The sequence below is a fragment of the Dermochelys coriacea genome, chromosome 3 (assembly GCF_009764565.3).
Source record: "Dermochelys coriacea isolate rDerCor1 chromosome 3, rDerCor1.pri.v4, whole genome shotgun sequence".
In the NCBI taxonomy this organism is placed as follows: domain Eukaryota; kingdom Metazoa; phylum Chordata; order Testudines; family Dermochelyidae; genus Dermochelys; species Dermochelys coriacea.
Window position 1 is genome coordinate 80,082,714 of NC_050070.1, and position 72,089 is coordinate 80,154,802.

At 41.3% G+C, this 72,089-nt stretch overlaps 1 long non-coding RNA gene across 1 annotated transcript; it reads left to right on the forward strand.

Moving 5' to 3' along the window:
* The first annotated feature begins 24,160 nt into the window (after positions 1 to 24,160).
* Positions 24,161 to 50,649, forward strand: LOC122459682. Its single transcript, XR_006280506.1, has 4 exons — positions 24,161 to 24,174; positions 39,898 to 39,902; positions 40,254 to 40,260; positions 50,513 to 50,649. It is a non-coding gene; the product is annotated as an uncharacterized LOC122459682 (long non-coding RNA).
* The last annotated feature ends 21,440 nt before the right edge of the window (positions 50,650 to 72,089 follow it).

Consider the following 72,089-nt stretch of genomic DNA (forward strand, 5'->3'; position numbering starts at 1 on the left):
AAGACCCTCCAGATCTTGTATGATATTCCAGTCCTCCTCTTTATTGGAAATACCTCTCAGCTTTGTCTTATCCACACATTTTATGTCCCACTCCCACTTTTTGCGCCAAGGTCATGAATGAAAATATTAAATAAGATTGGTCCCAAGACCAATCTCTGGGAAAATCCATTAGTAACCTCCTTCCAGCCTGACACTTCACTTCAGTACACCCTGTTGTACGCTCCCCTTTAATTTATCCACCTTTCAATTCTCATATTAATCCCACATCCTCTCCAATTTCACTAATAGTTTCCTATGCAGAACTGTATCAAATGGCTTACTGAAATCCAGGTAGATTAGAGCTACTGCTTTACCTCTCCCCTCTGTGAAAACTGATAATTTATTCCTACCCTTTGTTTTCTATCTTTTAATTAGTTATCAATCCATGAGAGGACTTTCCCTCTTATCCCATGACTCCTTATTTTGCTTAAGAGCCTTTGGTGAAAGATCTTATCAAAATCTTTCTGAAAGTATTGTTGCCCCAGAACATACAAACACATTACAGCCGAGTATAAGAACAGACAATTCTGCTTATTTGAATTCATGATTCTCCAGGCACCTCATCCTTTGCCTGTGGCCTAATGGACAGTGTTAGGACGCAGCTCTGTGGTGGACTCAGGAAACCTGGGTTCTATTCCCAGCTCTGCCATTGACCTTGGGCAAGTCATTTACCTCTCCTTACCTTGGTTTCCCCATCTGTAAAGAGGAGATAATGATATTGACCTCCTTTGTAAAACACTTTTTGACATCTGCTTCTGAAGTGCTAAATAAGAATTATACATACAGATTGTATAGTTTCATCTTCTTATCCTTTGAAGATGCATGTCTATATCATCATAATTTGGTTTAGTGAAGCTAAGCCTCCTTTCTTTTTCTTTCCATACCTTGCTTAGGATGGCCTCAACCCAAGCTCTAGTCAGAAGCCAAAAGAAGATAGAGCCCCTTCATATGGAGCCTCTTCTGAACGAACCCAGATCCTCTGCTGGTGAGAACATGCACAATTCCTCTTAAATCAATGGAACTATGCTAGGTCTGGGACAATCTGGCTTCAGATTTCTCCCCTTTAGAATTTGTTTTGATGAACAATTAGTATTTGGGACTTTCATGTATACATCTAAATTACCTTATTTCCCAAGTTCATGTTGAAATAGATGATTTTCATTAGTTAGAACTTTTATTCTTTGGAACACAGTCATCTTTTTCATTCACCATTTCTTGATCAGAAAATCTATTAATTGCCTTTTACTAGGTTTCTGAAGAAAAATAATCCTCACCCCCCCGTAGCCAAAAAATCCCAGCCCAGACATGCACTTCTCAGATGTTAAATTCTCATGATCAGATCCTCTGAACACTTTTATACAAGTGAATGAAATGTCTGACCTCTTATTATGTTTTTACAGGTGCCTTCATCTTTCCATTCAATTCAAAATTGATTAGCACAGAGACAATCCCTATTCAGAAGGGAAGCAAACAGGTGATTTTCAGGAATCGTAAAGCTTTTAGATGATGACATTAATTAAAGGAGCAGATGAATACTCGTGTGAAAAGTAACTCACTTCACCTCTAAGTAAACAGGATTACTTAATTTTAAAAATGAACTGTTTTACCTAATCCTAATTTTTTATGTGTGAATTCAAAAGAGAAGTAAGAAACATAGAAAAATGCCTCAGAGTATTCTTAATATGTGAAACACTGCATTGTCTATATTACTTTTGCTCATTGAAGGTTTCTGGCCTCCATTTCAACTGTTACCATTCAATGCTTTCTTGAGAGGTGCTGTTGACCTTTAAGTTTCAGGCAGCATTTAAGTCTAACTACTGTAGCATATCCATATGAATGATTTTTGGGAAAAAAACAGGTCATTTTTGCCCTTTAATTCCCTATAATACAACAGAAAAGAGTAGGGGCCAAAGGAAATCAATTGTAACTTATCCCTTGTCGAATATCAGCAAACACTATGTCACAAAACCAATGTGAAGAAATGGAATATGGATTTTCTGCTGACATTTGTAAAGTGTTTGCTCCAAAGTATTTTTCTAATATAGCAAAGGTTACAGTTTAACAAATTAAAGCACATGTTTCTTTTGAACTGACATGATGGTCATTTGGGTTAATTTAAATGCCATGTGTTTTTCTAATAAACGCTTAACCTAACCTGCTGTGCCCACTCTGCATTATTCTGCAGTAAGTAATTGCTTTTTCATCAAAAGTGAGTTGAATGAGAGAGGCTCAAAAGTGGGCTATTACACTATGGTTTTAACTAGTAAAATGAGTGGAAAGAATACACACTGTTTTAAATGTAGTACAAATTTACCCCATGTATATACCAGTAATAGCTCCTTTTTCTGTTTGGGACATAGGTACCTAGACAGTGGTGCAATCCTAATTTTTACAATTGCCAATTCCCTTTTAAGTGTGGGGATGCTTAAAGTGGATACTTTCTTTATTAAAAGGTCCATCGTTAAACATCTTTTCAAGGAGAGAATCCTGCTTTTTTTTTCAAGTATATGTCACTAGTTCTATCTGACCTAATTTTAAATCTGCTTTATCTGTGTATTTTGTACTTCTGGATTATAGTAGAACGAATTTTCATTTAATTTGAAAATATATAAATGGCATTAATTATTAAATATATATAATTAAGCATAGCCTCAATAGAATCCTGTATCTTATCAGAGCACAAAATGTTCTCTGGAACTAATTTCACTGCAATCACTAACGGAACACTGTGTGATTTTATAATTGAAACTTTATTCTCTGCTGCCTTCCATGTAGTCATCTTTACAATAGATTTTCTTGTAATTTTACATCAATATAAGTACCTCCATAAAGGTACTATGTTACAAATACAGTATATGCATGGCTTCATAATAGATTATTCTGTGGTTAACCCAATATAAGTTACTATGGAACCTAAAATGTACTGTATTTGGGACCAAGAAGCATACAAATGTTTCCACTTAATCACCAGTCACTTACGTAATACCTCTATAGTACCATAGCCATATGTTGGCTCCATTTAACTGGACATAGATTGCCCAGCCAGTCTAGAAAAAAAAATAGTTCCCACATCTTTGTGAATTTCTGGATAGCTTGCATTATCATTCTGGGCTCATCCAAAGCCTGCTGAAGTCAATGGGCATCTCTCCACTGACTTCAGTGGGTTTTGGAGCAGGCTGTTAAAGCGTACAAAAATGGTTTGTTCCACACAGGATATTATTATCTATCACCTCCTCATTTTCTCCTTGTGTACAGTGGTCTTTGTGTCCTCTGTTCCTTCCTTGAGAGTTCTTCTGGATCCTCTTTGTACTTTCTGATTCTTCACTTGCTTGTTGACTGTGTTCACTTAAGTAAGCTTGGGGGTCTGATACTGTGCTGCACCTCTTAGAGGTTCAGCTCGGAATATGCCATCCTAGGAGAGTGGAATGAAAGATAGCTTTAAACAACCTTTGCACCTATCAGGTTCTGGGCCAGCTGTCCTCTGAGACTGCTTTCACTTAGGGCAGCCTCCTAAGGGCTGCCTATGGGCTGTTCCAGCCCTAAGTCTCTTTAGCATCATGTAGCGAAAATGACCCCTTTTACCTCTGGCATGCCCTTACGCAGCTAGAGACTGCAAAGGGACTAATGCAGGGCCAATGATATGGTCTGTAAACTGCTCCTGTGCCAGAGGAATTCTTCCCCAACAACTTGTGGTACCCTCATAGTTCCTGTAGGCCACTGAATTGGCGAATAGGGGTGAGGGCACTTATGTGGGAAAAACTCCCCAAATCTTCCCTATACCTTTTTCTTTCTACCTTTCCCAAAAGATTTTCTAATGCATGTTGCTTTAGAGCAGACATTGTATAACAGGAAGAAAAAAATCAGGATTTGACTCCTTATTTTATATTAGGCATGTTACACTTGGCACACAGGTGTATTTTTACATTTTTAGCCAGGTCTTTACTACACTTTTTTTTAAAAGATCATATTAGTGACACGCAAGGTAACGCATCAAGTATCAGAAGGGTAGCTGTGTTAGTCTGGATCTGTAAAAGCGGCAAAGAGTCCTGTGGCTCCTTATAGATTAACAGACGTATTGGAGCATAAGCTTTTGTGGGTGAATACCCACTTTGTCGGATGCATGTAGTGGAAATTTCCAGAGGCAGGTATAAATATGCAAGCAAGAATCAGGCTAGGGATAACAAGGTTAGTTCAATCAGGGAGGATGAGGCCCTCTTCTAGCAGCTGAGGTGTGAACACCAAGGGAGGAGAAACTGCTTTTGTAGTTGGCTAGCCATTCACAGTCTTTGTTAAATCCTGAGCTGATGGTGTCAAATTTGCAAATGAACTGAAGCTTAGCAGTTTCTCTTTGGAGTCTGGTCCTGAGGTTTTTTTGCTACAGGATGGCTACCTTTAAATCTGCTATTGTGTGTCCAGGGAGGTTGAAGTGTTCTCCTACAGGTTTTTGTATATTGCCATTCCTAATATCTGATTTGTGTCGATTTATCCTTTTATGTAGGGACTGTCCAGTTTGGCCGATGTACATAGCAAAGGGGCATTGCTGGCACGTGATGGCGTAGATTACATTGGTGGATGTGCAGATGAATGAACTGGTGATGGTGTGGCTGATCTGGTTAGGTCCTGTGATGGTGTCACGGTTAGATATATGGGCAGAGTTGGAATTGAGGTTTGTTGCATGGATTGGTTCCTGAGTTAGAGTTACTATGTGCGGTGTGTAGTTGCTGGTGAGAATATGCTTCAGGTTGGTGGGTTGTCTGTGGGCAAGGACTGGCCTGCCTCCCAAGGCCTATGAAAGTGAGAGATTGTTGTCCAGGATGGGTTGTAGATCAGTGATGATGCATTGGAGAGGTTTTAGCAGAGGATTGTATATATTGGCCAGTGGAGTTCTGTTGGTTTGTTTCTTGGGCTTGTCTTGCAGCAGGAGGCTTCTGGGTACACATCTGGCTCTATTGATCTGTTTCCTTATTTCCTTGTGCAGGTATCATAGTTTTGAGAATGCTTGGTAAAGATCTTGTAGGTGTTGGTCTCTGTCTGAGGGGTTGGAGCAAATGTAGTTTTACCTCAGTGCTTGGCTGTAGACAATGGATCGTGTGGCATGTCCAGGATGGAAGCTGGAGGCATGAAGGTAGGCATAGCGGTCGGTGGGTTTTCGGTATAGGGTGGTGTTAACGTGACCATTACTTATTTGCACAGTGGTGTCTTGGAAGTGGACCTCCCGTGTAGATTGGTCCAGGCTGAGGTTAATGGCAGGGTGGAAGCTTTTGAAATCATGGTGGAATTCTTCCAGGGTTTCTTTCCCATGGGTCCAGATGATGAAGATGTCATCAATGTAGCGTAGGTAGAGAATGGGCATGAGTGGACAAGACCTGAGGAAGTTGTTCCAGGCCAGCCATAAAAATGTTGGCATATTGTGGGGCCATGAGGGTGCCCATAGCAGTGCCATTGTTCTGGAGGTATATATTGTCACCAAATTTGAAATAATTGTGCTTGAGGATAAAGTCACAGAGCTCAGCAACTAGTTGTGCTATGGCATCATCAGGGATACTTTTCAGAGTAGCAGCCGTGTTAGTCTGTATTCGCAAAAAGAAAAGGAGTACTTGTGGCACCTTAGAGACTAACAAATTTATTAGAGCATAAGCTTTCGTGAGCTACAGCTCACTTCATCAGATGCATTTGGTGGAAAATACAGAGGGGAGATTGATATACACACACAGAGAACATTAAACAATGGGTTTATCATACACACTATAAGGAGAGTGATCACTTAAGATGAGCCATCACCAGCAGCGGGGGGGGTCGGGGAAAGGAGGAAAACCTTTCATGGTGACAAGCAAGGTAGGCTATTTCCAGCAGTTAACAAGAATATCTGAGGAACAGTGGGGGGTGGGGGGGGGGGAGAAATAACATGTGGAAATAGATTTACTTTGTGTAATGACACATCCATTCCCAGTCTCTATTCAAGCCTAAGTTAATTGTACCAGTTTGCAAATTAATTCCAATTCAGCAGTCTTTCGTTGGAGTCTGTTTTTGAAGCTTTTTTGTTGAAGGATAGCCACTCTTAGGTCTGTAATCAAGTGACCAGAGAGATTGAAGTATTCTCCAACTGGTTTTTGAATGTTATAATTCTTGATGTCTGATTTGTGTCCATTCATTCTTTTATGTAGAGACTGTTTGACCAATGTACATGGCAGAGGGGCATTGCTGGCACATGATGGCATATATCACATTGGTAGATGCGCAGGTGAACGAGCCTCTGATAGTGTGGCTGATGTGATTAGGCCCTATGATGGTATCCCCTGAATAGATATGTGGACAGAGTTGGCAACAGGCTTTGTTGCAAGGATAGGTTCCTGGGTTAGTGGTTCTGTTGTGTGGTGTGTGGTTGCTGGTGAGTATTTGCTTCAGGTTGGGGGGCTGTCTGTAAGCAAGGACTGGCCTGTCTCCCAAGATCTGTGAGAGTGATGGGTCATCTTTCAGGATAGGTTGTAGATTCTTGATTATGCATTGGAGAGGTTTTAGTTGGGGGCTGAAGGTGATGGCTAGTGGCGTTCTGTTATTTTCTTTGTTGGGCCTGTCCTGTAGCCGGTAACTTCTGGGTACTCTTCTGGCTCTGTCAATCTGTTTCTTCACTTCAGCAGATGGGTATTGTAGTTGTAAAAATGCTTGATAGAGACCTTGTAGGTGTTTGTCTCTGTCTGAGGGGTTGGAGCAAATGTGGTTGTATTGTAGACCTTGGCTGTAGACAATGGATCGTGTGGTGTGGTCTGGATGAAAGCTGAAGGCATGTAGGTAGGCATAGCGGTCAGTAGGTTTCCGGTATAGGGTGGTGTTAATGTGACCATCGCTTATTAGCACAGTAGTGTCCAAGAAGTGGATCTCTTGTGTGGACTGGTCCAGACTGAGGTTGATGGTGGGATGAAAATTGTTGAAATCATGGTGAAATTCCTCAAGGGCTTCTTCTCCAGATGATGAAGATGTCATCAATGTAGCGCAAGTAGAGTAGGGGCATTAGGAGACGAGAGCTGAGGAAGCGTTGTTCTAAGTCAGCCATAAAAATGTTGGCATACTGTGAGGCCATGCGGGTACCCATCGCAGTGCCGCTGATTTGAAGGTATACATTGTCCCCAAATGTGAAATAGTTATGGGTGAGGACAAAGTCACAAAGTTCAGCCACCAGGTTAGCCGTGACATTATCGGGGATACTATTCCTGACGGCTTGTAGTCCATCTGTGTGTGGAATGTTGGTGTAGAGGGCTTCTACATCCATAGTGGCTAGGATGGTGTTTTTAGGAAGATCACCAATGGATTGTAGTTTCCTCAGGAAGTCAGTGGTGTCCCGTAACCCACCCAGCAATATTGTTAATCTATCCAACTATACTCTTAGCCCAGCAGAAGAATCTGTCCTATCTCAGGGCCTCTCCTTTTGCCCCTCCACCCCCATGGACATGTTACAGTTCTGTGGTGACCTAGAATCCTATTTTCGACATCTCCGACTCAAGGAATATTTCCAGCACACCTCTGACCAACATATTAACCCACAGAGGCCTTCCTACCAACACTACAAAAAGAAGGATTCTGGGTGGACTCCTCCTGAAGGTTGAAACAGCAGCCTGGACTTCTACATAGAGTGCTTCCACCGATGTGCACGAGCTGAAATTGTGGAAAAGCAGCATCGCTTGCCCCATAACTTCAGCCATGCAGAACACAATGCCATCCACAGCCTCAGAAACAACTCTGACATCATAATCAAAAAGGCTGACAAATGAGGTGCTGTTGTCATCATGAATAGGTCGGAGTATGAACAAGAGGCTACTAGGCAGCTCTCCAACACCACTTTCTACAAGCCATTACCCTCTGATCCCACTGAGAGTTACCAAAAGAAACTACAGCATTTGCTCAAGAAACTCCCTGAAAAAGCACAAGAACAAATCCGCACAGACACACCCCTGGAACCCCGACCTGGGGTATTCTATCTGCTACCCAAGATCCATAAACCTGGAAATCCTGGACACCCCATCATCTCGGGCATTGGCACCCTGACAGCAGTATTGTCTGGCTATGTAGACTCCCTCCTCAGGCCCTACGTTACCAGCACTCCCAGCTATCTTCGAGACACCACTGATTTCCTAAGGAAACTACAATCCAATTCCTTCCAGATCACCACAGAACTGTATCATGTTTGTGGGGTGGCAGGGCAGAAAGAGAGTCCCCGAGATAGGACAGACTCTTCTGCCGGGCTGTGTGTGTAGCTGGAAAGATTGACGATATTGCTGGGTGAGTTAGGGGTACCACTGTTGTGGTCCCATGTGGCAGGTAGGATTTTAGACCGCTTACAGTCCTTTTTTCTTTGTAGAGAGGTGAAGTGTGTAATGTAGATCTTCTGTCTTATTTTAGTAAAGTCTGTTTGTATGGAAGGTTGGTTATTTATGAGAGTCTCCAGATTGGAGAGCTCTTTTTTGATGTTTTTCTGTTTGCTGGATAGGATGCTGATCAGGTGGTTCCTCAGTTTCTTTGATAGTGTGTGGCATAATCTCTCACTGTGGTCTGTGCAGTATGTAGATAGCAATGGATTTTTCACCTTCAGTCCATGTGGTATGATGTCCATCCCTTTGCATTGGAAAGGAAGATGATATCTGTCTGTACTTGTGCAAGTTCCTTCATGAGGTTGATGGATTTCCACTCCATATGGCTAAATGCAGTGCCTTGCATGGTGTCAAGTATCAGACGGGTCGCCGTGTTAGTCTGGATCTGTAAAAGTGGCAAAGAGTCCTGTGGCACCTTATACACTAACAGACGTATTGGAGCATAAGCTTTCGTGGCTGAATACATACTTCATCAGATGCATATAGTGGAAATTTCTAGAGGCAAGTATACACATGTAACACATGAAACTGATAAAATCTTGTTGTTGATATCAAGGTCTCACCTGGTCTGATTCCTATTATACAAGTGCACTCATCCAGTACAAATGGCCCAGCATACACACTTCATTCAAAGTGAGCATCTTTGAACCCCACACTCAGGAACGGGTTAAGGACCAACTCTGGTTGCAAGAGGCTTCGCCCAGCTGTGCCTGATAGCCATGCTCTCAGTGGAAGTGGAGCTTAAAAAGGTTCAGCACAGCTCAGAACGGCAGTGCAAGTGAGCAGACCTGCACTGATAGCAGTGTGGGGGCTCCTACTGTATTCCTGCAGGAGCCCTCACACTGCTCCAAACCAGACCTCCATTCAGAACCACAAGGAGAACACTGCAGGCTGAAAGCTAGGCCTTTGCTGTACCTCTGGAGAGGCAGGGACATGGTGGGAAGTATCCCAGTGATTAGGTTGGGTGGTATCCTTGTCCAGATTGCACAAGTGAGCTGCCTGTCCCAGGCAGGGCCAGCTTCAGGCACCAGCAAAGGAAGCAGGTGCCTGGGGCGGCCAATAGAAAAGGGCGGCACGTCCAGGTCTTCGGCGGCAATTCGGCCGTGGGTCCTCACTCTCTCTCTTCCTCTTCGGTGGCACTTCAGCGGCAGCTCAATCAGGTTTTTCTTTTCTTTTTTTTTCTTTTCTTCGCAGCTTGGGGCGGCAAAAAATCTGGAGCCGGCCCTGGTCCCAGGGCCCTGAATTGGAACCTGGTGGAGTGGGAAGACCCAGGTTCCCCTACCACCAGCCCTGGACTTGAACCACTGGGTGCTACTACCAGTCCACAGACTTTGGCCATTAGGTAGTATGGCTAGCCAGTGCTCTGACTGCTAGGGGATGTGATCTAGGGAGACAGTCCTCCATCATACTTGTGTCTATTTTATTTACACTGCAACATGTGAGCATAATAATTGTGAGATATGCATTACCAGTGGTATCCAGAACACAATATTTAGGTACAGTATTCAACTTAAAGCATATTATTCCTATCAGTTGCTAATGGCAACTATGAACAATTCCAAGATCCCAAACTTTTAACATTTAACTAGAACTTTTCTATTATGTCTATTAATTTTATTACTATACCTTTGTGGTAGGCACTGTACAAATGCAGAACAAGATTGTCCCTGTCCCAGTGACCCTACAATTTAAGAGGAGTGTCCATGAAAGGCCTTGAAAGAGAGTAGAAGCAGTTTATATTTGATGAAATAGTGAAAGGTAACCCGATGAAGGGATGCAAAGGGAGGGATGATACGGTCAAAGCATGGACTAGGAAAATGTACATAAGCACAAAACAGTGGTGAAGGAGGATTAAAAAAAGCCTTCCCAACATATTGCACTCTTCTTCAGAGTCCAAGCAAAATCCCAGTTGATGAAATCTCAGTACACCAGGACTTTGTGCAATCTAACATTGATTGTGAGGCTAGCATTACAAAGGAAAGGGGAAGGGCAGAAAGTGGGATGTTGGCTCCACCTCCCTCTGAACCAGTCAACAGTGATGCTGAGGGAGAAGTCTCACTGCAATCTGTGAAAGAATATATCAGCAGGCGCTGCTTCATGCACCCTGCTGACTGCACCATACTGCCAAAGGGACTGACTATCACAAAAATGCCTGTTCAAGATGCTTTCGGTGCACACCTTCACCTCTCCCAATCTCATTCCTCCAAACAGGACAGTGGTTTAGAGCTAAATTTGACTTTGCTATTTTTGGTTTAGACAATAGAGTAAAAGTTGTGTTATCAAGCACTTTACCAACCAGAAAGCTCTATAAACCGGCATTTCTAATCTTCATTGAAAGTCCAGTTTATAGTCTGGTTGTCACAGGACAACCAGGCTCCCTGCCTGGTTCTACGTGGCTCCCCGGAAGCGGCATCATGTCCCTGCTGCTCCTAGATGGAGGAATGGCCATGGGAGCTCTGTGCGCTGCACCTGCCCCAAGCACTGGCTCTGCAGCTCCCATTGGCTGGGAACCATGGCCAATGGAAGCTGCGGGGGTGGTGCCTGCGAGTGGAAGCAGCTTGCAGAGTCACCTAGTTGTGCCTCTGTCTAGGAACAGCTGTGCCTCCGTCTAGGAGCAGCAGGGAGTTGCCCGAGGTGAGCACCCCCTCGATCCGCCACCCCACACCCTTTCCCGTGCTCCAGCCCCCTGCCCTGAGCCCCCTCCCACACCCAAACTCCCTCCCAGAGCCTGCACCCCACACCCACTCTTGCACCCAAATTCCCTCCCTCTTAATTAATAGGAATATTTGACTTACCAGCATCCCCCATTCTCATCATCAATTAAACCAATGTAAGGCATATAAAAATGAGACATAATAGCCTCTAAGATGAAAGGGAAGGATTTTGCTCACTTAGACATATCAAAGTACTTAGACAAATCAGGAACAGGCACTACTGAAAAACCTAAGAAAGATTAATAGATAGTGGAGATATGCAAATCACTGTCTTCCGTACCTATCTCTGCTATTTCAGCATAAACTCCTGCTATTTCAGCCCTGGTCTTCTATTGCCAATGCCTCATAAGTAGTCACAGCAAATCTCACCCAATATGTAGAGGATTCATCATGTGGAATTTCAAGGAACTGGATAACTACATTTCACTTTTGACTTTTGGCCTAACAATCAAGTGCCTATGTATTATTTATCATAGTAGTGCCTAAAAATCCCAATTTAGATTGGGACCCCAATTGTGATAGGTGCCGTGCAAACAAGCAGTATGAACTTTTCATGGCTCTTAATCTAAATAAACAAGACAGACAAAGATTGGGAGGAAGAAAGTTTTATCCCTCCATTACCAATGGGGAACTGAACTACAGGATTAAGTGACTCCTCTAACAGCAGATAGGAATTAAACTTCTATCTCTTAAAACCTTTTTCTAATGTTGTAATCTCCAGACAAATTTCCTCTCACAAAAGCATCCTGATTTGAAGTCAGGCCTTTATACAGCATCAATCCACTACTCAGATACTTCCACATTCTCCCCTCATTTTGAATGTTTAATTTAATGTCAGACCATCGATGCATGAACTCAAACAACATATGTACCAGAAACCTCTGCTTCTTTTCTGTACCATTGTCTGCACCTACCTGCTTTAACTCACCCAGCTTTCTCTGAACACTCATGAACTATGCTTTCAAACATCAGTCTCAGAACACTTATTCTTTGCCCAGTTTCTCTAGTCTGACTGAAGTGGGCTTGGTGCAGGGCCAGAGAAGAAGGGGACAAGATGATGTTACATCAGCTCAGCAGTCTAGACTCACCCTTGGACCAAACTAGTCCCTGCCTTAAATTAAATTAGAACAGTCTGCGGCTGCTCTAGTTTATACCCAGGTGCCCATAGCCTCACGTAGCCATTCTGGCAACAGAGGCTTCATATCTCCTCATCCCAGGGCAGCACCCCACACTATGGGCCAAGTAGTTGATGGTATGGAACCACTAAAACGAATCAACATTTGGTGATTCTCCCTTAAGCCAGGGGAATTTGCAGGAAGACTGTTAAACCAGTTTTCTGTCTGTTTTGCATTTCCAGATCAGGGGTTAGTGTATGGCCTTGTGTTTACTGAGGATATTAGTCCAGAACAGCTATTCCTAATGAACTCAATGTGTGCAAACTCTTATTCTAAATTAATTTAATCCGCTTCCAAAGTGGATTATGCTAATTTGGAACAAGTCATTTTTATTGCAGAATAATAGCATCCACACATGAGTTCATTAGGAATAGTGAATCTGTTTTAAATTGACACCTGACCTTTATTCTGGATTAACTTTCATGTATAGACAAACTGTAACTAAAGATGCCTAAACAATTCATTCTTATGTCCCAACTCTTGAGAAAAGACACTATTTACTATGCTGATGCCTCTTGACTGAAATATGCAAAGTTTGCCAAGGTTGGCCAATGTCTCTCATATCTAACAGGTATTAGAATTTATTTATCCATGGTGACTCTGATCATCCAGGAAAGATAAGTAGCCATAAAGCTGTTTTAACTAGCCCCTTTTTCCTATATAGGGGAATCTCAGGTGGTTCCTATGTTGCCACTCCCTTCTTGACACTGGCCCAGGAGGCATATAAGCCATTGGCCCTACTAATATAAATAAATATCCTAAGTCTTTGCAGTCTTGTTTGCTTGTAAACACCATGGTTGAATTCACTGAATGTCTAAACTCTTTGACCAGTGTTTTTAACCTAATATTCAAATACTCAGACATCCAGTACTCTCAAAATATCAGTTTACTTTTGTTAATATACTCCTATATGAAGATTCTGCCATTTACACCAGACAGGGGTCAAACATAACTCCTAGTAAGTCCACAGTCTATGTTGTAATGATCTACTGGGGAGGAGCTGGAGGGCATATTGTTTCCAGGCAGATTAAAGTAAAGGGTTCAGAATGCATAATTAATTAAGAGGAGACTGTGAGTAGGACCTAGTTCATGGAGCCATGAACTGTCACTGTATGTTTCTAACTGAAATAGAAAACTGTTCTCCTTTTACCTTCAACAATGTGAATGGTTCATTTATTTGGAAGAGCCCCGCCTCAGGCTTTCAGAATGTGAATGCAAGATTTCATGCATATTAAACATGGTTTACTTGATTGTTTCAAAACAAAATGATGAAAATAAGATCCAGAACTTAGACAAAATTTAGCTATGAAATTCTCCAATGCTAGGATGTGTACTAGACTGATTTTTCATAGGTAATGTTGAAATGATTTAAGTATGAGATCTCCCAAAATATTAAATTCCTATACTTGAAATTGATAGGGCAGTTTACCTACCACAACAGCTAACATCTGGACATGCTGATGCTGTCACACAACACCACACTGCTGCACTTTCCCAGGTCTCCTGCTTCCGCTTCTGGACTCCGTCCAGCAAGATAGTCACACTGAAGTTTATAGGATTATTCATATGCTTAAAATGAAGCACCTGGCAGAATTGAACTCTTTGTGCATTGAACAGCAGCTGCAGCTCTAATCTACCTAATCCAAAATTACCTACTCCTGGTTTTGCCACTGGAGCCCAGCATGCTGCTGGACTTAAGCCACAGTACCACCTGCCCAAACCTACTGGCAGCCCTGGATGAACACATACTCCAAGCACCGTACACACTAGTGAGTCGGTGTGATGCAGCAATGCTAATTGACAATGTCAACTCAGAACACAAAAATGCAGTGCTCACCCGGGGAATGAATTAGCATCTCTTTTTGACCTGGCTAGCTGCCATCAAATACACATTCATAAATGCAGGCGTTATTTGCATGTACATCACTTGTACAAGTGCTGATTGTAAGATTGCCACAATTCAGGACTGACATCACTGTCCCCTCCAGTCAGTAAAGTCTAGTGTCTTTCACTCTGTGCCCCTCCGCCCCCAGCTGAAATAGTCCTAGTATCTCAGGGCACACTCCAAGGAACATGTCTTTTCATGAGCTAAAGACTCAGGTGAGAGATCATAAACATTAAAAATATGCTTGAGATTTGATTTAAGTTAATTATTGTACAATGGGTGATCTACTGTAATTTTCAACTGTGTTAAGGAGTTTTTAGAGCAAAGAATAGACTTTTTATGCAGCAAGTATTTAAATCAAAAGTAAATAAAAAGTTAAAATAATATTGTGATATCATACCCTCAATTACGACCCTTATTTGCAGAAACTACATCATTTAAGATAACAGGTGAGAGTTCAGGAGAAATTACCAAGCCAAAATCTGGTTTACACACAGGTCTTTGAATATTGTTTAGTATTTCTATTAAAGTTGCACTTAGGGGGCCCCAGTCAGGATAGGCCCACAGAGTAAGAGAGAGTTCCCTGCCCTGAAGAGCTTACCATCTAAATAGACGGACAGAAACTAAGGCCTTAGGCCTTATCTACACTATGAAATTAGGTCGAATTTATAGAAGTTGGTTTTGTAGAAAGCATTTATGTACATCGATTGTGTGTGTCCGCACACAAATGCTCTAAGTGCATGTAGTCTGTGGAGTGTGTCCACAGTACCGAGGCAAACGTCAACTTCCGGATCGTTGCACTGTGGGTAGTTATTCCACAGTTCCCGTAATCTCCGCTGCCCATTTGAATTCTGGGTAGAAATCCCAATGCCTGATGGGGCTAAAACATTGTCGCGGGTGATTCTGGGTACATAGCGTCAGGCCCCCCTTCCCTCCCTCCGTGAAAACAGCGGCAGACAATAGTTTCATGCCTTTTTTCCTGGGTTAGCCATGCAGACGCCATACCACGGCAAGCATGGAGCCCACTCAGCTAACCGTCACCGTATGTCTCTTGGGTGCTCGCAGATGCGGTACTGCATTGCTACACAGCAGCAGCTTATTGCCTTTCAGCAGCAGACAGTGCAGTATGACTGGTAGCTGTCATTGATGTATTACAGGGTGCTCTTTTAACCAACCTCGATGTCTTTTAATCAGCAGCCAGGAAAAGACGATGGCCAGCAGTCATACTGCACTGTCTTTGGCCGAGCACCCAGGAGATGACGATGGCTAGAAGTTGTACTGCATAGTCTGCTGCCAGCAAGATGTATAAAGATAGATGAAGTGGATCAAAACAAGAAATAGACCAGATTTGATTTGTATTCATTTTCTCCTCCCTTCCTCCATGAAATCAACGGCCTGCTAAACCCAGTTTTGAATTCTATCCTTCAGGTTTTGAGTTCTATCCTTGAGGGGGCCATTCTGTTTCTTGCAAAGCCGCCCCCTTTGATGATTTTAATTCCCTGTAATCCAACCCTGTAAACCATGTCGTCAGTCACCCCTCCCTCTGTCAGAGCAATGGCAAACAATCGTTTTGTGCCCTTTTTCCTGGATTGCCCGAGCAGGAGCAGACGCCATAGCATAGTAAGCATGGAGCCCATTTAGCTCACCGCAGCAGTTATGACCATTATAAACACCTCATGCATTATTGTGCAGTTTATGCAGAACCAGCACCTGAAAAACCAGGCGAGGAGGCGACGGCAGTGCAGTGATGAGGACATGAACACACTTTTTTCTAAAACCACATTCCCCCACAATTTGGAGATCATGGTGTTAATGGGGCAGGCTCATGCCGTGGATCGCTGATTCTGGGCCTGGGAAACAAGCATAAAGTGGTGGGACTGCATAGTGTTGCAGGTCTGGGATGATTCCCAGTGGCTCTGAAACTTTTGCATGCGTAAGGGCACTTTCATGGAACTTTGTGACTTGCTTTCCCCTGCCCTGAAGCGCAAAAATACCAAGATGAGAGCAGCCCTCACAGTTCACAAGCGAGTGACAATAGCCCTGTGGAAGCTTGCAATGCCAGACAGCTACTGGTCAGTTGATAAACAATTTGGAGTGGGCAAATCTACTGTGGGAGTTGCTGTGATGCAAGTAACCAATGCAATCATTGAGCTGCTGCTATCAAAGGTAGTGACTCTGGGAAATGTGCAGGTCATACTAGATGGCGTTGCTGCAATGGGATTCCCTAACTGTGGTGGGGCTATAGATGGAACGCATATCCCTATCTTGGGACTGGATCACCAGGGCAGCCAGTACATAAACTGCAAGGGGTACTTTTCAATGGTGCTGCAAGCACTGGTGGATTACAAGAGACGTTTCACCAACATCAACATAGTATGGCCGGGAAAGGTTCATGATGCTTGCGTCTTCAGGAACTCTGGTCTGTTTGAACAGCTGCAGGAAGGGATTTACTTCCCAGACCAGAAAATAACTGTTGGGGATGTTGAAAGGCCTATAGTTATCCTTGGGGACCCAGCCTACCCCTTAAATCCCTGGCTCATGAAGCCGTACACAGGCACCCTGGACAGTAGTAAAGAGCTGTTCAACTATAGGCTGAGCAAGTGCAGAATGGTGGTAGAGTGTGCATTTGGACATTTAAAAGGTTGCTGGCGCAGATTACTGACTTGCTCAGACCTCAGCGAAACCAATATTCCCACTGTTATTACTGCTTGCTGTGTGCTCCACAATCTCTGTGAAAGTAAGGGGGAGACGTTTATGGTGGGGTGGGAGATTGATGCAAATCTTCTGGCCACTGAATACGCACAGCCAGACCCTAGGGCGGTTAGAAGAGCACAGCAGGAAGTGCTGCACATCAGAGAAGCTTTGAAAACCAGTTTCATGACTGGCCAGGGTACTGTGTGACACTTCTGTTTGTTTCTCCTTGATGAAAACCTGCCCCCTTGGTTAACTCTAAATTCCCTGTAAGCCACTCGCCCTCCCTCCTTTGATCACAGCTTGCTTGCAAAAGAAATAAAGTCACTATCATTTAAAAAAACATGTATTCTTTATTAATTGATTATAAAAATAGGGAGATAGCTCACAAGGTAGCCTGTGTGGCATGTGGGAGGAGGGTAGGAGAGAAGGAAAAGGCCACTTTAAAACTTGTTGAATGACAGCCTTCTGTTCCTTGGGCTGTCCACTGTGGTGGAGTGGTTGGATGCCCGGAGCCTCCCACCCCACGTTCTTGGGCGTCTGGGTGAGGAGGCTATGGAACTTGGGGAGGAGAGAGGGCGGTTAAGCAGGGGCTGCAGCGGCAGGCTGTGATCCGGCTGCCATTCATGAACCTCCACCAGACACCGGAGCATGTCCGTTTGATCCCACAGTAGCTCTGGCGTTGTCTCATGCCTCCTCTGATCTTCCTGCCACCACCCCTCCTCATGTTCATCGGTCACTGTCCTGTACTCTGTTCTTGTGTCCCTCCACACAGCTCTGTCAGTGCCGGACGACTGCATGAGCTCAGAGAACATGTCATCACGTGTACATTTTTTTCCACCGCCTTATCTGAGATAACCTTTGGGATGGAGGAGAGAGGCTTGAAACATTTGCAGCTGCTGGAGGAAAAAAAGGGAGTGAAGTACTTAAAAAGATACATTTTACAGAACAATGGCTATACTCTTTCACGGTGAACAACACTATTCACATTACATAGCACATGTGATTTTGGTACAAGGGCAACAGAATTCGGCTTGCAGGCGGCCATGGTAAGCCATAGTCTTTCCGCTTCTGCAACCTTCATAACAGCAGCCCCCTCCTTTCCCATACCAAGCAACGCCCGTTGAGTTGGTCATTTAGTGCTGTGGTTTTCCTGTTAACATGCAGCAACAGAAACCAAACTAACCCCCTCCCCTCATCCAATTCTCTGGGATGACCGCTTTTCCCCTTCCCCCACTGCCTGGCTGGTATCAGGGAAGATCCCTGCTAGCCAAACGTGAACTGCTCAGCGCCAATGCCCCCCCTCAGCCCCCTGCATGGCTAATTGTGGGGAGGTACACTCTCACCAGAGGTCCCTTCTCCAGCTTTGTTGGGTTGGGAGGGTATTTCAGTCAGGGTGATAAAAAGATCCTGGCTGTCGGGGAAAACGGTGTGCTGTGTGCTCTCCCCAAGCTCGTCCTCCTCATCTTCCCCATCTGCAAAATCCTCAACCATGGCAGAGAGTACCCCATCATCAGGGTCCACGGACAGGGGTGGGGTAGTAGTGGCGGCCCCCCCTAGAATTGCATGCAGCTCAGCGTAGAAGCAGCATGTCTGGGGATCTGTCCCAGAGCGTCCATTTGATTCTTTGGTTTTCTGGTACCCTTGTCTGAGCTCCTTAAGATTCACGTGGCACTGTGTTGCGTCCCTGATGTATCCTCTGTCCCTCATGGTCTCAGATTTTTTGAAATGTTTTGGCATTTCATCTTTTGGAACATAATTCTGATAGCATGGATTCCTCTCCCCATATAGCGATCAGATTCAGTACCTCCCATTCGGTCCATGCTAGAGCTCTTTTTCGATTCTGGGACTGCATGGTCACCTGTGCTGATGAGCTCGCCTGGCCAAACAGGAAATGAGATTCAAAAGTTCCCAGGGCTTTTCCTGTACACCTGGCCATTGCATCAGAGTTCAGAGTGCTGTCCAGAGTGGTCTCAATAGTGCACTGTGGGATAGCTCCTGGAGGCCAATACCTTTGAATTGCGTCCACACTAACCCTAATTTGAAACAGCGATGTCGATTTCAGCGCTAATGCCCTCATTGGGAAGAAGAACAGAAATCAGTTTTAAAAGCTCTTTATGTTGAAAAAATGGCTTAGTTTTGTGGACGGATGCAGGGTTAATTCGGATTTAACACTGCTAAATCTGGCAAACTCATAGTATAGACCAGGCCTAATAGCCAAAGAACAGAACTTACCTTTCCCTCTGCACCCTGATTCACTGTTTTTCATTTTCCCAAACCAGCCCTTCCCACTCACCCTCCCTCTTGCCACAAGGCACAATTATCCCCAGATTATCTCCTCTTCACCCCAACTTCTGTCCGATGAAAAATCAGAAGCCCTGACTTTACTACATCATTCTAAGAGAGGGTAGTAACTTTTAACTCATGAAAATCAAATGGGTACAACAGGTACATTGACTACTGATATATTCTCTTTCTGTCTAATACCTTTAAAATTGAATGCATTACCTGGGATCTCATTTATTTCTTGCACTGATGGCTGACTATATCATATTATAAAAGCCTAAAAATGTGACATGCTTGATAGCTTTTTAATGAGCAACCTCCAAAATAAATGTTCTTATTTTAACATCTAATCCTTGCAGTTTGAGAATATAAAAATATTTTTGTTTTTGGTTCACCCATCTCATATTATGTTGATTTTATTGCTTAGAAAGTGTGGTTTTCCTCTACTTATCTAGGCTATGACAATCTTAGACTGCTGTATGTCTCACTTCCAGAATTTTTAATCGGCTATAAACTACCGCACACGCACTAATGCCTGTGAAAAGTCATGAAGTTGTAAAATTGCATTAGTGCCATAGCGTACAATATATTTTTTAAATGACTGAAAATGAGGACTGCAGAATAAGATTCAGGAGGTTACGCTTTTCCATGCTGATTGAGATTAGATTTGAGAGTGAGAGAAAATTATTTCCAGGGGATAAAAGAAGAGTGACAATCAATGTCACTTTTACATATAATCCCCATGTGGCATTTTACCAGCTCCTGGAGCTGCAAACATCCTCGAGGGGGCTTTGCCAAAAGGACTTTAGCAATAATGGTTACCAGAGCTTTCTGACTCTATTTCCTAGCATGCTTAGAGTCAGAAGTGGGGATAGAAGGAACAGGACACATCTGTTAAGGCCAATAGGGAGGCTGCTGCATGGGGTAATCTGTGAGGGGACAGCTTGACTCTATCCAAAGGAGAGAGAGTTCACTTTCAGTTTTTGTGTAGAATCTGGGAGAGAGAGAATAGCTGAAGGAGTCTGATAAACTCACACTGCCTCCAAAGGGAGTTTTGCTCTGCAGTGAGACTCTAAGATGCCTGGACCAGCTTTAGCCCTATAGTAACCAGCATCCGACAGAGGTACAGAGATCCAACCCAGCCCCAGATACTGAAAGCCAGCCCAGACTCCAGGAGAATTCCAGACCAGGGAACCAGTGAGACCATTTGGAGTCAAGACACAGCTCTGCCCTGCCAAAGGGTGAAGATAAAATAAGATGACTTTTGCTTAAATCAGCTAATGCCACAGAGCTGCAGCCCTGCATCTTAGGAAACTCAGCCTCAGCCTATCCTCTGCCTTGGGAAGGTGCCAGGGAGAGCTGGAGTTTGAGTGTTGGGAGGCAGGGAATGGCTTATTTATTATTGTTTATAAATTATTAGTTAACTTTAAAACTTTTCTTCCCCAGACGGTATTTTCCTATTCCCATTAAAGTCTCCCTTTGTTATTCTGTTTTTTGTGGGTGTGTCATTCCTTTCCTGGGAGTGGTTTTATTTTCTTTATTGTCCCTTGTGTACTGGGCTTTACAATCTTTGCCAGCTAGTAGGACACAGGACTGTCCCTTGCTTTTTCCTCAAGGGACAGTCCTGTGTACCTGGCACAGTGAAAAGTCACATTGGGTGGGGGACCCAGGAATCAGAAAAGAACCCAGGACTGTACCCATATGAGGAGGGGAGAAGCTATTCCAAATATTGGTTATAGCAAGCATGAAGGAGAGGGAAAGAGAGCATTAAGCCACACCTGAGAAGAGGGCACCTGGAAAGGTCCTAGAGAAATGTGCTCAGTGCAACTGAATGCAGAGAGAAGAAAAGGGGTCAGGGCTCTTTCAAGTGTTGCATTAGGCTTATAAGAGGGAAGAGGGGAGACTTACCTGAATGGAGCCAAGGGAGAACAGGAACCAGGTGAAGTTACTGACTCACCATGGGCACTAGGGGCAGAGGGAAGGAATTTATACACTCTGAATTTTGGAAGGAACCCTGTCTCTCATCATCATCATGATCACCCTGCCACCCATGGGATCAGAATAGGACTATGTTTTTATAATCTGATGTAGGCATTGTGTTGGTTGTCTTTTCGAGAAAAGGAAGGAATAGGTTCATAAACACGCAAAGCTCTAGAAAAGGAGATGTGTCACAATTGGGCAAAGTACGTGAAAGGATTCTTAGTTTTAAGGCTATGCTTACTATTAAGCATGTGTTTAAGTGCTTCCTGGAATTGGGGCCTTGTTGCTCAATGAGAAATCAAGAAAACAGAATAAGAGTGAAAAAATAAAATAGTAATGATCGGAGAAGCTATTAGGGGGAAATAGTTTATAACATAAATAGCTAAAGAAGAAAAATAGGGATGCACTCATGGAAATCTGGAGAAAACGATACAAGTAAAACCCAAAGAACAATGAAAAGTAAAAAAGGATAGGAAAATGGTAGAAAAAAGATTTTTGAACAGTTTATTCAGTGGGGCTGTGTGTGTGTGCATGCACACACGCACAGGGATGTATCTGTACAGATCCAGGAACAGGATCAGGATCTAAACTTGTATTAGGTACCTCCAGGCATAGGGGTGTGATGTGGCCTTCTTAGTCTGCATATAAACCCTCCCCAGAACTGTCAAGATTCATGTGGCTAAATCGTGTCACAGAAGGGCTGTCATGTGGTGCCTTCTACTTAAGCTAAACTTCCCCAAGCTGTGTTAATTTAGGCAAGATTTTCAACAGTGACTAGTTAGTTTGGGTGCCCAGCTTGAGATGTCTTAAAAGGAACCTCATTTTCAGAGGGTGGATGCTTAGCATTTTCTGAAAATCAACCCCATTTAGTGTCTTTCAAGTTGGGCACCCAAACTCATTAGTCGCTGTTGAAATCTTGGTCAAAGTACAGCAATGGGCATGTAGCTCATGAGTTGTAAAATGCATCTCCTCTCCCCATAGATAGGCCTCTAGCCTAATGATCCAAATCACCTGCACTTTTCTAAACCACAGGGATCCATCTGTCACATTCTAGCTTTCTCACTATGTACCTAAGAGCATTTTATAAGGAAGAAAAAAAGAGTTCTAGTGTGCTCCATCTGACCTCAGAGAGAGCAGTCACTCAAGTGCTGTATAAATTTAGCATTTTATTTATAAACCTAAGAATTCCAACACAGAAAAATTCAAACCCTCATATATGAATCAAAAAGAATGGGGCCAATCTTTCAAACTTGATTTATGTGAGCAGTCCTCATTGAAGTAAATGACTTTACATGGGCACTGAGATTATTTATATATGTAAGGACTGCTCACAAGAGTAAGAATTTGCAGAATGAAACCTGTTATCTTATAAAAGATAATATATAGCTTATGTTTCCTCAGTTTTCATATGCTGTGAAGTCCTATGTGTATAAAATACAACACAGCACGCACACACACACAGAGAAAATCTGTAGACACTTCTAAAATATTGTCATGGGTATAGTAAATCCCATTTAAAGCAATATTTAAAATTTTGGGATGAGTAAATTAGTTAATTAATCTAAATCTTCTGTCTCAGTATCAGATACCAAATCAGAGTTCTTAGCAATGCATTTTATTTATATGCAATCTCTAGCTCCATCTTTGGATCTTGGCCAGGAAAAATTTGCTGCCTCTAGATCACGGAGTTTAAATTTACTATTTAAACAGTCAAGCTGTTTCTGCCTTTGTCAGATTATTCTTAAGGAATCTGGGAATACTTGATCCTTGCTCCCCGAGCAAGATATGTTCCCCTTTCTCTGCGAACCCTCATGACATGAAAAATGTTTAAGAACGACCATTAAAGTAGGGACATGATTCTGTCAAATTCAGTTTGCTAATATGTTCATCATTTACTGATATACTATGGAGATATTTCAAAAAGAAGCCTCCCTGAGGGTTGTATGGATAATTGACCTGAGAGTACCTAAACTAATGAAGAAAGCACTCATTTGTATACCTCACTAATAGCAGATATGCACAAAGTAATCCCAAACACAACATAAAACCTTGGGTTTTAATCCATTATAGATTGTGACTGGCCCTTGCACTGATACAGAGTTGGGGAGGGTTCAAGTAGCTCTGCATTGGGGACAGCCACAGTTGCAGACCCTGAGCCAGATTCTTAGCTGATGTAAATTGGCCTAACATCATTGACTTCAAGGCACCTATGCCAGTGTGCACCTGCTGAGAATCCAGCCCCGTGTTCTCATAAATTAGGGGCAGCTTCTCTTTAGTGGGATGCAAGACACCCTGGAAGATGTGGGGAAATGGACTACTATGGGACAGTGCATTAGGTATACTCCCTGCTGTATGCTGAGGAACTCTAGCAAGCATTCAGTATTTTTACAAGAAAAGCACAGAGGATATGGTTTGTCACTGCAGCAGCTCAAGTAAGTGCAGTTAGCACCGTAATCCCATGCACCCATGGGGGCAGCTGCATCAAGGGATCTGCCTTACAGGAAGTACTTTCACCTTTCTCCAGAAGTTCTTCAGCTGGGGATGTAATTTTGAAAGTTCCACAGAACCCCAGTCAACCCATCTCCTGGACACCCAAGCCCCACTGCCACTGGCCTTACCTACTTTCTAAGTTGAACTGGCCTGTTGTGGGTCTTCAGCAGATCAGGGTAATTGCAGGCATCCTTTGCTACTGTTTCTGGCCTTCAATTTTCCTCTCCACAGGTGCTAGCAGCCTGGGTTCTGCCAGCAAAACCTGTGTGAATGAAGCCCACAAATAATGCTAAGAATTCAACTTTCCCTATGCAGAGACACATCTGCACTGGAGAAAGGGAGGAAGGACACCATCCCCTGAGCAGAAGTACCCAGAGGCATTATTCCTGTATAATAATAATGCTACCTGAGGTGCTGGGGGACAGTGTTGAAAAGCAGGTTATGCAATGTGATCAAAAGCACTCCTCCCATTGCAGTTTGATGAATGCATGGGGTGGGGCTCCAATCCACTATTTTCTTTCTGGGTTCAGTGCTGCAGCCTTTGTTCCCCAGTTCTCTTCAGCACCTACAACCAAATTGCAGTTCCAAGAAAGAAATACAGAGTTCCCCATGCCCTATAATACCCCTGTGCAAGGCCAAACAGACTATCTTGAACTTTACTGTTTAATCAGACATTGTTTGGTTACTTTGAGTAACAATAAAGTTTGCAAACATATTCAGACAATTTAGATCTGGAATGTATTTCAAGCTATTGTCACCCACAAAACTCAGCCCATTCAGTCCACCTATTATGACCACAATGAGCTTTCATAAAACAGATCAGTCCTCAACTCAACCTAAACCTTTTATATTTTTACATTTTCAGTTCTTACTGAAGAGCTTCAGTACAAAGATTGCCAACAATAATGGCTAAATCTGAGCATTTAGAAATAAATTACTAAGTATAATGGGAAGATATGGATTTAATTTACATTAACCATAAAAAAGGACTGGACTTTAGCCAGCATTCAGATTTATTAACATTCAGAAATGCTGTCACCGCTCATGTGTACATGGGACATTAGTCATGCATTTTGTTAATCTAACATAATATGGAACATAATTTATCAGGACATCAAAATAATAGCTTTTACTCCATTTCCCCATCTCTATGAGGACATGCACAATAGATTCTGAAGCTATACATGCACTCTAGTAGAGCTAATTGAAAATAGATGATACAATTAACCTGCTTCTTAGTGAAAAACATTAACACTTAATGTAAAATTCTAATCACAATAAAAGAGGATAATATTGGAAGGAAATGTGATGTATAATTTAAAATCATCCTGTTTTCTTTCTTACAAAACAACCATAAAAAGCTACAGTTAAAAAAATCAAAAGCATCATAAGAATCAGATGGGCCAGTTTTGCTTACTGTACTTTGATTTTCCATGGGTCTGTGACATTTCAGTCATTTCCAGAAATGATTAAGTACATTCATGATATTTGGGCACAATATAACAGAACTGAACAGGTGGCCATGGTACAAATGAGTTGTAAAGACCATCCATTTACAAGCTACACTGTGCTGTTATGAAAATTAAAATTGCTGCTTAAACCTTCTGCATAGGAATGCATACCAATGATGCAGTCAAACTATCTACTTAATTTTACTCTCTAATCATTCTGTTGACTATGATGAATTTTTAATTCAGTCAATTATCAAAGTCTCTGTGACGGGGTGTGACTCACCACAGCAGTGCCTCCTGCTGACTGTCTTGGTAATTAGCTTTGCGCCCTCTTCTGGTGGTGTCTCACCTGCAGCCACCTCTGCCCTGGACCCAGGTCACTCCAAGGACCATGGCTTCCTTTTCAGGAAAAAGGCCTCTGGCTGTGTCACACTTGGCTTTCCCTCTTCCGGGGGAATGGTAGTCCACCATCCAACCACTTCCTTAGTAGCGAGTGGGAGCAGGGAGGGACGCGGGCCTGTGCAGGTACCCCGTAGATGGCAGCCACATTCTGTGCCCCCTCCATCACCTCAGTTTACTTCCCTTGGCCACTTACCTGCAGCCCCAGCACCTTTTCCACCCTTGTCTTAGGGCTTCAGCAGTTAGCTGGGAGCTCACTCGCTCCCCTTATCCTGCCCAGCAATGCTCTGTCCAAGGTGCTAGCTTTCATCCTCCAGCAAGACTGCCAGTTTTCCCTACTTGAGATCCAGGGAGCAACTGAACTGCTCTGCTCTATAGCCCTAATTATATGGGCAAGCCCAGACCACATTGACTGCTCCTTGCAGCCCTTCTCTAATTGGCTGCCTCCTTCTCAGCCTCCTTAGGGCTCTCTTAATCCCTTATGGGCCAGTGTGGGGAAGACACCACATCAGAGTGTCCAAAACAGTAATTATCCCCCTTTTTTTTTTTTAGAATCAAGTAATTTTTGAACAAGTTCTTCATTAGTAAAAAGCCTCCAGTTGTATTTGCTATTTCTTCAGTTTGAATAAAAAATATGCATGAGGAATGTTGGAAAGACTAAGCCCAAGATGTTGAATGAATAACCGTTTCTTATATGAATTGGGGAGATCACTGTTCTAAAAGACTGCATATGGAATACCACGGAAACCAAATATCACGATAATTCATATAATATAATCCACTTTATATTTAGTTTTTTATGCTGCTTATTTGTATTTTGCTTTTCTCCCAGCTTTACCAATGGAAGTCAATGAAGCCACTTTCTCAATTTAAATAGATTTGGGGCCAAATGTGATTTTACAGTGTTCTTTAAATACTGCCTCAGCTGTGAAAGTTCTCATAATGTACTATGACTTATTTATTACCTTTGAGCCAGGAGCGAGAGGAATGGAGGCTTTGCAGGGTCCTCACTGAAAAAGGTGCAGCTACATTCCTTTGTCCTTCTTGTCTAACTCTTCACAGGTTCCCTCCCACAGAACTGGGGAGGGAGGTTCCAACAGAGAAACTTATAGGATTAACTTCATCTCCTAGCAGCTCAGAAGAGGAAGAGATAGAAAGCCAGAAGGATCTTCTGTCCCTAATTTCTCTCCCTCAAGTATAAAGAGGAAAGGTATGAAGGCACAAAAAACAAGATCCTCAAAGATATCTACGCAAAACGCCCATTGAAATCAATGGGAGTGGAGTGCTGAAACACCATAGAGGATCTGCTTCAAAGAGCCATGGGGAATCTGTACTCCTTTTCCCAAGGTCCATTGAGAAGGGATTTTGGAAGACAGACAGGTCACTTGTGCTGCAGAAGAGTGCAGGATGCTTTTTATGTCCCTGTTCCCCGTCCTTCCCCTCCCACCCCCCTTCCCCGGTCCTAAATTGTACTCCCACACTCCTGCAGAAGAAACAAATATGAAAATAGATGTGAAAAAAGAAGAAATCCCACTTGCAGTGGCAGTTATTGGAGGAGAATATCTAAGAACTTAGTTCAAAACAGATGACAAGCCTGGAACACTGAACCTATTTTTAAAAAGAAAAGACATGAGAAACTGTGTGTGAAATCAATTTGCATTTTCAGAAGACAACCCAATCATTTATAATCTGAGCATCGTTCATAATTAAGTCAAATTATTAGTCTAAAAACAGAATGAAAGTCCCATATGAGTACTTATGCAAGAGCAACACTGGCATACTTAACGTTGTTGAAATTGACTGAAAAGAAGGTAGGGGAAAGATTACTTAAAAGAAAGACAAGCAATTCAGTGCTGCATGTGAGAAAGGAGCAGAATTTAGTGCTAACATAACATTAGTATTGTATTATAAAATTGCACTAAATGACATTAAGCGGGTTTTAAAATGGAAATAATGTTGTGAAATGACTAGCTGTGCATTTTAAATTCAGTGAAAGTAACAACGTGCTTATCACATGAAAAATACAGGTTTATTTCCTTGGCATTCATAAGCAAATATACCAATCCATTTAAGCTTTGTTGAATGTTATCCCACGAGAATGTATAGCTCTGCTACCAACCTAGAATAAAGTAAGAATGACTGGGAAAAAAATTGCTAAAAAAATCCTGCTCTACATTTCAATATAATAAAAATATAATGAATAGAGAGGGTGAATGAATGGGATACATGGTCAATTCAGCAAATATCTTTCTTTATGTATTATAAAAGGTGTCTGGGGCTGCCACCTTAGATTTTGATCCTGCAACCCTTTCTCACATGAGTAGTCTCTGATTTTAGTGGAACTATTCATGTAAGTAAGGATTACAAGATCAGGTCTTTTTGTAGTTTCACTACAGGAAGCACCAGCACCTAAAGTGATACCTCCAAAAATGATGTTACCCTATGAGCCAAATGAAACTGAACTACTGTCATATTTCTCCCAAAAGTATTGTTTTCAGGCATGGGGCTTTACATGGTGACAATCCAAATAATGCTTTGAGCCTTATAGTGGGGCAGTTATGTTAATGAAGTGTGATACAATGACCTATTGTATCTGCAAGAAATTCAAACATGAATGCAATCAAATCCTGCACATCTCATTCAAGACAAAATTCCTATTGACTTTAATGGGAGTTTTGTTTTGAGGAAGGAGTGCATGGCCCCATATTATCCAAGCTCACTGAGTCCTTTCTCAAGGCAGCACTGTTGACTCAGAACCCAATTCAGCAAAGCATGGATAGTATTTAGGAGCCTCAGTCACAGACCAGAACTCCGTTCTGCTAGGTTCTGTACAAACACATAAAAAGGCAGCCTCTTCCCCAGAGGGCATAGAATGAACGTATAAGACAAGAGAAAACACAAGAGACAGACAGATGGGGGAGTACAAGAAACAATGATGCATCCGACGAAGTGGGTATTCACCCACGAAAGCTGATGCTCCAATACATCTGTTAGTCTGCAAGGTGCCACAGGACTCTTTGCCGCTTTTATAGATCCAGACAAACACGGCTATCCGTCTGATAAGAAACAATGAGACTCTATTGATTAGTCTGATTGGCAGTGGCCTCAGCACATTAGAGACGTAACTATTTTCTCAGGGCAAAGGAGAGTTAAGGGAGGTTTTGAAGGACGATTAAGAGTTAGTTTTGCAGATGTTCATGGAGAGATTCTCCCAAGCATGAGGGGCAGCATGAAAGAAAATGTAAAAAGTGGGAAATGGAGGCTGATATCCTGGGTCAATCAGAAGAGGATATATTTTGATACTGAATAAGAGATGGTAAGTCATGAAGGGCCTTGAAAGTGAAGACAAGCATTTATGTGTGATATGATAGAAGAGAGAGAACCAGTGAAAGGATGCAAAGAGAGGGATGACACGGTCAAAGCAACTGTCTAGGAAAACAAACTTTGCAGCAACAGTCCAAATGGATATCACTATGTGCTTATGCCTATTCCCATTTAGCAAAGCACTTTTACATGTGTCAAAGTATAATTAATAGCTGTTCTGTCTTTTGATCTTTGTAAAAGAATATGAAGAGGCCACATGGGTGCAGCTGAGTATTGAATAACCACATTAACAAATGTAAACCCTGTGGCCTGAAGATCTCTAGAGCAGTGTTTCTCAATCTTTTTGATACCAGGCCCTGGTTTGCTACTTTCCTAAACTGTCTCAGAGAAATCTCAGAGACAAGCGCTGGGGTCCACCAACTGGCCGTTGAGATATATTTCTCTAGATGATAAGAAGCTCTGACTGTCATCTACTGTGGATAAGGGGCTTTATTTGCATAACCTTTCTTCCCAGAATTATTTTAGGAGTCACAGTAACTGTACACCAACTCAGAATTGGTTTGATAGAGGAACTGAACTGAAAAAAGGCAGAGTGGAAAATAGAAGCAAAGCTTTTGCCATAAGGTAGAAGTTGGGTCCTTCCTGCTACTGATTCTGTCTCTGCTGAAGATCCTGTGCCAGTGGGAGGACTCTGCTGGAGATTATGTAGAATCAGCTCTTTGTTGAAGCCATGAAGCACAGTAGAGAGCTGAGTGAACTCTTGGAAGTCTTCCCACCCTGTCACTAGATAAAGTTGAAGTCATTGTTCCTGGGTTAGGTGGTGAAGCCTCAGGATGAGGGGACACAGGCCTTCCTGAGTGCACCTCAGGATTCTGGGGGTACACTGCATTGTAAATCCAGGTGTGTGGGACCCATGCTCAGTGTTTCCAGGCCTGTGTTTGAGCATCCACACTGCATTGTAAATTTGAGTTTACAGATGCTGGACCTGGGTCTCATAATAATGCTAATGTGACCATACTGCACAATGCACACTGTAGGAATTACTGTTATAGGTATTAGTAAAACAGCATACCACCAGACACTAATTTAACCATAAATTCCTGTAGTAAGTCTGAAGGCCAACTGGTATTTATATAATTGCTCTAAACACATCTAAAACACTAAATAACAAGCAGTTACTATATCTAAGTAATAATAGACATTCACAAGTATTTGATCAAGATATTCATGAAAGGGCTAAATCCAGGTGTTCTTAGACCCATGTTGGTTGATTCCAACTTGGTCAGGCAGGTGTTAGCAATGAACCTTTCAACCTTTACTCTTTAATGTGCTTCCCAATTGCTAACTTTAGCTAAAAACAAGGTTTTAGCCAGTACAAGGTCACTATTTGAACATGCATAATCCTTCCTTATTATTAACCATCCCTGATAATTAGGGCCTCTTATCAGTTACCTTTCAGGTCTAATTCCTAATTAAAATCACATTCTTTGAAACCCTTCCCACAACTGCTAACAAACCTGTACTTTATGTGACCTACAGACACATGTTTTTTTAAAGTAATTTAACTTTTTATTTTAACTACAAAACACATTTTTCTTCATCCCTACACAGACTTTCTGATTCTGCTCTGCAGCTTGAGCTACATTCACACCACAAAATGACAGGCTTGGACTCAGCGGGACTAGGGCTCATACCCACCCCCACTGGTGGGTCCTAGAACCCATGTCCTGCTTGCGGATGACAACACCTGGCAGAAGGATTACAGCTAATATCTGCGGACTAACTATGCAAGTTCTGTTGCTGTGACTGGTTTCTAGCTGTGTATAAAACAGAAAGTACAGTGATTGCCCTTAGATCAGTGGTTCTCAACTGTGGTCCACTGCTTTTTCAGGGAAAGCCCCTGGCATGCTGGGCCGGTTTGTCTACGTGCTGCGTCCACAGGTTCAGCCAATCGCGGCCCCACTGGCTGCAGTTCACCGCTCCAGGGCAATGGGGGTTGCGGGAAGGGCAACCAGTAAGTCCCTCAGCCTGCACCACTTCCCGCAGCCCCCATTGGCCGGACACAGCGAACCGCGGCCACTGGGAGCCGTGATTGGCCAAACCTGTGGATGTGGCAGGTAAACAAACCAGCCTGGCATGCCAGGGGCTTTCCCTGAATAAGCGATGGACCACAGTTGAGAACCACTGCCCTACAGGGCTCATGACTATTTAAACACATGATATTCTATCCCTGTGCACTACTACAGTGTGTGATATTTTTGAGGCCCTGATTCAAACTGTTCCTATTCAACAAAGTGCTAAGGTCTGATTGACTTTAATGGGACTTAACCATTACCTTAGCGCTTTGCTGAATAGGGAAAGTTTGCTGAGTGCAAATTTAACAGAAGATGTATCATATGTTACTCCAGCCGAGGTAGACCACTAGCTGGAATAATGACACACGATAAACAGCAGCAAAATAGATGGAGGATGGGTATGGTAGAAACTTGAAGAAGCCCATGTGTCTAATTCTTACTAAGGGTCTTCTTTAAACCTAGCAATAAAGGCCACACTGTGGCCCCTAAATCTGGGTGCCCAACTTCAAAGACATGCAGGGAAATTTTCCAAGATCCTATGCTGGCCAACCAATGACTCGATACCAAGATCACAGCCCTTGTTTTAGAGGCTCCATGGAGTGCCTCTACAGTACATGTGAAGAACGTTCAGAAAATAGAAAAAAGTCTCAACCAAGTTCATTTCTGATTTTTGTCAAAATTTTCCTATCAGCTGTCTAGCAATATTTCTCAAGCACTCTCACTTTGAATTTTTGACTCATTTAAGTTGTTATAGCTAAAGAGTTCTTGAACCAGTTTAGAAATAAAAATAAAAAGAATTTGGCTGACAGAAGTTTTTTTGTTTTAAATTGAGAGATGGAATATATTAGTGCAAGCTAATGCTGAGCAAACAATTGCTTCTATAATCACTGAATTACCAGTTGCCTAGCTCATAACACTAAGATTTCTATTTTTTAAAAAAAATATGTATTTGGTTTTTGGGTATCAACAGCAATATATAAACCCCAAATCTCATGTATTGTATCTTTCCTTCTATTTCTCCCACCCACCCAATTTGGCTGGCTACTTACACTGTCTTGCCCACAACTGCACCCACAAATGAGTTCCTTATCAGCCCCCTCTACATTGTAGCCCATAATTGTACAACAAACCATATTTTTAGCCAGTTTGTCAACAAAAATGCTGATTTTTAAAGTGATATGGGGATTCTTACAACTTTTGATGGATGTCTCTTATTACTATGAAAACCTACCACTATGGATTATGCAGTCTCCTAATTCAACTTAATGGGCATCTCCAGGCTATCCCTAGAAAACTGTAAAAATCAAATCTCTCCTATATGTCCATTTGTTGCTTTATAATATGCATTCCTTTCATATCTTTTAATTACTGTTCCTTTTTATATAGTAGCCTGAATTGCCAAATGCTCTCAAGTTATAAGAGGCATAAAAAACTATGTATGCTTGGTCATTGACATATTAGTGTCAAATGAGTAATGCTGAGTTTATACATGTGTTGGCCTGACATCTAGGCTTCCATCTGAATTTTTAAAGGAGACAGTTTTCTCCATATGCATTTTAAATGTGTCAAAATCCAGATTGTGAGTGCATATATCAAATTCACATGGCTTTTAAAATGATAAGATGGATTGTCATGGGCCATGATGTAGATAAATGTATTATACATTTATGGATTACTATATTTTATTTATTATTAAGGTCTGTTCCTAATGCATGTTATATACAGGAATGTCTTCAGAAAATTTAGGATGAATTTTTATTCTTCTTACATTAATTTGTAGGGAGCAGTTTCTATTTTTTTAATATTTTTATTAACTCAAGGCATAAATACAAAAATAAATTCCCTCAATGCAAAGTAAAAACTCTTTTCCTTATCCAGTCACAAGGATGTTTTAGTCCATTAGGGTCATAGATTTATAGCTACCATTACCACAGAAACAGATAAATATTGAAATACTGGCAATAGAGAAAGTTGATGATCTCATTTACTAAGTGAAGATGCCTATTTAAGAGATATTAATATTTTGATAGTAGATCTTGCAGATATTAATAAAATAAAATGCTCTTGTCTGTGCACATTGTAGACTGAAATGAAATAGCCTACAGGATAGACTCTCCAGTGCACTAGCAAGCAGCATACTCCAAGTTGTTTAAACCTTGCTTTTCCCAGGAGAATATCTATTGCTCAAGCAAATTACATGTAATTCTTTAAAAAGTGCTAGAAGTTTATTGAGCATAAAGTAATAATAATAAAGTCAATACTATAAAAGTCTACCAAGATAGAACTGAGATATCAGCTGTAAAAAATGTAGAATCAACTAGAACACTTAAAGGTTATGGACTATCATTTTATTTCCCTGAAAATAGAACTTTGCTTTACTGGAAGAGAAGTGCTTTAATTTTTGATATCTTTCTGTTATAAACTATAATGTACTATAATTGCAATAATGAAAAGTTGGGCAATAACAGAAAGCTCAAAAGAAACAAGAGCATAAACCTAACACATTAGGATTAGAGGAATCAAGAGGCCAGATTTTCTCCTCTTATATCAGTATCACTCCCCTGTGTGACAAAATGAAGAATCAGACTTAATCAATGTAAATGCTTTATAAAACTAATAATTGATTCTTGCACATTGTTGTCTATCCCTTTTTATCTAAAGGGAATTTTAAATATATTGTTTTCAATCTTAAACATTTTGAATGCTATCTATAATGTGTTTATGATGTTATTTGGTAAAGGGATACTTGTTCCTGTAAAACAAGGTTTTAGAGAAGTTGGTAATTACCCCTATATTTAGGTTGCTTCATACTTTCCATTACAGAAGAATCTTGCAGCCCTTTTTCAGAAACTTGAACACCTCTATTGTTTGCAGCAGGCCTTTGAAATTTGGTATGGAGAAAACCCTGGAACCAGAGATATAGGCTTGTCTTTGTCCTGTGAAATTCCAGTGGAAAAGATCTTGACTTCTGGGGTGGGGGGGTGGGGGGGAAGAAATCACTTTTTCTCTTCAGTCATTTGCACTGTCAGCAAAATTTTGGCAGAATGCCAAAATGACTTATTCTGAACATTCTAATCTGTTTGGTTTCACATCACTGCCAAAGCACCACCACTAGCCACAGCTACTGCACTGGAAACTCCAGTAGAAGACAGCCACTGTCGAAAGCCAGGCCAGATACCCCCAATAATGCCCCCCCGGATAAAGTGGCCCATCCCCTCGGTGGGTTACCACATGCAGAAAGAGCTCCCCTCATGTCTGGGGGTTGGGAATGGGACGAACCAAATCAGGTTCTCCCAGCCACCCCAAAGACCTAACATATGACCCTTGCAGCCCATTCCTCACCCTGGAATCAGAGTAGGGTGACCACCTTTTCAAAGGGCAAAAGCAGGACGCATGCAGGAGCCCCACCCTCCTCCATGGCCCAACTCTGCTCCTCCTCTTCCGCTGAGGCTCCGGCCCTGCTCCTCCTCTTCCCTGTGAAGCCCTGCCCCTGGCCAGGTCAGATGCTGGATTTGGGCTGTAATAAGAGTCTCCCAGGTTCTGGGGGGAACCCTGGACCTTCTACCTGCCCCGGCCAGGGGGCTGGGTGGCCCATAAGCTCTGCTCCTCAGGGAATTCTGCCCAGGGCAGGTGGAGGGTCCAGGTCTCCCCACAGTGGCCCAGGCTCCCTGAGCAGCTCTTACCACAGCCGGCCTCCAATTTTTGACCTGGCCAACGGGCTGGCCCTTGGGGAAGGAGGATGAGCAGGGGTGGGGCCTCATATCTAAGGGTTGCTAAGGCCAACCTCAGACCCCCAGTCCACTTCGGGAAGAGGCTGGCACTTCCGTTGAGCCCTGGGCAAGCACAGAGCAGCACTGCAGTGAATCCAGGCCAAATGCTGCCGTGGAGTCATTAAGCCCGGAACTTGAACTCTGCATTTCAGGACTGTCTCGCCCAATTTAAGACAGGTGGTCACCTTAAGTAAGAGTCTTCTCCTGCTGCTAACTGAAGCACCTACTACTCTAGCTCAAGTTGTGTTGCAGAGCAGAAAGCCCTACCGCTCAATGAAGCATCACTGGGGTTGTTATAGTTGTGCATAACTGAACTTGTTTTTATCTGTATCCTTAAAAGCCAGCCACACACACCCCACTTAGGAAATTACATATTCCCCCCCAAAAAACCCACCCTAAAACAAATGAAGAGAACATTAGTTACGTTGCAAAGTGAAGCATTGCAAAGTTAAGAAATGGCAGAATTTGGGATGCACAAGATCCTCAATGAACTACTAAAATGCTCGACAGTAATTACATATAAAAAATCTATTAAAAATATTATTTAGATTGCAATGTTTCTGCCCTCAAATTCTTTTCTGTTACATAGGGGTAAATCCCAGCCAGCAGACTTATTCTGGACATAGTCAGGTTCAATAGAGAAGAGACTTTGGCCCTACTGCTACAATTTAGAAAAACCCAAAATGCAAATGAAATCATTCCCTCTTCAACAAAGCATGTGCTTAACTTTAAACATGTGCTTAAGTCCCATTGTATTTAATGGGAATAAGCACATTGAGTGCTTTGTTTATCAGGGATGTTATGTTGATGGTAAGTAGCATGAAGATTTTCATTTTGCAAAATAGTCCAGTTTAACAAAAGTTGTCAGTTTTCTGCAAAGGCATTCAAAATATTACTTGCAAGCAAGTTACATAGTGGAAGGGATGAGGAGAAAAGGAAATAATGGTATTTGCTGTAGGTAATTGGATTCAGAGAAACAAGGAACTATTTTAGCTTCTGTTGTTCAACAGAATGTTATAAAATGCTCAGTTATAATCCATACGAGCAGTAGTTTAAAGTAATATCATACAAGCTAAAGCTTGTACTTGCTTGTACTTATTTTACCATTGAACAAGTACATCAAAACTGCAGTCAAGATGCAAAATGCCCTTGCAAGTAGTAAACCTGTTCACATCATTGTGCTTTGAATCAGAGAAGCAGGGAGAAAAGCCAGAAATAGCACTAGCATCTAAATCAGGAAGGTCTGGATTAAAGTGCAGAAGGAACCCTCTGTTCAGAGATCTCCACATGGAAGGGAAGCTCAGCTGCTTTTCTGTCACTATCCTTCCCTCCTTTGGACCCTGCATAGTCTCCTCTATAAATTGAGGGACAATTAGAGGCACACCTGTTCTACAGGGGGACAAACCTCACCCCCACAGTGGAACAAACTGAGAGGAACTCTGCAAGGCAATTAACATAGATTTTCTCCCTTGCCCAGTCCAACCAGGGGTTTTACCATGGTACAAGCAGATCCACACCCAATGACATAGCTAGACCTTGGAAACTCCCAACTCACACAGTCTCATTGAAGTCGGACTATAACATGCTACTCAGGAGTATGGGTTGCATGTTCAGCATCTATACAAAGGTATATAATATCAAACAAAACCTTCATGAATGTTGTACGGCTTTGTGCAATTGCCAGTCAGTTTGGTGATCTTGCCACATGTTGTTTGGCTCTGTGCTAAAGGAAGGGAAAGAGAATTTAGAGCACAGAAATTATTTTTTTTCTTTTTTCCTCTTTTTACTGCTCTCCTCTTATCTCTTCTCATTTTTCCTTCATCCTTCTTCCTGATGAGTCAGTACCAGAAATTAATTTCAGGATAACAAGTCTAGGAACTAAAAGCCAGAAGTTCAATACTTGGAGAAAAAGCCCCATGTGGGCTTTGAGGTGCACTTACCTCTAGGTCTTCAAGACACAGTGCATGGGGACACAATGACTACAATAGCTGGTGAATAGTATATGGATTCTATATGTCTTCTCATAAATTGCACTTTTAGCCTTCTAAATCTAGGGGGAAATGGCTCTCAATACTTTCTGAATGGGTAACATTTTCCTTTCATGGCCTATGTGTGCAATATCTTAAAAAAAATCAGACTCAGACACATAAGTGCCGACTCTATGGGTGCTCTGGGGCTCAAGCATCCACTGAAAAAAAAAATAGAGGGTGCTTAGTATTCGCAGAGCTGGATTAATCTTTTGTGGGCCCCAACCCCAGACCTTTACCCCACCCAACTCACCCCAAAGCCCAAGGCCTCTTCCCCCTGAAACCCCACCCACCTCTCACATTGGAGGGAGGGGACAGAGGAACATCCACCAGCAAAAACACAGCTCAGCACCTGTGCTCAGACAGGCCTATTTCTCAATAAGCACCAATATTCAATCATTAAAAAAACTCCCTAAGCCTTCACATAGCTCACCCTTGTAAATTTTTTAGACAACCACAATGCCCATTGATGTTTCATTTCACAATCTTTATAAGAAACTTTATAAGAAATCTTTAATTTTCAATTCTCTTGTTAAAAAAATAAGAAAATTGTACAGCCCCAGCTTCCCTCTTAAATTTTCAGACACCACAGTACCCCTTTTCTGATTTTTTGTAAATCTTTCCCTTTACCCCTCCCAAAAACCACTACCATAGACAGTAATCATAGCAAATGGCTTGATCATTGCAATCGTCTGACAGTGATGCTATTTATAATCTTTCCTTACACTTGCAAAGGGAAAATGTAGGTTTTTAATTTCAATACACCACTCTGCCTTACTGTTTGTGCATCTGCTATCTGTATTAGAAACCCTCTCAATTAAATCATTCAAAATTGAGCATACAAAGCACTGAATAATATGCTGTACTGTAATATAATGTACAGTAAGGAACAAGACAATTGAATAAATACTTGAACAGTCCTTGCTTATTTCTGGGATTGTCTGTTTTTGATCCAAACCTGGTTTTCGTTTACAGAAGTGTTCATTTCATTTGTGTTTGTGTGTACCCCAGTGTACATGTGGGGTGAAGTACTGGCCCTGTTAAAGTCAATGGCAAAACTCCCATTGATAAGGCGAGCATTTCACCCTGGGTCTTTCTATTTGTAATCTAGTTTCGATTTTTAGGTTAGGGCAAATAGTTGACCATGACTACCCCATTTGGAGTTGTATACAGTTATGACATCAGGGGCAGGATTTAGAACCCTAAGTTCATAGGTCATGTAAATCTCTGGGTATCCACCGAAGAAAAGGGTCTCTACATAGCTCCCTAGACTACAAGAAGTCCATTCTATCATGTCTTCCTTATCAACTCCTCTCAGCGAGGGTAGGCAGCAGTGTAAAACAAGTTACCGCTGCTATAAGCAACAAAGAAATTTCTGGATGGGCATGTAACATGCCACACAGTGTAGTTATTCACTAGATTTTTTTTCTGACCACTCTAAGTAGCTGATGAGGCCAAAAATGTGAACTGATTTCTGGAGAGCGTGGAATTGGAAGTACCAGGCAAGAAGACACTGCTATTCATTCAGCATAACCTCCAATTTTGGCACAATTTGCAGTTCTCCTTATTGCACAATGGAGAGTAAATGTGACCCAGTATATGTGTAATACAACATTAGTTTTACATATATCTATTTAATCTCTTGTTGATCCTGCAAGGTGCTGAGCACTCACATTGTATTGACTAGAACAGGAGCTGAAGTTCCTCAGCCTTTCCCAGGATCAGGGCTTTTATTCCCAATTATTTTGCTTTGCCTGTAGTAGATTTCCCTCAGGTTTTTTGCCCTTTGCATGGTGTATGAGTTGCAGTAGTATTTTTAACGCTATCTGTCTAATTCTGAGTGATTGATTGTTTTCATCAGGGGTTGGCTGCTTTCCCGTAATTATTTGTGTTCTTCACCAGACCTTTATGATGTGTCATTACCACTCTTGCAAAGGTAACCTTCAATCACTGCAGCTCCATTTCCTCCCACTGGTGTTTAATATTTCTGCTGATGTTCTGCACTGTGTTAATATTTAAAGTAAATCTTGACCCTGGGTGTTGGATTGAAGGTGAGAAGCTTTAATTAAAAATGGTTTCATCTTGCATTGTAGGCATTCTCTTCAAAAAAGGGAGGCATGAAACAGGTATATTAGAGTATAGAGATCTGCAGAAAACACGTATCTAAGTGTGCTGATATAGGAAGAGAACTCCCAGCATGTAGACACTTCTTCAAAATACACCTCTTAAAACAAGCATCTTACCATACCTCTTCTGTTGAGCCACCCGCAGAAGTTTGTTATGCCTTCTAAATGGGCCACAGACAAGAGGGCAGATCCTCAGCTGGTGTCAGTTATCCTAGCTCCATTGACTGAACTCAGTGGAACTATGACAATTGACACTAGTAGAGGCCCTACCCAGGATCAGTTTTTTCTTATACACACAAGTAAATGAAAGCTGTGCTTATATCTCAGAGGGCAAATTTGGTCCCACACTAAATGTTTCCTTAAGCAGCATTTCTCCACAACTCACTCTGTCTGTTCAATGTCTGGAAAGCCCCAAATATATTCCTGCACTTGGACAAATCTCTGCACAATTTGAGCCCAGCAAAAAAGCCAAATATTTTGAAATATGGGCTTCTCTCAGTTTTAAAGGAAACCAGTGTATATCTATATCATGAACATTTTCTAATGGAAAAGATATAATATTTACCTTTTAAACTTTCTTCTTTAAAAAGGTAACCCCATTTTAAAACAAGTAAGAAGTTATAGCTGACCAACATGCATTAGCGTTCTTGAATTTACTGTACTTTATAAAACAAACAAAAACTTTGACCTCTCAATCATTAAAGCTGTTGGTAAGATAAATTACTGCAGAAAATGGTTTGTAGCTTTTAGTGAAAGTATGATCACAAGTGAAACTTAATTAATGTCTTTGGTAAATGCTGAGTGGATTTCAATGTATTGCTATTATAAGTATTTTCTGAAAAAGAACAGCATTAGAAGATATGGTTAATAATGCCCTGATTCTGCAAGGCGTATGCCTATCTTTAAGCATATGAATAGTTCCATTGACTCTATTGAACCCAATAGGATTATTCATATGCTTAAAGTTAGCCATATACTTAAATGCCTTGCTGAATAAGAACCCTCTGTGCCTCTCTTATCCTAATAGCATGATTTCACTCTCTCATACTACTTCAGTGTCAGGATTGAGTATCTGAGGGAATACCTGTGGACAGCTAGGTAGTCTAGGTAATTCAGTATTTGCTTGCCCATCTGTAATAACTATGCTATTTATAACAAAAGACAAGGACACTATGACTGTGATTCTATGTACAGGCAAACACCTTCAAAAGTAAATAAAGTTTCCACTGATGACAGATAGCACATTTTCTGACTATGACAGATAGCCATTCTCCGTATTTTCTATATATCTACTGTACAAATTCTATTTCATCAGCCTGATAAGAAAAAGTGATAGCAGATAGAAATCTGTGTCAACACAAAGTAAATTAAAAATCCGTGCCTTTCATCTGATAGTATCTTTTTATATATCGTAATTTCTTTGGCTAATGTTCTCTGTTTTACTTCAAAAGGTTATAGAAAAAGGGTGGGTGATGGATGATAAAGGAAACAGGCAACGCTGCACACAAGGGCACAACATAAAGTGTAGCAATAAAGGAGCTGTTCTAGAATGTATTATAAACTCTATTATCATTTTTCCACAAGTCATACATCACTGGTTACTGTAGGAAAGCTAGAGTTTAAGTTGCAAGACAAAATGTCTGTAGAAACACAAGGGCCAGGGTTGCCTATTTCCCACTAAGTATGATGATTAATGTCAATGATGTCTGAATATTTCATACTTTTACTACTTCTGCATTAAACGTGACCTGATTCACTCCATAAACTTTTTTTTCAAACAAAACAAGACACATTGGATACATTTCAAACACAATGAATGGAAAAAATATATACACAATTCCTATAAACAGCAAGATTTGTTTAGCTAATTCTGCACTTTTTCAATGAAAATCTACCTTCAAGGTCTCATAAAAGACCATAAGTGAAATCCGTGAAACTGATAGGTGTTTTAGTGAGGCCAGGATTTCAACCCACGAACAGAAGACAATTTGATTACTCACGTGCCTAACATTAGGCACTTGCTTAAGTACTGATTGCTTATTGATTTGGAGCCCATAGTTATGCCCAATCACAGACTGTCACAGACAAAAAGAAAAGGAGTACTTGTGGCACCTTAGAGACTAACAAATTTATTAGAGCATAAGCTTTCGTGAGCTACAGCTCACTTCATCGGATGCATTTGGTGGAAAAAACAGAGGAGAGATTTATATACACACACACAGAGAACATGAAACAATGGGTTTATCATACACACTGTAAGGAGAGTGATCACTTAAGATAAGCCATCACCAACAGCAGGGGGGGGAAGGAGGAAAACCTTTCATGGTGACAAGCAGGTAGGCTAATTCCAGCAGTTAACAAGAATATCAGAGGAACAGTGGGGGGTGGGGTGGGAGGGAGAAATACCATGGGGAAATAGTTTTACTTTGTGTAATGACTCATCCATTCCCAGTCTCTATTCAAGCCTAAGTTAATTGTATCCAGTTTGCAAATTAATTCCAATTCAGCAGTCTCTCGTTGGAGTCTGTACACCACACAACAGAACCACTAACCCAGGAACCTATCCTTGCAACAAAGCCCGTTGCCAACTCTGTCCACATATCTATTCAGGGGATACCATCATAGGGCCTAATCACATCAGCCACACTATCAGAGGCTCGTTCACCTGCGCATCTACCAATGTGATATATGCCATCATGTGCCAGCAATGCCCCTCTGCCATGTACATTGGCCAAACTGGACAGTCTCTACGTAAAAGAATGAATGGACACAAATCAGACGTCAAGAATTATAACATTCAAAAACCAGTTGGAGAACACTTCAATCTCTCTGGTCACTCGATCACAGACCTAAGAGTGGCTATACTTCAACAAAAAAGCTTCAAAAACAGACTCCAACGAGAGACTGCTGAATTGGAATTAATTTGCAAACTGGATACAATTAACTTAGGCTTGAATAGAGACTGGGAATGGATGAGTCATTACACAAAGTAAAACTATTTCCCCATGGTATTTCTCCCTCCCACCCCACCCCCCACTGTTCCTCTGATATTCTTGTTAACTGCTGGAATTAGCCTACCTGCTTGTCACCATGAAAGGTTTTCCTCCTTCCCCCCCCTGCTGTTGGTGATGGCTTATCTTAAGTGATCACTCTCCTTACAGTGTGTATGATAAACCCATTGTTTCATGTTCTCTGTGTGTGTGTATATAAATCTCTCCTCTGTTTTTTCCACCAAATGCATCCGATGAAGTGAGCTGTAGCTCACGAAAGCTTATGCTCTAATAAATTTGTTAGTCTCTAAGGTGCCACAAGTACTCCTTTTCTTTTTGCGAATACAGACTAACACGGCTGCTACTCTGAAACCTGTGATTATGCAAGGCACTGAATTTAGCCGTATAGAGTGGAAATCTGTCAACTTCATGAAAAAACTCGCACAGATACAGACAGACATCATCTTCCTCTCCAAATGCAAACAGATGGACATCATACCGAAAGGACTGAAGGTAAAAAATCCATTACAATCTACATACCACACAGACTATGCTGACAGCTTGTGCCACACACTCTCAAGGAAACTGCGGAACCACCTGATCAACATCCTCTACAGCAAACAGGGAAAGATTAAGAATGAGCTCTCAAAACTGGATACTCTCATAAAGAACCAACCTTCCACACAAACTTCCTCGTGGCTGGACTTTACAAAAACTAGACAAGCCATTTACAAAACACACTTTGATTCTCTACAAAAGAAAAAGGACACTAAGCTATCTAAACTACTATATGCCACAAGGGGCCACAACAATGGTTCCCGTAACCCACCCAGCAATATTGTTAATCTATCCAACTATACTCTTAGCCCAGCGGAAGAATCTGTCCTATCTCGGGGCCTCTCCTTTTGCCCCTCCACCCCCACGAACATGATACAGTTCTGTGGTGACCTAGAATCCTATTTTCGACGTCTCAGACTCAAGGAATATTTCCAACACACCTCTGACCAACATATTAACCCACAGAGACCTTCCTGCCAACACTACAAAAAGAAGGATTCTAGGTGGACTCCTCCTGAAGGTCGAAACAGCAGCCTGGATTTCTACATAGACTGCTTCCGCCGACGTGCACGAGCTGAAATTGTGGAAAAGCAGCATCGCTTACCCCATAACCTCAGCCATGCAGAACACAGTGCCATCCACAGCCTCAGAAACAACTCTGACATCATAATCAAAAAGGCTGACAAAGGAGGTGCTGTCGTCATCATGAATAGGTCAGAGTATGAACAAGAGGCTACTAGGCAGCTCTCCAACACCACTTTCTACAAGCCATTACCCTCTGATCCCACTGAGAGTTACCAAAAGAAACTACAGCATTTGCTCAAGAAACTCCCTGAAAAAGCACAAGAACAAATCCGCACAGACACACCCCTGGAGCCAGGACCTGGGGTATTCTATCTGCTACCCAAGATCCATAAACCTGGAAATCCTGGACGCCCCATCATCTCAGGCATTGGCACCCTGACAGCAGGATTGTCTGGCTATGTAGACTCCCTCCTCAGGCCCTTCGTTACCAGCACTCCCAGCTATCTTCGAGACACCACCGATTTCCTGAGGAAACTACAGTCCATTGGTGATCTTCCTAAAAACACCATCCTAGCCACTATGGATGTAGAAGCCCTCTACACCAACATTCCACACAAAGATGGACTACAAGCCGTCAGGAACAGTATCCCCGATACTGTCACGGCTAACCTGGTGGCAGAACTTTGTGACTTTGTCCTGACCCATAACTATTTCACATTTTGTGACAATGTATACCTTCAAATCAGCGGCACTGCGATGGGTACCCGCATGGCCCCACAGTATGCCAACATTTTTATGGCTGACTTAGAACAACGCTTCCTCAGCTCTCGTTCCCTAATGCCCCTACTCTACTTGCGCTACATTGATGACATCTTCATCATCTGGACCCATGGAAAAGAAGCTCTTGAGGAATTCCACCATGATTTCAACAATTTCCATCCCACCATCAACCTCAGCCTGGACCAGTCCACACAAGAGATCCACTTCCTGGACACTACGGTGCTAATAAGCGATGGTCACATAAACACCACCCTATATCGGAAACCTACTGACCGCTATTCCTACCTACATGCCTCTAGCTTTCATCCAGATCATACCACTCGATCCATTGTCTACAGCCAAGCGCTACGATATAACCGCATTTGCTCCAACCCCTCAGACAGAGACAAACACCTACAAGATCTCTATCATGCATTCCTACAACTACAGTACCCACCTGCTGAAGTGAAGAAACAGATTGACAGAGCCAGAAGAGTACCCAGAAGTCACCTACTACAGGACAGGCCCAACAAAGAAAACAACAGAACGCCACTAGCCATCACCTTCAGCCCCCAACTAAAACCCCTCCAACGCATCATCAAGGATCTACAACCTATCCTGAAGGACGAGCCATCGCTCTCTCAGATCTTGGGAGACAGACCAGTCCTTGCTTACAGACAGCCCCCCAATCTGAAGCAAATACTCACCAGCAACCACACACCACACAACAGAACCACTAACCCAGGAACCTATCCTTGCAACAAAGCCCGTTGCCAACTCTGTCCACATATCTATTCAGGGGATACCATCATAGGGCCTAATCACATCAGCCACACTATCAGAGGCTCGTTCACCTGCGCATCTACCAATGTGATATATGCCATCATGTGCCAGCAATGCCCCTCTGCCATGTACATTGGCCAAACTGGACAGTCTCTACGTAAAAGAATGAATGGACACAAATCAGACGTCAAGAATTATAACATTCAAAAACCAGTTGGAGAACACTTCAATCTCTCTGGTCACTCGATCACAGACCTAAGAGTGGCTATACTTCAACAAAAAAGCTTCAAAAACAGACTCCAACGAGAGACTGCTGAATTGGAATTAATTTGCAAACTGGATACAATTAACTTAGGCTTGAATAGAGACTGGGAATGGATGAGTCATTACACAAAGTAAAACTATTTCCCCATGGTATTTCTCCCTCCCACCCCACCCCCCACTGTTCCTCTGATATTCTTGTTAACTGCTGGAATTAGCCTACCTGCTTGTCACCATGAAAGGTTTTCCTCCTTCCCCCCCCTGCTGTTGGTGATGGCTTATCTTAAGTGATCACTCTCCTTACAGTGTGTATGATAAACCCATTGTTTCATGTTCTCTGTGTGTGTGTATATAAATCTCTCCTCTGTTTTTTCCACCAAATGCATCCGATGAAGTGAGCTGTAGCTCACGAAAGCTTATGCTCTAATAAATTTGTTAGTCTCTAAGGTGCCACAAGTACTCCTTTTCTTTTTGCGAATACAGACTAACACGGCTGCTACTCTGAAACCTGTGATTATGCAAGGCACTGAATTTAGCCGTATAGAGTGGAAATCTGTCAACTTCATGAAAAAACTCGCACAGATACAGACAGACATCATCTTCCTCTCCAAATGCAAACAGATGGACATCATACCGAAAGGACTGAAGGTAAAAAATCCATTACAATCTACATACCACACAGACTATGCTGACAGCTTGTGCCACACACTCTCAAGGAAACTGCGGAACCACCTGATCAACATCCTCTACAGCAAACAGGGAAAGATTAAGAATGAGCTCTCAAAACTGGATACTCTCATAAAGAACCAACCTTCCACACAAACTTCCTCGTGGCTGGACTTTACAAAAACTAGACAAGCCATTTACAAAACACACTTTGATTCTCTACAAAAGAAAAAGGACACTAAGCTATCTAAACTACTATATGCCACAAGGGGCCACAACAATGGTTCCCGTAACCCACCCAGCAATATTGTTAATCTATCCAACTATACTCTTAGCCCAGCGGAAGAATCTGTCCTATCTCGGGGCCTCTCCTTTTGCCCCTCCACCCCCACGAACATGATACAGTTCTGTGGTGACCTAGAATCCTATTTTCGACGTCTCAGACTCAAGGAATATTTCCAACACACCTCTGACCAACATATTAACCCACAGAGACCTTCCTGCCAACACTACAAAAAGAAGGATTCTAGGTGGACTCCTCCTGAAGGTCGAAACAGCAGCCTGGATTTCTACATAGACTGCTTCCGCCGACGTGCACGAGCTGAAATTGTGGAAAAGCAGCATCGCTTACCCCATAACCTCAGCCATGCAGAACACAGTGCCATCCACAGCCTCAGAAACAACTCTGACATCATAATCAAAAAGGCTGACAAAGGAGGTGCTGTCGTCATCATGAATAGGTCAGAGTATGAACAAGAGGCTACTAGGCAGCTCTCCAACACCACTTTCTACAAGCCATTACCCTCTGATCCCACTGAGAGTTACCAAAAGAAACTACAGCATTTGCTCAAGAAACTCCCTGAAAAAGCACAAGAACAAATCCGCACAGACACACCCCTGGAGCCAGGACCTGGGGTATTCTATCTGCTACCCAAGATCCATAAACCTGGAAATCCTGGACGCCCCATCATCTCAGGCATTGGCACCCTGACAGCAGGATTGTCTGGCTATGTAGACTCCCTCCTCAGGCCCTTCGTTACCAGCACTCCCAGCTATCTTCGAGACACCACCGATTTCCTGAGGAAACTACAGTCCATTGGTGATCTTCCTAAAAACACCATCCTAGCCACTATGGATGTAGAAGCCCTCTACACCAACATTCCACACAAAGATGGACTACAAGCCGTCAGGAACAGTATCCCCGATACTGTCACGGCTAACCTGGTGGCAGAACTTTGTGACTTTGTCCTGACCCATAACTATTTCACATTTTGTGACAATGTATACCTTCAAATCAGCGGCACTGCGATGGGTACCCGCATGGCCCCACAGTATGCCAACATTTTTATGGCTGACTTAGAACAACGCTTCCTCAGCTCTCGTTCCCTAATGCCCCTACTCTACTTGCGCTACATTGATGACATCTTCATCATCTGGACCCATGGAAAAGAAGCTCTTGAGGAATTCCACCATGATTTCAACAATTTCCATCCCACCATCAACCTCAGCCTGGACCAGTCCACACAAGAGATCCACTTCCTGGACACTACGGTGCTAATAAGCGATGGTCACATAAACACCACCCTATATCGGAAACCTACTGACCGCTATTCCTACCTACATGCCTCTAGCTTTCATCCAGATCATACCACTCGATCCATTGTCTACAGCCAAGCGCTACGATATAACCGCATTTGCTCCAACCCCTCAGACAGAGACAAACACCTACAAGATCTCTATCATGCATTCCTACAACTACAGTACCCACCTGCTGAAGTGAAGAAACAGATTGACAGAGCCAGAAGAGTACCCAGAAGTCACCTACTACAGGACAGGCCCAACAAAGAAAACAACAGAACGCCACTAGCCATCACCTTCAGCCCCCAACTAAAACCCCTCCAACGCATCATCAAGGATCTACAACCTATCCTGAAGGACGAGCCATCGCTCTCTCAGATCTTGGGAGACAGACCAGTCCTTGCTTACAGACAGCCCCCCAATCTGAAGCAAATACTCACCAGCAACCACACACCACACAACAGAACCACTAACCCAGGAACCTATCCTTGCAACAAAGCCCGTTGCCAACTCTGTCCACATATCTATTCAGGGGATACCATCATAGGGCCTAATCACATCAGCCACACTATCAGAGGCTCGTTCACCTGCGCATCTACCAATGTGATATATGCCATCATGTGCCAGCAATGCCCCTCTGCCATGTACATTGGCCAAACTGGACAGTCTCTACGTAAAAGAATGAATGGACACAAATCAGACGTCAAGAATTATAACATTCAAAAACCAGTTGGAGAACACTTCAATCTCTCTGGTCACTCGATCACAGACCTAAGAGTGGCTATACTTCAACAAAAAAGCTTCAAAAACAGACTCCAACGAGAGACTGCTGAATTGGAATTAATTTGCAAACTGGATACAATTAACTTAGGCTTGAATAGAGACTGGGAATGGATGAGTCATTACACAAAGTAAAACTATTTCCCCATGGTATTTCTCCCTCCCACCCCACCCCCCACTGTTCCTCTGATATTCTTGTTAACTGCTGGAATTAGCCTACCTGCTTGTCACCATGAAAGGTTTTCCTCCTTCCCCCCCCTGCTGTTGGTGATGGCTTATCTTAAGTGATCACTCTCCTTACAGTGTGTATGATAAACCCATTGTTTCATGTTCTCTGTGTGTGTGTATATAAATCTCTCCTCTGTTTTTTCCACCAAATGCATCCGATGAAGTGAGCTGTAGCTCACGAAAGCTTATGCTCTAATAAATTTGTTAGTCTCTAAGGTGCCACAAGTACTCCTTTTCTTTTTGCGAATACAGACTAACACGGCTGCTACTCTGAAACCTGTCACAGACAAAGATGCTTGGAAAAAGCAAATACCAAACGCTATATGGTATTTGAAAAATCAAGTGTTCTGTTAAGATCACTACTGACTTTGACTCTGAATGGATGGAAATACTACATGGTGCCTCTAAAAATAGAAATATCAATAAATAGAAACAAATGTTTTATTATTCAGATGATTTTTAAGAAATCAATTCCATCATAATAATCTTACAATCAAACCTCTAGTTGTACAGATGATTTGTATATTACCTTGTGTTACTGTATATAAACATTCAGACATACTGGACTGAAAAAATGGTAAATAAATGGTAACCTCCTTGGCATTTCTGAAAAGCATAATATATAAAATACATATTCATAGACGAAAAAGAGGAAAGCAGATATGAATAGAGAAATAAGGGATTGTGTGTGTTTTGATACTGTCATGTGCGGAAACCTACTGCAATTATCACTTACATTTTTAAAAAGTGTGAATTTAGTGTTTGTGCAAGATGCTGGATTGACAGATCTGAAGGCCTTGATCCACCAGTAGGTACAATATATGTTCTTTCATTGCCCCAAAGTGACTTGCTCATGTAACTCTCCCTGCTCTGCAGTAAAAGTCCCTAGGTGTGAAAGGGCAGTTTAATTTCTATAGCCATTGAGCCCTTGGGCCAGCAGTAACTGGCCCTAACAGCTGAAGAATAAGGTAGGCTTTAAGGCCACAAATGAGCAAAGCACTTAAACATGTGATTAGCTATAAAATGTATTCAACTCTCAATAACTTTAATGTACTTTGCTAAATAAGGATGGTCTGCTTAATCAGTACCTAAAGCAGATTCTTTGTATTTTTGAAGACCAAAAGCCTGATTCAAACCCATTGATGTCACAGGGAATCTTTATCTTGACTTCAATGGACATTGGATCAGGCCTTAAATTACCAACATACCCTTATGGAAATGCCTTATAGACCCAATAGGCTACTACAGAAATTAAATATAATTATATAGAAATAAGTGAAAACATAATATTTAATATGGAATCCTATCTCAGTTAAACCAATCTATAGAATTCTACAGCAAAGTCCAAAGAAAAGGTTATTATTGGCTATTCAATTCATTAGGAATTTTCTATATTGGTAGGTTTCAGAGTAGCAGCCGTGTTAGTCTGTATTCGCAAAAAGAAAAGGAGTACTCTAAGGTGCCACAAGTACTCATTTTCTATAATGGTAGTTTTTCAGTAGACAAATAACCAGTCTTAAAAAGGAATAATTCAGTATAATATGCAAAAAGTTAAAATACAAGTGTGTGATTATGTCTACACTGTGACAAAAAGCCAGCAGCACAGCAGCTGGCCTGGGCTTCATGGCTATAAAACTGCAGTGTAGACATTTGGGTTCAGGCTGGAGTCCAGGCTCTGGAGCCCTCCTCTCTTACAGGCTCTCAAAGCCCAGGCTCCAGCCAGTGGTGCTGGAACTAAGGGTGCTCGGGGTGCTGCCATACCTCCTGGCTTGAAGTAGTAATAACGAATACCAAATACATGGTTTCCATGGTTTTCATCATTGGTACCCCATTATAAAAATTGTTCCTGCAACCCTGGCTCCAGCCAGAGCCCAAACATCTGCACTGCCATTTTATAGTCTTACAGCCAGAATCCTACAAACTGAAGTCAATTGACCTGGGCCAGAAGTGGGTCTTATATTTGCAGTGTAGACATACCCTGAGTGTCAATAAATGACAAGGATGAGAATAAAATAAGTGAGACACAGGACTGTATGTTTCATTATGTATGAACTACTGTAGCAGTACAAGTGCCAACTTTCGTGTTTCCATAAAAAAATGCAGGACAGATTCTTACAACTACAATATATTGTACAATGCATTTTAGTGAGTGGTGAACTTCAGAAATGTCTTACCACAGAAAATGAAGATATCCATCAATGAGTGAGACTTTTCAATGTCTGTCACATCCCTAAAAATTCATAGTCTTTTTCATCCTGTTGCACTAATAATTACCTTTGTAGGAAACTCCTTTAGAATTGTATAGGACTTACACTTTACATAGAATTTCCTTATTTTAAACCATCCTATCAAACAAGAACTTATATACCTGATATACAATCCTAAAGGAAGATTCAAAACACCTATATCAGGAAATCAAAAATTTTATTAATCAAATTTTCAAATTTCTCCAAGCATGAAAAGTGGAGTGTGCAAATTGGAGAATCCAGCTTTCAAGGATCTTCTTATAGAGCCCTATTGGATTCAGCCATATTATATAGGGCTTTATTCTACAAAGGGACTTTTTCATTGCTTAACACCCTGAGTCAGGATAAAGCTTATTTGTATGTTACAGGCTGTGATAAAAGAGAGTGGGGATAGCTTCCTTTTGTGGACACCCAGCCAGCCAGTTAGCTATAAAATCCCTCTTAGTAGCTGTTCTCTACTTGCTTTACTTGTAAAGGATTTAAAAGTCCCCAGGTAAAAGGGAAGTGAGTGGGCACCTCACCAAAAGAGCCAATGGGAGGGATAGAACTTTTTAAGATTGGGAAAAAAAACTTCCCTTTGTCTGGGTGTTATGGTTCTCCGGGGAAGAGGGGAACATGGCAGCAATTACGCTGTTAGAAGCTGAAGGCCAGGTATGAAAATCATCAGAATCATACCTAGAATTGCTTATTTGGAACCCAAATATGTAAGTAGATCAGAAAATGTGTAGGAAGATGTGATCAGGTTTATTTTGTTGAATTCTTATGGCTTGTGGATTCCTCTGTGCTAACCCCAGATGCTTTTGTTGCTTGTAACCTTTAAGCTGAACCCCCAGAAAACTATTTTGGATGCTTAATTTTTGAATTTCTCTTTTAAAAATCTAGAATAGCCTAAGTTCCAAATGTATTTTCTTTCTTTTTGTTTTTAATAAAATGTACCTTTTTAAAGAACAGGATTGGATTTTTGGTGTCCTAAGAGATTTGTGCATAAGTTGTTTAATTAGCTGGGGGCAAAACTAATTCCCTTTGTTTTCCTTCTCAGCTGTTCTCTGGAGTGGGGGGGGTGAAAGGGCTTGAGGGTACCCCACAGGAAGGAATTCCCAAGTGCGCCTTCCTGGGTTCCATAGTGTTTTGCAGTTAAGTGGTGGCAGCATCTACCCATCCAAGGTCAGAGAGAAGCTGTAACCTTGGTAGTTTAATACAACCCTGGAGTGGCCAGTATTAATTTTTAGAATCTTTGTGAGACCCCATCTTCTGCACTCGAACCGCTAGAGTGGGGAATCAGCCTTGACAAAGGTGTTTCTGATTAAATTGGTTTAGTTTGTCTTTTGTTGAGTTGTCAGCCAGAAGGCCATCCCTTTTTCAGTTTCAATCTTAAATTTTACAGATTTTTTTTCCAGAAGGGGGACTTCAATTACTAAGGATTAAACTAAATGGAATACTATAGAAGTTAAAGAAGTTAGTCTAAAATCCTGTAGAACTCTATGTTCTTTCTATATAACTTTAAATTGTACAAAGACATTTTATAGAGAATTATTGCCTGGATATATAATTATATTGATTGGTTAAAATATTATAGAAAGGTTAATATTTATTACATTCTATTAGAGTTTTCTACAAAAGCATATTTTCCCATAATTCCTTATTTCTTAATAGGAATCTGTATCCAATATCAATTCTTGAGCAATGGCATCTATATTTCTACATTGATGTCTGAGTTTTCTAAATTTGAACTATTCAGGTAAGAGAAGATACAGATGGAATGGTGAACTTGTAGAAATCCATATTCTGCTGAAATACGGCAGCAATGCACATTATCTCAGTCGGTTGGTGCAGTGTATCACACAATCTTTGCCAGCTACCAATCACTAGATATATATTTTCTACAGAAAACAAATGTAACCAAGAATATTACCTCCCTATAATATCATAATTACGTTATCTCACTTTAAAGAGACTATTAGTTAACCCCTCTTTACTATACACTAAGAACATTTGAAACAGATCACCTACTGCTGAACTCTGTCTGAATTGCCAGAATCAGAAACTCTTCTCTCACCTTTCCATCTGCCAGTCTTGAAATATTACGGTATCATTTAAAAGGAATAGATTCTCCTCATACTGCTTTTGCCAATTGTGAAACTGGTGTTCAAGATTTGGCAGACTGGAGCTTCAGTCCCCAGTGAGAAGATTTATCATTTACAGCCTATTTAGGAGCTGTCCATCAAGATGAGACTCAAATAAGCCAAGCTTTAGGAGTTAATGCCAGTTACAATCATTCCTATTTGTATTATGTAGTCAGGGCTTGTTCCAAATCCTACTGAAGTTGATTGCAAGGCTCCCATTAAACTTCAATGGATTTTGGATCAGACCCTAATTAGGATATATTGAAAGCAAATGTGCTGACTTACTTACTGGTGGTATCCAGGATAAGGAAGCAAAAGCATCATACATTTGTGCTAACACAACAACATTCACACTTTTTATACTAGTTTCACAGGTACAATAGGCTCCATGTAGCAGTTTGTCAAGGTAGGATAATATTTTCAAGGAACAATTGTAGACATTGATTTTAGGACAATTACCTACCTGTCAAGGTAAGCTAATAGGCCCAAGGTTAATTCCTCCACATCTGTGACTAGAGGTAACTTGAATCTGATATAGTTGGGGTGACGGGCATAGCAGGGGGCAAGAAGATCACAGCCTCCCTCACATTGGCCTCCCTCTTTGGCACCATGTGGCAGCTTCTCTAGAGGTGCAAGGAGTTGGAGATCTATGGGATGGACTGGCTTGCTGCTATTGACAAACAGCTCTCCACATGCCATTGCAAGATTTCAAATCAGGAGTCAATGCTCCTTCAAACACTAGGCCCACCATGGCTGTTGCTGAACAGCTACAGGAGGCCGTTTACAAGAACACTCTATGCAGATTCTTCTTTGTGTCTGTGTCTCTTTTTCCAAACAGGTCCCTGGGATCTGCAGTAGATTTAGATGCATTTATTGCATGTGCTCTGCAATATTATCTCAGTGTGTTGATTTACCCCCCCCAGTTTAAGTCTGTTTAAATTATCAACTCCCCTAAAGAAAGGGCAAGGGAGTTTACGAGTTAATTGCTGGATAATTTAGACTAGAAATGCCCTTTTGCTAGCAGTTTTGACCTTTCTTACTCTTCTTATTGTTCTCTCTGATAAACCTTTAAGCTCCATTACTCTTCCTACTTATAGATGTTTGGATGCATGCAGGCAGGTGTAACAGAGCAGAAAATACAAGAAAAATGGTAATTTGATACTCCATAGCCACTGTTGGGGCAAAATCCAAGTAGCGTCAATCAATACCTTTTACCTTTGCATTGAAGAAAATTTGTTGCTCTGCTTTTTACCTTTCTGTATCAGGGAAGGTTTGGACTCCTATATGTATAGCTGAAGGACATTCTAGAGACAAAGATAAAATTGCCTATTGGCTGCAATAATTTTTGTTCAAAGAGAAAAAAATATATGTGCACAGAACGTTGAAAGCAACTCAGATTTAATTTGGGGTATATTAATTGGCTTTCATAACTCCTTTTAAAGCAATCTGTAGCTTTCAGATTGTTGAATTAAAGCTTGCAATGTCACACACAGCTGAGTACAGGCTTCCTGTCATTTATTTACCAGAGGAAGCTCAATTTCTAGATAGTCTTTCTTGCATTGTACTGCTCCCATGAATGAAACATAAGTAAGGAACATGGCTTGCTTTTTGTTACCATGAGCCAGTAACTCAGGTGGTGTTAGAACACAGGAACTTTTTGGCTTGGCTTTCAGGCCTATCTCTTTTAAATTTAGCAGCACAAGCAGAGCTCTCTTTAAAACTGGGAAAGTGTATACAAATCAAATATAGATCACAGAGTCTAAAAAAGTCTGGATTTATGCAGGATGCAAATGTTATACATGTAATCTGTAATTCAGACACTGATTTATTTTCCCCACTCTCAGATGAGACATTACAAACAAAACCCCTGCATGAATAACAGCATCAAAAGGGAGTAGGAAGAATGCAGACCTCAGTGCAAGGATTCATCTTCAGCTTTTGCCACAAACACACCTTTCATAGGACCTTCAGAATCTTCTCTTTCTCTCTCTGTAGGTATAATAGGGTTTCATATACTACCTATCACTGGAAGAAAAACTTTTCATTCTGTAGAATGTTAAGCATGTGACTCCATTTTATGACTAGAACGTTGTACCACAAATATGCTCCTACTATTGAAGCAAATAAGATCCACGTTGATGCATACATTGATATTTTTGTAAATGAAAACAAAGTAACAAATCATTCAGTCTATGAAGTGCAGTATCTGCCATTTCATTGATTCTTCCTGCTCCCTAATCTTTGTTTTTCTCCAATCTCATAATTATCCCATCACAAGCTCCCCATGTCCAGAATCCTTCCAATGAAAAGAGCCAAATAGTTATCTCCCCCTTCCCCAACACACTAAGAGCACCACTTCACAACTAGCGAGAATGGTTATTACAGATTGGCAAGGGACATTCTTTCAGGGCAGAGCAGGAGAACCCCGCTAGACTGGAAATTTCCATTCTAAACTCCTATATACATCTGGTTAAAAAAAAGATCATTAAAAATATTATCAAAAGCTCAAACATTCTGAAACTTTCAACTCTACTTTTAACCATTCATTTAACAAACATTCTAGAAAATCCCAGCAATCTAATGGTCATTTAGTGGGAGATAATCAAGTACTTAAATGCACTCCGACTGAATACATTGTAGACAAAAAAATAACTCTCTCAAAGCCTCTCACAATTTTAGTTCATCAGTTACAATGGCACCAGTAAGGCAGTTAGTTGTAGATAAAGGATAGAAGAAAAAAGCATAGTCTAGTCAGTGGCCTGAGCACAATCAAGTACAAATAAAAAATTCCCAAGCTCTGCTACTGACTTTTTGTGTGGCCTTTGGAAATTCATTTAATCTCTTTGTATCTCAATTTCCCAGTCTGTAAAATTGGAATCATAATGGATATCAGAGTTAGGTAATTTTATGCAACTCTTGGATAAAAAAAGGAGTGCTAAGTATTATTATGTAGACAAACTCAAATTCAAAGCTGTAGCATATTTCTATATTCTTTCATGTGAGCTTCTTTGATGATTTTAATATTTCTATTTCCTCAGTGGCTATCTATGTTGTTCTCCTCTGTTTTTCTAGCCATTAATTTCAATTGAAGATTTGTCTGGCACTAGGCTCAGATAATGTTGTGGTGTTATCTGATTATAATATGACCATATAGATCATTGTTGCAACCACTGTTATATATTTGCAGCAAATCTTGTACAAAGTTTGTCAAGTGAGGTGTCTATGAAAAGGTTATGATTTTCTGGTTATGATTATGCTATCTGTATCATGGATCATTTTGATATGTGAAGTTATGAGTATTGGCTCTATACTTGGATTTCAAATATTTGCTTCTGGGGGAACACCCAAAAAGTAATTAGCCAGCGCATCATGGAGGAACTATTCAAATTCAGTAGCCCATCTAAAGAACATTAATCTGACAATGGACCATGGAAGATGCCTTTTTACACTTAATGAAATTTCCTGCTGTGATTAGGCAAAATGCATGAACATGTGACTTGACCATGTAACTCCAGACTCCATCTTGTTGCTATAATTTTCCACAGCAAGAACAATGGGATGTTCTCCACAGGGTAAAAGCTATAAAAGACCATGGAAATACCTCCATTTTGTCTTCAATCCTGCTTCTTATCTCTGGAGGAACTTTGCTACAAATTGAAGTTCTGAACAAAGGACTGAATGACTCATCCAAGCTGTGGATGTACTCCAGAGACTTGACTGAAGCCAGCAGTTTATTCCATCACTGCTACAAGCCTGAACCAAGAACTTTGCCATTACTGTATGTAATTGATTCATTTAACCAATTTTAACTCTAACCTTTCTTTTTATAAATAAACCTTTAGATTTTAGATACTAAAGGATTGATATCAGTGTGATTTGGGGGTAAGATCTAAGTTATATATTAATCTGGGTGTATGGCTGGTCCTTTGGAATCAGAAGAACCTATTATTTGATGAGACTGGTGTAAAGAATCACTCATCTCTGAATCCAATGTTTTTGGTGGTGATATAAGAACTGGAATGCCTGAGGAAACTGCCTTTATGTTTCCTTGTTAGCCAGTGTGGTGAAACAGGAGTTTACTTTTGTGGCTGATATGGTATATCTTAAAAAATAATAATCACCAGTTTGGGGTTGTATTTGCCCTATTTCTCAGCAATTCGTCCTGAATTTGGCATGCTCAGTTATGACCCACTAAGACATGGTTACAAATGTGCAAAAGCAAGCACATTCTGTGGGTATATTCATAGGTAGTGGCAGTATTTTACTACCTGCACATGTCAATTGAAAACTATAACTAAATTAACCACAAATGTAAAAATGTAATGGATGCTTTGGAGTTTAAGTAATGACTCACTCAAGCAACAGAGCAAAATGAAAAGTGCTAAATGAATACAACAGCTAATGGAGATCAGCCTCTTAATATAATGCTGAGACTACTTAGCGTGCTTTATAAGGTCAATTTCTACATGTTTGATAAGGTCAGTCTCTACATTCTGAATCTGGTAATTAGTGCTTTTTAGCTATTATGTCCTGTTTTACATTTTATCAATCTAATGGCAATAGCATGATGCTAAAATAGGATATTCTCCCTCCTTCCACACACCCACCATGCTGCCTCTGAGTGGTTGGACCCCTCTGCAAACAAAGCAATTATTTATCACATTAGCAATTATTCCTGAAATACTAAGTACTTGCCATAAGAAAACTGTACCTAGAAAGCTTGCTCAGTACAGCTTTCTGAAATCTCATTCAGTGGAAATATCTATTGCCTTATCTAAATTTTTAAATTAAATTTGGAATTAAAGTTTTCAATTAGCTTCTTGCATTTGTTGCTCAGCCCCATCTCTGAAATGTGGTGATCTGCCTGGGGTTAGGGTTTTATGGTGTGATTTGAATTGTGACATACTCTTCAAGGATATAACTAAACTATTGCCCCACTAGAAGATATTTAGAAAGGGATCCGGTGACCCTGTGTACATTCTGTTATAAGTGTAGAACTGGTCTGGAATTTTTTAATAAAGTTCTCTTTTATCAAAAATACCAATTTATCAAAACAAACCCTTTGCAGAAAGGGTCAGTTATGACAAGTCTCTTTACTCGATGTCTTTTTGTTTGGAAATGTAAGATAATTTGAATTAAAAAATGTCAATGGTCACAAATAGGCTCAACACTAATATCAAATAATCAAAACAAAATGTTTGATTGACCCAAACTTTTTTTTTTTTTTGAATTTTTGATTTGCGCAAATTTTCAAGATCGACTTTTCAACCTGATTAAGGATGGAAAAATGTTTGGAATCTTGAACATGTTTCACTCAGTGCTATGCAAGACTCAATCCTCCATTTTTGAAGTCAACAGAAGTTTTACCGTTGATTTAGAGAGCAGGACTAAGGACTAAATCAGTGAAGGGATTGGACTCCCTTGAAGCTAATTAGCTCAGTTAGTCCTGAGTTTCCACTGTACCATTTATGTAACTCACTACGGACCTAATGTAGGCCTATTAAATTCAGTGGAGAGATTTCACCCTGACTTCACTGGGCTTTGGATCAGAATCAAAATCAGCTTTTAACTGATGATTCTTAAGGAGAAAATCAGGAAAGGGGGAAAATAACAACACTTCCTCTCATAGTTATAGGTAGTATCATAAAAATAAAGGGAAGGGAAACCACTTTCTGTATACAGTGCTGTGAAATCCCTCCTGGCCAGAGGCAAAACCCTTTCCCCATAAAGGGTTAAGAAGGTAAGATAACCTCGCTGGCACCTGACCAAAATGACCAATGAGGAGACAAGATACTTTCAAAGCTGGAGGGGCAGAGGGGGAAACAAAGGGTCTGCCTGTCTGTGTGGTGCTTTTGCCGGGAACAGATCAGGAATGCAGCTTCATAACTCCTTAAGTTAGTAAGTAATGTAGCTAGAAATGCATTAGATTTCCTTTTGTTAAATGGTTGGTAAAATATGCTGTGCTGAATGGAATGCATATTCCTGTTTTTGTGTCTTTTTGTATCTTAAGGTTTTGCCTTGAGGGATTCTCTGTTTTGAATCTGATTACCCTGTAAAGTATTTACCATCCTGATTTTACAGAGGTGATTCTCTTACCTTTTCTTTGATTAAAATTCTTCTTTTAAGAACCTGATTGTTTTTTCATTGTTCTTAAGATCCAAGGGTTTGGGTCTGTGTTCACCTGTACAAATTGGTGAGGATTTTTATCAAGCCTTCCCCAGGAAAGGGGGTGTAGGGCTTGGGGGGGATATTTTGGGGGAAGATGTCTCCAAGTGGGCTCTTTCCCTGTTCTTTGTTTAAAATACTTGGTGGTGGCAGCATAGGGTTCAAGGACAAGGCAAAGTTTGTACCTTGGGGAAGTTTTTAACCTAAGTTGGTAAGAATAAGCTTAGGGGATCTTTCTTGCAGGTCCTCACATCTGTACCCTAGAGTTCAGAGTGGGGAAGGAACCTTGACAGGTAGTATGAGGAATATATCGTTCTTACAGTTCACACCCTATCTCCCATTAATACTAATAAAGATAGTTCAACAGCACAGAGGGGAACACAGAAATATTCATAAATTTTGATCAGGTCTCACTTTTTGTGTGACCACATCAAATGTCTGCATGTTTTTAAGGTTGTCATAACAATATATTCTAATATTTTTATTATTAAATGATATTTTATGATACAGTTCTATAATCTCAGCAATAGCCCTTTCCGGGTACACTTTTATGAATGACCCTTACGAGTCAAATGTGGTGACCTCCTGGTAAGTTAAATATTCTAGAAGTTGGAAGACATGAGAAATAAAAAATCCTTTATTAAAAATGTGCTTCTCTACTTACAATGATGAATGACTGTCTCTGCCATTCATAAATAATAGAGGCTGTATTTGCTGTTCTCTCTGCCCCCACCTACCATATTTTCTTTCTTTCTTTCTTTCTTTCTTTCTTTCTTTCTTTCTTTCTTTCTTTCTTTCTTTCTTTCTTTCCTGATGGCAGACTTGCTATTCTAAAGGCAGATAGCCTCTCTGTTTTTTCCCGTTATTTTGCATAGCATCACATTTTGGTTTGCACATTGTACTTGCAAATGCCCTACTTGTGTGTTGTCAATGATCATGTGAAGAAAATAGACCCCAGACTATTGAATTACAGTGGTGTAATTCTCACAGGCATTGTGCTTATAGGATATCCTTACTATGAGAAACACTACCAAAAAACTCCTGTGAAATCACAGTATGTTTGTATTAGTTGTCATTTATTGCTATGCTGGGTTCAACATTCACACTGTAACCCATATTAAAATGTTAACTGCACATTCCAGCTATTTTAGGACCCAATTCTGCAATTCTAACTTTGAGTAGTATATACTCTTGTAAGTAGCACCGTTTAACTCAGGCTATGTCTATCCCAGCTGCAATCACATCTCTGAATGCAGTGTACACATACATTCTTGAGTGATCACACTGAGGGTAAGAACTGCTTCCCAACAGCAGAATTCCAATCTTAAGTTGTATTTGTTACTATATTTTGTTTCTTTCTTTGTACTGATATTGCATAAGAGACACATGCTATTTCTTCCCAAAGCCCTCAGATGCAGACGAGCTGGTGCTGTTCTGCTGATGGGGAGGAGACAGGGGCTGAGATTTGGGTGATACTGATCATAAGTACTTGCTACACTTTGCAGAACTCTCTTTCTCAAGGTCTCCCAACATACTGTTACAGAAAGAGAGGGAGAGGTTGGGTCAAAGGTGTGGTGAGGCAGCACATTCATGGATCCACAGATCTAATGGCTGATGCCTCCCTGTAGAGAAATAAGTTCAGGAACTTGAAGACCTTGTACAGTACAGAGGCACTGATTTAGATTGTTTCTTTTTAAATTATTATTATTTAATGATATAGTTAACTGGTGCAAACCCTAAACCTATTACCGATTGACTTAAGCTAAACTGATAAAAGCCACTCTTAAACAGGAATAAGAATGCCTAGGCTGGGATTTGCACCAGCTTAAATTCACACCTTAGATATTAATGGCATGACTTTCCTGTGTAGCCAAGCCCTTGGATCTACTTGAACTGCTGTGCTGTTGTTTTGCAGCCTTGATTAATAGGGTGGGGGAAGGGGAAGTTCCCCCCATGCAATTTCCCCTGCTAATTTACATAAGCTGTGCTCATGGGGAAGGCTTTGATCCTTGAAGGTTACAAGCCTGAACCAAAGTCCCTGGAAGGCGATGGGAAGAATCCCATAATTATTGTAATGGCTCTATTTTCTTTCTTTCCTCTGTGCCTCAAACAACTATTGTTCCTCACTTTGTGACTTCCAAAAGGAAAAGAAAAATGCATCCTGAAGTCTCTCAGCCAATTAGTTTATTTAAATTTATCCACTTTAATGCTATTTTTCTTGTGGTTAAAGGCAGCTCATTTATTCACATTTCTTGACAAAAACAATTTGCAGCATTCCCACCTTCTCCTTCCCCCTTTTATATTTGAAGTGCTATATTTCTTGGTGCAGATCAGCCATCTAATAGAACAAGTTCTTTGAATTATCTATACAAACATTGCAGTTCCTGCTGGTTCTTTTCTCTGTCTCGTCCCCTTCTCTCTTGTTTTTAGCAGCATGGTTCCTTCCATGCTGCTAGACCATCTGTTCAAAAAATAATAATAATGATACCCCTCACTGTTAAAAATATAGCACTTCTCCCAAGATAATAAATTCCCCATTATACCACTTTTGAATTATCTTGCTGCAATTAACATAACCTGATTGATCCCATTGGAAGTATCCAGCCACTATAATGCAACTAGTTAGTCTCCACAGGAACCGTCAGCCGAACCACCTGCCCAAATTCATAGGAGGGTCTAAATTGAATTTCACTAGCACAGGCCCTGGGAGAGGAAATATTTATCAGAATGTCTGCCTGTAATAGGTAGTGCTTGTAGAAAGTCTTTGCCACAGCCCTTCTGCCAAAGAGCCTGCACAATCTCATAAGGGAATGGCAGAGGCCTGTGTGCACCCTAAACTGCAATTTTAGGACCCATTTCTGAAGTGAGGCTCCATGTAGGCACAAGTGTTGCTCATGAAAAGATGAAATAGCTTATGGCTCTGATCTTGCAATCTTCCTAGAAACCGTGAACCCTCATCCTGATGGTCTCATCTCTGTACCTCCCAGGCATCATCATTTTGAAGCTGAGAGTTTTTTCCTGTTGGTGAACATAAAACAGGTACATAAGAACAGCCATACTAGGTCATACCAATGATCCCTTTAGCGCAGTATCCTGTTTTTTGAAAGTTGACAGTGCCAAGTGCTTCAGAGGGAAAAAACAGAACAGGGCAATTGTCGAGTGATCCATCTCCTGTCATCCACTCCCAGCTTCTGGCAGTCAGATGCTAGGGATACCCCAAGTATGGGGTTACATCTCTGACCAGCTTGGCTAAAAGCTATTGATGGACCTATCTGCCATGAATGTATCTAATTCTTTTTTAACCCACTTATACTTCACAACGTCCCCTGGCAATGAGTTTCACAGGTTGACTGTGAATTGTGTGAAGAAGTTCTTCCTTTTGTTTGTTTTAAACCCACTGCCTATTAATTTCACTTATGTTATGTGAAGTAGTAAATAATATTTATTAACTTTCTCCACACTATTCATGATTTTATATATCTCTGTCATATCCCCCATCCTTAGTCTTCTCTTTTCCAGGCTGAAAAGTCCCAGTCTTATTTATATCTCCTCAAATGGAAGCTGTTCCATTCCCATAATCGTTTGTGTTGCTCTTGTCTGTACCTTTTCCAATGCTAATATATATTTTTTGAGATGGGACAACAAGGGGAGAGGCAATTCTTGATTTAGTCTTCAGCGAAGTATGTGATCTGGTCCAAGAGGTGAATATAGTTGAACCGTACTGTAATAGTGACCATGCTATAATTAAATTTAACTTCCCTGTGGGGGAAAACACCAAAAAAGACCATCATAGTAGCATTTAACTTCAGAAAGGGGAACTATACAAAAAATGAGAAGCTATTAAATGGAAATTAAAAGGTACAGTCATAGAAGAGAAGAGAAATGCCTGCAAGGTGCATGGAAACTTTTTTAAAACCACTATAATAGAGACTCAAATTAAATGTGTACCCCAATTTTTTTTTAAAAAAAAATATATATATAAAGAAGACTGAAAATATGGCATCATGGCTAAACAACAAACTAAAAGAAACGATTAGAGGCAAAAAGGATCCTCTAAAAATGGAAGTCAAATCCTACTAAGGACAGTAGAAAGGAGCATAAACTCTGGCAAGACAAGTTAAAGGTATAATTTGCCAACAAAGGATTTCAAGTATCCCAATATTGACTGGATACATGTCACCTCAGCATGGTATTCAGAGATAAAATTTCTGGATACCATAAATAAATTGTGTACAGGATTGTAAAGAGAAATAGTGAGGGTCCAGAGAATGTGTTTTCATTGTTCCATATAAAAAAAGACTTCAATGAAGGTGACAATTTTCTTGCCAAACATTATGAATTGAATTATGAATCTTACTGGAAATGTTTACAATTTCTTCCCCCAAAATATTCTGAGTATATTAAGAGTAAAACTAAAAAGAAAAGGAGTACTTGTGGCACCTTAGAGACTAACAAATTTATTAGAGCATAAGCTTTCGTGAGCTACAGCTCACTTCATCGGATGCATTTGGTGGAAAAAACAGAGGAGAGATTTATATACACACACACAGAGAACATGAAACAATGGGTTTATCATACACACTGTAAGGAGAGTGATCACTTAAGATAAGCCATCACCAACAGCAGGGGGGGGAAGGAGGAAAACCTTTCATGGTGACAAGCAGGTAGGCTAATTCCAGCAGTTAACAAGAATATCAGAGGGACAGTGGGGGGTGGGGTGGGAGGGAGAAATACCATGGGGAAATAGTTTTACTTTGTGTAATGACTCATCCATTCCCAGTCTCTATTCAAGCCTAAGTTAATTGTATCCAGTTTGCAAATTAATTCCAATTCAGCAGTCTCTCGTTGGAGTCTGTTTTTGAAGCTTTTTTGTTGAAGTATAGCCACTCTTAGGTCTGTGATCGAGTGACCAGAGAGATCGAAGTGTTCTCCAACTGGTTTTTGAATGTTATAATTCTTGACGTCTGATTTGTGTCCATTCATTCTTTTACGGAGAGACTGTCCAGTTTGGCCAATGTACATGGCAGAGGGGCATTGCTGGCACATGATGGCATATATCACATTGGTAGATGCGCAGGTGAACGAGCCTCTGATAGTGTGGCTGATGTGATTAGGCCCTATGATGGTATCCCCTGAATAGATATGTGGACAGAGTTGGCAACGGGCTTTGTTGCAAGGATAGGTTCCTGGGTTAGTGGTTCTGTTGTGTGGTGTGTGGTTGCTGGTGAGTATTTGCTTCAGATTGGGGGGCTGTCTGTAAGCAAGGACTGGTCTGTCTCCCAAGATCTGAGAGAGCGATGGCTCGTCCTTCAGAATAGGTTGTAGATCCTTGATGATGCGTTGGAGGGGTTTTAGTTGGGGGCTGAAGGTGATGGCTAGTGGCGTTCTGTTGTTTTCTTTGTTGGGCCTGTCCTGTAGTAGGTGACTTCTGGGTACTCTTCTGGCTCTGTCAATCTGTTTCTTCACTTCAGCAGGTGGGTATTGTAGTTGTAGGAATGCTCACGAAAGCTTATGCTCTAATAAATTTGTTAGTCTCTAAGGTGCCACAAGTACTCCTTTTCTTTTTGCGAATACAGACTAACACGGCTGCTACTCTGAAAAGAGTAAAACTAAGTGTCAGGTTTATAAACCAGAAGGGACTACATCTTTCTGACCTCCTATATGACACAGGCCATAGAATTCACCCCATTACTCATGCATTGAGCCCAATAACTTGTGTTTTTGGCTAAAGCATATCTTCCACAAAGGTATCCACTCTGGATTCAAACACATAAAAATGGAACATTTACCACTTCCTTTGGTCGTTTGTTCCAATAATTAATCACCCACAATGTTTTTTTTAAAATAACTTCCAGCCATAGCTTCTTGTTGGAATCTAAAGCCAGACAATTACAAATTAGAAAGTTAAAATGATGGGAAAACAAAATAAAGCAAAACAAAACAAAAAAGATGGTGAATAATCCCCTGATATTTGAGGCAATCTGATCCACTCCAAAAGTGCTGTTCAGGAGTACTATGAACCCTAAGGATAAATCATTTCTAGCAGAGATGACTTAGCAGCATTGAGAGGAGATAACTCTATCAGATGCAGAGTAATTAGCCCAAATATTCCTTCAGATTAGTGTAGGAATTTTAACACGGGAAGCCCAAGTGTTCCCTGACATGGAATATGCAAAGCAATCTTTACAAAATGGCAACATAATAATTGATATTAAATATTTATACTATAGTAGCTCCCAGAGGCCCCAGGTTGCTGAGCCTTGCACAAACACAGGTGAAGACATGCTCTCTGTCCCACAAGGGCTTATAGTATAAGAAATTTAAGCATTTAGTGCAGTGGTTTTCAAACTTTTTTCTGATGACCCAGTTGAAGAAAATCGTTGTTGTCCATGACCCAATGGGGATGAGGGGTTTGGCAGGGGCTCAGGGCTGGGGCAGAGGATTGGGGTGTGTGAGGGGATCAGGACTCTGGGATGGGCGTACAGGCTCTGGGATGGGGCCAGGGATGAGGGGTTTGGTGTGCAGGAGGGGGCTCTGGGATTGGAGTGGGCTCATGGCTGGGACAGGGGATTGGGGCACGGGATTGGGGCATGGGCTTACCTCAGGCTGCTCTTGCTCAGCAGCACAGCAGGGGTGCTAAGGCAGGCTTCCTGCCTGTTCTGGCACCATGGACTGCTCTGCAGCCAGCAGCAGGTCTGGCTCCTAGGTGGAAGCATGCAAGCGGCTCCGTGTGGCTCTCACCTGCGGGCACTGCTCCCCCTCCCCCAGCTCCCATTAGCTGGTTCCTGGCCAATGGGAGTGTAGAGCTGGTGCTCGGGGAAGCATGCGGAACCCTGTGCCCTCCCCCCACCTAGGAGCCAGACCTGCTGCTGGCCACTTCTGGGGTGCAGCGTCATGTCAGAATAGGTATGAAGTAGCCTGCCTTAGCCAGGCAGCACCACTGATGGGACTTTTAATGGCCCAGTCAGTGGTGCTGACCAGAGTCACTGTGACCCACTGTCTTACATTCCATGACCCAGTATTGGGTTGCGACCCGCAGTTTGAAAACCACTGATTTAGTGTAACGCATACATTTATGAACATATCCATAATTTCTTTGCTCTACCTACTGTTCAGAGTTCCAGATTGTCCCATGTGGGTCCAGTGATAATGGCTACAATTCTGGGTCCTAACTGGGCACGGTAGCAACCAAAGAGTGAGCCACTGTAGGTCAGTGTTGTAGCACCTATGTAACAGTCGTATCCCATCTTGTGCCCAGAGATGGAGTTGTGACTCTGTCTATTCAGGAACCAGTTTACATCACGAGAAGAGATCTGCAATGAAGCCATGGGATTGCCTCCCATGAGCAGCAACATATGTGCGACAGATACATATGGAAAAATGAACAGAACAGTTTCCCAACAAAAGTTTGCATTTAGAAGGTTACATCTAAAAACTCCAAACAGAATGTTTTTTCAAACATTAGTTAGCAAGCTCTGAAGTGTGCCCCAAGTTTAATGTCTTTGAACGGTTCTCTTCCTCCTCATCTAGTGGGAAACACCATCTGGTGCTTGCCCAGATACCGGGAAGTGGGGAGGGAGGGGCAGTTCCTAACAGGTGGTGTTGGGCTCGTATCTCTGGATTCACCATTACTCCATCAGGCTCAGTACTGTCATCCTGGCCAGTCTGACGGGCGTTGAGGCATGGAGTTGCTGGTGTAGTAGCACTCTGTGCTGCAGCTGAAGGAGGAGGAACCGATGTGCTGCAGCTGAGGCCTCAGCAGCAAGTGGATGCTGAACTCTGTCCAAGACCTGTCCTATTAAATGTTCCATGAGCATATTCTCTCACTCCCTGTGCTCCCTCTCTTCCTCTAGGAAGCACTCTATCAGCCTTTCCTCCTGCTGCAGAGGCCACTATATCTCTCACACACAGAGACACAGAGCAATGCATGAAGTATTAGCCAGGGAAGGAAAACAAAAATCTGGACATAATTTCAAATTCCATTGGTTTGAATGCAGGAGTGCAAATTTTACACTACAACTAAGTGAGTGAGGTGAGGGTAGAGCAGTTGGTTTAATTTATAACCCTAGGGGTCTGGTCCCTACTGAAGAACTAGTCCCTCTTCAGGGTCTCATCAATGGCTTCTGCAATCTGGTCCTCCAGGTACAAGTGTGGAATCAATTCCTGGCCCTCTGTGGAATCTTTCTGGTTCCTAGTTGTATCATCCTCATCATGATCCCATCAGACGATGAGCTCAGCAGGGTTCAGCAGCACATAGTGAAACACAGTAAGCTCAGGGCTGGGGACCTGGACATTGCACTATGCAGTCCCCTATTGATACACATTCCCAGACTGTTGATTTGAGACCTGGACCTTCCTTTGCTGCTACTTCAAATGCTTCATTTTTTTTTCTCCAGCACTGAACAGCAGTATGATGAATGCCCAACTCTGCCAGCCTTCTGGAAATGTGAAGGTATAGGTGGATGTTCTTGTTACCCCACATGAAATCATGCTGACCACTGGGCTGAGACCAGATATTATTAAAATTCATGTCCTCATCAGGTCAACCAGCTGCTCTCTGTCCTGTTGTGCTTTTCACTTGTACTAGTGAGCTTTTCACACTACAGCAGAACTCTAGTTCTGGGATTTGGAGAGAGCAGCATGCTACTTCACTACTTACAGGGGGAATGGGAACTTTACAGATTTATGGACAGGAAAATATGGGTACAACACCTTGTGGGAATAGGAGTGGATGACTATTAAAATCTGAGACCTCATCCACAGTGATAAGAGCAAGAGCTCACCTTAGCCTTCACTCACATCTGTCAGGGGAGCTGGCTAGTGTGGTATCTACTCACCCCAAGCCAAATGCCTCAAGGATTTCACTGTGGACAACACGGGGCTTTGGGCACAACAACTGCATGCCTAGACACAGCTGCATGCCCAGCTTTCAAAGCAGGTGCTTGGGGCGGCATTCAGAAAGGGCGGCAGTCCGTGTCCCTCAGTGGCAATTTGGCGGCAGGCCCGCCGCTCTTCTGGGCATGGCAGCAATTCAGCAGCAGCTCTGCTGCTGTTGTGGCGGCGGCAATTCAGCAGCGACTGCTTGGGACGGCAAAATTGATAGAGCTGCCCTTGGTGTAGGCATACACTTTGAAGCTAGACCGTCAAAAATGCCTGCAAGCAAAGTATTTGGGTTCAAATTTTGTTCAACCCAAAACAGAGATTTTAAATTCACCAAAAATTCAAAAAACTAATTCAGTTTGAGTCAAAATAAAATTTGTTTGATTTTCTGGAACTGCTACTTGTCACGTGACTAGGGTGTAAGCAGTCATTCCTAATGGTCAGAGAAGGAATCAGTAGCCAGGAATCAAGTTCAAGGTGACAGCCAGAACCAGAGCCAGAGGCCAGAACAAAGTGACCTGGAATAAAGCAAGGCAGGGGCTACAGCAGCCATAGATAAATATCTTCAGCAACCACCTAAGTGGTCCTGCTGCTGGGCTTAAGAGTCAGTCTGCTGACTCTTTCCACCAATCAGGCAGTGCAACCAATCAGACAACCAGCTGTGCTCATTAAGTAGCTGGGAGACTGGTTCCCCTGCAGGCCCTGCTTCCTGAGGTCAGTGAACCAAAAATCTGTTAGCAACCCAGCTGTAATCATAGCACATCTATTTGGATGTCTCTGGCTAGGTGTATAGAGTAAGGATATGGTTAATGGTTATTTGCTGGATGCTTGAATGTAATATTAATCAGTTTTCACTTGACCTAACTGTGTTTTACCCAGCCCATGGATAAGCATAGTATTTTGCATATTTATCCAGGCTTTTACCTCTCATGAGAATTAATTTTTAAGTATTTCCATTACAGGCCTCAATCAAGAGTATGGCCCACTATGACAGATTCCATACATATACATAGTAAGAGACAATTGTTCCCCTGAAGAGCTTATAATCAAAATAAAGTCCCAATTTACAGATGAGGAATTGAGAAAGAGTGATTGAATGGCTTGCCCAAAGTCATAAAGAAGTTGGGAAAAGGTCCAGGAACTGAATTCAGATCACCTCAGTCATAGGTCAGTGCTTTAACCTTATGGCCATGTTTCCTCTCCACTAATAGTGCTATTTGTTTAATCATATAAAATTATACTTATTCCAACCTTTGTCTTCTCTAATACAGTACTAATATCATATTTTAAAAAAACATTCTTCAGTCTTGTATACGCTATAAATTCTGGTGCACAAAAACAAATATCCAGGAGCTTAAAAATAATAATTTTGGGAGTGAAAAAGCCAGATTCATCTCAAAGATTCCTTTGTCCTTAAACTTCTCATTTAGCCTATTCTTCTGTTACATATTTCATTCACACAGAAAATTAATGAGAAAAATTCCACCCTCATTTATACCTTTGCAACCTTCAGAGGTAAATGGGTATCCAAGAGTCAAACTGAGGGCAGAATTGGGAACAATAGTTTATTTTTGTTTGCTTGTTTTTACACTCCTCTTACTTCTAAGCAACAAGAATATACTGTATTGGTTTATAATCAAGCAGTAAGACATAACAGGCAGTGATTTTCATGTTATTTCATGCCTAGGATAACAGTATAAATCATAAAAAGAAAAGGAGTACTTGTGGCACCTTAGGTGCCACAAGTACTCCTTTTCTTTTTGCGAATACAGACTAACACGGCTGCTACTCTGAAACCTGTCAGTATAAATCATAGAATCATAGAATCATAGAATATCAGGGTTGGAAGGGACCCCAGAAGGTCATCTAGTCCAACCCCCTGCTCAAAGCAGGACCAAGTCCCAGTTAAATCATCCCAGCTAGGGCTTTGTCAAGCCTGACCTTAAAAACCTCTAAGGAAGGAGATTCTACCACCTCCCTAGGTAACGCATTCCAGTGTTTCACCACCCTCTTAGTGAAAAAGTTTTTCCTAATATCCAATCTAAACCTCCCCCATTGCAACTTGAAGCTGAAGGGCAAGTGAGTACTCCAGAAATGCACTCATACCCTTTAAAAAATATCTCAAATATATTTACTGGGCATTGACATGGGTGTGACATTGCAGAGAGTCAAAGAAACCATTTGCTTTCTATGTAGGCTTTTAGAGACATGTCACAGATGACATTAATAAGCATTTATTTGATTAGAAACTATCAATGCTGGCCTTACGAAGATACACTTTTTGATAAGATATGAACTCATCTGCAATGTTCATAGAGCAGATGCTAAAAGTCAAAACCTTGCACCTTTAAAACAGATTTGGAGTATCTGGATAGATGCATGCAACAATGACCCATCCAAAGAATAAATTCTATAATATTTACAGAGAAGAATGTGCTCTGCATAGAAAGGTCAGTTCCTGTAATGTTGTGTGAAAAGTTATGCACCTAAAACAATCTGAAAACTTTGCCTTTTTGTTCATTTCATTAAAAGGCAAAAGATTAGATGCTTTTTCTTAGATTTTAAACAGTTTTGAAAATGTTGGCAGGTTTTGTTTTTTGCCTATGATACATTCTTTCTACTTTGGTAACAAATAGATCCTTAGGAGAGGGACATGGGGTATAAAAGGTCACGTGCTATTTGCTGTTACATGTTTCTGTGAGCTGAATCAATACCCACATGATCAGCAGCTCTCACACCAATAATGGGGAAAAGCTAGAGACTGAAAGGGGTTTGTATGGGCATGGAGAAAGCTTTAGAAAGAAAAACTGGAAACAATTCTGTGGAAAAAATGACGTGTTGTAGGTAGGTTTTGGGGGATGTTTTAAGATTCCCTTTCACTTTGAAATTGAAAACATAATATTTAAGTACAGCAAAAAGCCATCTGGGTTTACATGGCAGATCTGTTTGATTGGTCGTAGTCCTACTTTCCTGCTTTTTCAGAAACAATTTTCTGTTTCAATCATATACGCTATCAACTTATTAAATATTTCTCCCAGAATTATCTATTTACTCCATATTTCCCATCTTTTAGAGTATACCCCTGACATGAATTTGTTCGATTTTTTTGTTTTGTTTTTGTTTTACCTTTTACTGGTATGAAAACCTTTTCTCTATTAATGTTATCAACTCATGTCATGATTCTGAAAGCTCTCATTATGTTCACTTAAAGTCTCCTCCTTTCAAATGAGGATAATTGAAAGCTCCTCAAATTTCCTTAATAAAATAAATTCTTGGTAATTGATATCACCATTGCTGCACCCTGTACAAAACAATAATATTCCTAGTATGAAATTGAGTAATTGTTCTCATGCTGTTCCAGAAGGAGACTGCCAAATACTGTTTTGTCATCTGTCCTTCTACTAATAGAAATTAGACGAAGGTTTCTAACCATCAGAGGAGTGAAGTTTTGGAATAGCCTTCCAAGGGAAGCAGTGGGGGCAAAAGATCTATCTGGCTTTAAGATTCTACTCGATAAGTTTATGGAGGAGATGGTATGATGGGATAATGGGATTTTGGTAAGTAATTGGTCTTTAAATATTCAGGGTAAATAGGCCTAATCCCCTGAGATGGATATTAGATGGATGGGATCTGAGTTACCCAGGAAAGAATTTTCTGTAGTATCTGGCTGGTGAATCTTGGCCATATGCTCAGGATTTAGCTGATCACCATATTTGGGGTCGGGAAGGAATTTTCCTCCAGGGCAGATTGGAAGAGGCCCTGGAGGTTTTTTGCCTTCCTTTGTAGCATGGGGCACGGGTCACTTGAGGGAGGCTTCTCTGCTCCTTGAAGATTTTAAACCACAATTTGAGGACTTCAATAGCTCAGACATAGGTGAGGTTTTTCGTAGGAGTGGGTGGGTGAGATTCTGTGGCTTGCGTTGTGCAGGAGGTCGGACTAGATGATCAGAATGGTTCCTTCTGACCTTAGTATCTATGAATCTATGAATAATATAGCCTACCATCCCACTGGCCTTTTTAATGGATCCTGTTCACTCAGCAGGCAGTTCCAATGATTTTTTCGAATAAACACTTTCCCTGATTAGTGTCCTGGATGCTTGCTGCAATTATCAACCATTCCTGAATTTGGTTCTCAGAAACACAGAAGATGCTGTGATGGAACATTCTGATGGTTTCCCATGTTGGGAAACTATGGTACCAAATGAGGTCTTGGAGATATGGAGCCTGTTGAAAACAGTGTGTAGTTTTATTTACAATTCCTGACCAGGAATGTCCAATCGATGAAACAATCATAGAACCCATAAATTCACAAACATTATTACAAAACAAAAATATATAACTTATTTACTCTATGATTCAGACCCATTTCTGACACAGTAGTTTTATAAATGAGCTATTAGATGAGAGAGTCCCGTTCCTTAGCAATGCAAGACAGAAAATATAATAAAGAATATATAAAAATGTTATACAAAACTTCATCTTAGACAAAGTGTCATGATCTAGCAACAAGGGCAATGGTTACAATTTAATGTCTTTTCAGATTATTTCCTCTGACCTTAGGATCAGATGGAGAACTTCCTCATGGCTTCTTCTCCAGACCTCCTTTCCTTCCTTCTGATAGCTGGTTACATACAAACCACAACATTACTTTATTCAGACTCATATCCTTCCTCGGGCAGTAGCCTATATCCAGGGATGGCTCTACCATTTTTGCTGCCCCAAGCAGTCATGGCCGAATTGCCACCACTGCTAA